Raw genomic sequence first — 66,830 nt, forward strand, 5'->3', positions numbered from 1 at the left:
TGGGTGAAAATTCTCCATGAATTCAGCCTCTCCCAAGACAGCAGGCACCGAGTGCAGGTGCTGCAATTCTCCATGCACACTTAGGCTCCGTCTGCCTCTGAAGCTGTGTTGATCTGTCCCTCGGCTGTGGAGCTGATGACCCAGCTGCATCAGTAAAGGCAACATGTTAAATGGCCTGTGTCAGACTGCAACCCCAGGGCTTCAGGCTGCCTTTCCAAATCCCTAAGAGAGGACCCCAGACCTGTTCCTTCATGGGTCCCTGTCCCTCACTCCAGATGTGCTCTTCCATTCACTCATGGCTGCAAAGTGAACATTCCCTTTGCAATCGCTTTGCACTTGAACCTCTATGCAGTGCATCTTCTTTGCTTTCCAGCTGTTAAACACATTTATCTCCAAACACATTTTCCTTCTTTAGCTCAGAAAGACCGTTTCCATAATTTTCATTTGCCTTGCCTTTCTGCATCTGCAATACAGATGTGTCAATCAAAAATTTTGAGGTGTCTGAGAAATTTGTAATTACCATAGGAGATACCCATTTCAACATTTTTTATTTTTTTTAAATCTGATTTATAAAGAATATGAGCCATTAATTTTTTTCTTGTAAAGCATTTTCTCATGCAGCATTATGAATTGACAGGTAATACAACCTTCCAGTAATTTAGAATTTAGAATTAAATAACGAAATAATCTACTGTCCCTTTGCAATAATAATCATCCTTGCCTTGACATTAGCCATTTATTTTCACAGTTGCTCTTTAATATCTTGGAAAATTAACCACAAACTGTTTTTGTTGCCCATATTCTTTAATTACTTTGTTGTCGTTTGACTTCTATGAGTCAGCCAGATGACTGTTCAATAGCTCTGTGACTAATTTAGTGCCTTTTTTCAACAAACAGATACACCAAACAGTACCTAAATACGATCATTTTAGTTCTCTTTTAAGGTGTTGCGTCTGAACTCTTTGCTCCTTTGCCGCAAACTGTGCTCAGTGCTTAGCTTTGACCACATCTGAGTAAGACCATGGTGGGATCCATTCCTCTTCTTTATAAAAGTGTGAGGACCTCAAAATTGTCACAGTTGGCTCAACCATCTCTGCTTGCAAGTGGTACAGCAGCTGCAGGTATGTAACGCTATCTATTACAGAGCTATAGGGAATCAGGCGTTCCTTTGAGCTGCACCTCTCTGTGAGCCATGGCAGCAGTTACCCTCCATTTCACGAGGTCCATGGTTTGATTTTTTTGTTGTTTCTGTTGCCTGTGCTTGCCAGAGGCAGGTGGGGTTCAGAGTTGTGCTCAGCCCAGAGGTGAATTTCTGTTCATGCAGCTCAGCAATTCTTGAAGTTTTTTGTCTGATGGAAAGAAAATCCAGCTTGCTTCTGGCTCTCTGAGGCAGAAGAGGCAATACAAAACCAGGCTAAATATCAGGTTGTGGTACTCTATCAGACCTCTTTCTCTGATTTTTTTTACAGACCTTTCCCTCACCAAAGCCTTCTCAAACACGTGAAAGCTAGTGTTTCCTTTTCAACAATTTTATTTAATGATTAAACTCGAGTGTGTAGTCCCAGTGATACACATAAATGAATAAACTCTGCTCAGCAAAGGTATTTTTGAGGCAAGTTGTGTGAGTATGTGCATCTCACAAGATAAAATGTTGTGTGGCAGTACCTTGGGGTGGCAAAGCAGGACTACAGTGAAAAGGAAATTTACCTTTCTTCTTGGGCTAACACCAAGTCAAATATTTATAAACTCCAAGCCACCTGTCCACCCTCAGTCATCATTGGATATGAAAAACTGTAACTGTGTTTATGCTGGTATGTCAGAATAGAAAAAGCTACTTAGATGCTGATTTATTATACATGCCTTTGCATACTCCTGGGGGAGGGGAGGTTTTGTACAGGAGGACTCCTTTAATTCAGATGGAGACAAACTAAGAATAACTACCAGGGAGAGAACAATAACAGTAAAAAGCAGCAAAACCCACAGACTTTCCTATGAAGATAAAACCTATCAGCTACAGGTAAGACATAGACAGACAAAAAGTAAAACTCCCACGCTAAATTGTTAGACTCATTATTTCTTAAGTGGGTGAGTAAGAATCTCTTCAATTAATGGATACAATGGAAGATGAAAGGGACAAAGCATAACAATATCAACTCCGTGAAATAGTGAATAGTATTTGTTAGGAGCTCACAAGGTGCTGGTCTCAACAAAAAGCTGTTATACTAAATTGTATAAACCTAGTATGCAAGTGAGCACGATTAAAAAAAGAGTGAAAAATAGAGTAAAATGAGAGTGGTCATAGTAAAGTCATATAAATATTTTTTAAAACTGCTAAAGTGCATGGCATGTGTGGTCTTCTTAAGGTATGGGGGCTGAGGGTGGACAAAAGGCTGGTTGTGGCTTTTCTAAAAATAGGCAAGCATGTGTTAGTGCACACGTGTAAACACCCATACATTCATCTATTGATAGAGATTTCCTGTATGCCTAGCCAACATTAGCTGGGTCACATCTTGGGGAAAGCAGTCAGTCCCAAAAAGAGATGTGTAGGAAGGGGTGGGTTTGGGCCCTGTTCATCAAATCCAGAAGTCTGGGCTCTGGAAAGGGCCAAGTAGGAAAAACAATCAGAGAACTTCCCTGGGAGTGGGAGAGGAAGAGGGCCAGATGATCAGAGGAAAAATATCATGTTACAAAGATGTCATGAGTCAGCTGTGGAAATTTGAAACAGAAACAAAGATTGGGGATGAAGGTTAAAATCAGACCAAAACCTTACTCATTTTCCTATCTGATCCACTAAGTGGATGCTCAGATGTAGCTCATTCATTCTGAATATGAAGCCAGAGAAAGTTCTGGGGAGCATGGACAGCAACAGGAGCCAAACTGTCCATGCACAAAGGGGGCAGGGTGAATTCATTTCTTATTTCATCCCATCTGGACTCAGAAAGAGACCTTGATTCAGAGCTTCCTGAGATCCCTGCCACATCACTGTGCTGCACTTTCAGAAATGCCCTGCAGAGAAATGCACACAAGCAGCTTGTCCTGGAAAGGATAGCTAACACTGACAAGTATGTCAAAAAGAAGTTGATCCAATATTAAAGGCACCTTTGTGAGAAAGCCTTTTCTGTACTGTCAGGCATTTGCTCACACAATTTCAGAAAGTTTATCAGAACAGTCACTCTGAAGCAGAAAATGGCCTAGGAAAACTGAAAATACACACGAACTGATGTAAAATCTGTGTGATGTGAGTACTGCGTGGACAACAAGAGTGCCTAGAGCTATTAAACTATTGTGGAGGGAGGACAGAGCTGCTCCTTAGTACTGAGAGCTCAGATGGACCCTGTCACATTCTCCAAGATCACCTCTGGTTTGAGACAGGACTTTCAGTAGGTGGATTCCACAAGGAGCCAAGATGTCACTTCTGTAAAAAATGAAAATAAAATGTGCTTGGCTTTACAATAATTTTTAAAGCTTTTTTTTTTTTTTTTTTTTTTTTTTAATGGTATGAGAAATGATTATTTGGAAGTAGCTTTCATCACTGGAGAGAAATTATTTAGCTGAGTTGACTTCTACTTCTTATCTGAGACTTTGGTTTTCTCTGTGCAGTCTAAAAGATACCTATCTTGTCCCATCTGTGTATAACTTATTATGGAAACATAGACAAAAATGCATGAGTGTTTCTTCTCCTAATTGTTCATCTAGCATTGGTGCAGTTGGTCTATACATAATTTTAGAATTCATAAGAAAGAACACTGAAAATGAAGAGCTAGCTTAATAAGAGGACCAGTTAGAGGTTTTAAAATGAGTAATTATTTCCATTTATATCCATGTCATTAGCCACTTGTGAGAAATGCCATCACAGAAGTATACCAAGGTATTTTTCTGCAGTGTTCAAGAAGCAAATTTTTTTTTTGCAAAGTCTATATGATTAAAAAACAGTGGCTAAATAAGTGCCAAGAACTTCATCAGCTGGGTAATATACATGGACCTTCATCATTGTTTGTTTCAGACAGGAAACCACAAAAATCTGTTAGTTCATAGATAATTTTTCATAAACGTCTTCCCTGATAATCTACAAACTAAGACAACAATTACATGAATGTCAAAAGGCAGATGAGAGCATTTTATACATTTTCTACAAAACTCTGAAAGCTGCTGTGCACATTTTAAATTCATTCTTTTCTGGTATTTTATGTATTTTTGAGAATGTTGTTATTTATCAATAAATTATGGCCCTTCCATAAATTCATAACCATATTATTCCAAACATACTTCTAATAGTTTTAATGAGGGAAAGGAATTTAGCACATTTTTTGTGATCAAAACCAGAACAACTCAGCTTTACAGAGAGTAATAAAATCTTTCCAGCATTAGGTAAATGGTGTTCCCTGAGTGTCTGGAGTGGCTGTAAGAGAAGCTTGACTGAGGAATCAAAAGACTTCAAGGGTTGACCAGCCAAATTAAGTAGAGTTCTTGATACACAGTGGTTTTCTGATTATGGGGAGCAACCCATGTTTTTCCTACTTCTGAGGATTGCACATCAGGTGCAAAGAAAGATAAAGAAAAGAAGAAAAGAGGAAGCTGGAAGATGGGTAGCAATATTTTGCTACACTAGGACCAATTCACCCAGAAATCATATTTATTGCTGTTGCTAGACCATTATGCTGCTCCTCACCTACTTCATCAGCCTACATACATCTTATGCATTGTAGAAGTTGCTGTTATCTCTACTCTGTCCTACACAAAACAGCAGAGAGGTGGGAGGTTTTGCATGAGTTGCTATTTTGAGCTGAAAATTCCACACTCGTCTGCCAAGTCTGGGTTGTTTTCCACCCCTACCTTTTTTGGGGGACTTTTTGACTACTCCTGCCTTCTACCAAGTAAAACAAAACAAAACAAAACAAAACAAAAAACATGGTCACTCCTGGGCTGGTGGAGGAAGGTGACAACTAGGAGAGATTTGAGCTGACAGCATTGACCCTGCAGGGTTCCAGAGTGAAAGAGCTGAGCTACAACCTGTAGGTATGGGGGATATAACCTGCTGTCAAGCATGCTTCTACACCAGGGGTGCAGTAAGTGGGCTGAGTGGCTATTGGTTTTCTAAAAGGTCTCAGGGGAATCCCGGAGATCTGCAAGCCAGTAATGGTGACATACCACGCAATACCGAGACAGAGTGGGCCCGTGGATAAATGAGGTGCACAAGAGAATAGTAAATGTGACGTTTATGAAAGGAAGTCACACCTCACTGCTAAGCTAGAGTTTACTGAGGAGTCAGTGAATATACAGACAGAGCAGAACCAAAATAACATAATCTCCTCAGATCTATAGAGGAGTTACAGCTGAGTCTCACAGTATAGCTACCAAAGAAGTTGAGTTGTTATAACAATAAGCAGTAAGAAAGTCCTCACATAAACGTGTAGCTATTTAAAGATAAGAAATAAGTGATAGGAATCAGTGTATGGGTTTTGCAATTAAGAGAGTTTAGTCATGAGAAGGCTTGCCTGAGGCATGTGTTTTTTAATGTAGCCATCAGAAATTTGGGAAACAGGGTGAATTGTGAAATAATAAAGTTTGCTGGTGTACTAAGTTATTCAGGATACCTAAGAGGAGGTCCAGCTGCAGAGAACTATTAAAAGACTTCAAATTACTGAGTGACAAGGCAATAAAATGGCAGATAAAAATCAGTGCTGATAATTACAAAAGTATACACATGAGAAAAGGCAATTTTCATTTTACATGCACAGTGACAGGCTCTGAGTAAACTGGTAAATCTAAGGAACAAGATTTTAGGATTGCGGCAGCCAGCTCTGTAAAAACATCAATTTGTCTGTGTAGTGGTAAAAAAGTCAAATAGAAAACTAGCGACTGTTAGAAAAGAACTGTCGGAAAACAGAAAATATCATTATGGCACGGTACGCTCGCAGCCTGGTGTGTAGCACTGGTTCCCTGTCTCAAAGGGCCCAAAAGGTGGGAGAAAAGAGGTTAGGCTGCTGAGCACAGAGACCCTGCCTATGCCTCGGGGAATATTTGTGCTGCAGACACATGGAGGTCCTGGGGCAGCATTGCTACCTACTGCCCTGTCCTTGCTCCATATATATCACCAGCTACTGGCCATTGCTAACAGCTCTGTGGCAGATGCTGATCTCTGACCCAGCTGGTTTAAATGCATGTCTGTGCCTTCTTGCATAGGAGCAGGACAGTAAGAAGGAGAATGCCAAGGAGCTATGCAGGAATACAGAGTAGGAACAGAATAAATATACTGCAGAAGTGATGCATACACCACACAGACTTTTTGAGACAATGTTATCTTTTATTACTATTATTATTATTATTATTATTTCCTTTCTAATTTTAACTACTACATAATATTGTTTCACTCCCGTGTATACATACATATCTATTAACTCTCTTTCTCAGTCTGCATAGCTGGAAAAATTTATATCGACCTTCAGTAAAAATGTTCAACACTTCTGCAATGTTTCTCTTCAGAAAGATTTAGGGCAGCCATTAAAATTCATTTCAGACTTAAATTTAGCTTAGCTGGAAGTGCTTTCCTTACTTGGATATAGTGAGGAATGATGCAAAGAGGAGATCCAGGACTTGTATTGGTATGAAATAAGAGATGACAGGCTTTCATACTGAAAGTGATTCATCTCATTTGTATAGTACACACAACTGAGAGGAAAAATGTGTTCTAGTGAAGTCCGATTTTTATGCTGTTCTTCTCTAACACTATTACCACATTAATGGAATAAAATGGGGAATTATTAGTTCAGCATTTTATCTTAAGCACCCAGCAGAAGTGCATCTCATGGACTTAAATTGGGTAGGGAAGGCTCAGGGGAAAGTCAACATGAGAAACAACTTATCTGGATTCCTATTAATTGTGAGGTAACTGCAGTAATGCTGGTGCACCTCTGCAATATCTGGTGTCAGGTTTATCACAAAAGGTTTAAAGATGCTTAAAAGTTGAAAGAGAAAGAAAGAAAAAGAGAAAGAAAAAGAGAAAGAAAAAGAGAAAGAAAGAAAGAAAGAAAGAAAGAAAGAAAGAAAGAAAGAAAGAAAAGAAAGAAAGAGAAAGAAAGAAAGAAAGAAAGAAAGAAAGAAAAGAAAGAAAGAAAAAGAAAAGAAAAGAAAAGAAAAAAGAAAAGAAAAGAAAAGAAAAGAAAAGAAAAGAAAAGAAAAGAAAAGAAAAGAAAAGAAAAGAAAAGAAAAGAAAAGAAAAAAGAAAAGCAAAACTACTGATATCTGGGTGTAAAACCATATTTTGGCAGCTGCTACTCCATCTCCCAGGTGCTCATTGCCTCCCTACATCTCTGCCTCTGCTACCCAGCTCTAAGGTGAGCAGCACGTCAAACCTGGGAAATGATGTGGCTGAGCAACAACCTCCCCCTCCAAAAAACAGCTATTTTGAGCCAGGTTTAATAGGTAGCAGCAGGAATACTTAAGATGGCACAGAGGATGACATGTTTGTGGGCATGGTCATCTGAGGTAGGAAGGATGGGCTAGTGTTATCTCTGTTGGATGTATAGCAAGGGCCTTATTTGTTTTTCTGTAGACCCTCTTGGCAAGGTGTGGAAGGATGTAGATGTTTCAGTTTATAGTCTAATAAAATAGGAAACTTCTCTTTGAGCTCCTAACCAGTCCTGGCTTTAAATTTCAAAAGCTGAGTATTAATTTAATCAGGAGTAGCAGGCATAACCACTGTCTCAGTGCTGGCGGCCAATGAACCTTTAACTTGTCCCTTCCCTTCCCTTCCCTTCCCTTCCCTTCCCTTCCCTTCCCTTCCCTTCCCTTCCCTTCCCTTCCCTTCCCTTCCCTTCCCTTCCCCATAGAATCTGCTATTGCTGGCTTTGCTTCCTGCGAGGACAGCTATTTCCTTTTAAGTAATAGCTCACAAAACAGCACATACAGAGAAGGACACAGTGCCTATGTTAAACGCATACTGAGGCTTCTCTTGCTTAGTCCGGGAACTGGAGAAATCCTGAAGCATCGCATCTCTTGCATGTCACACACACATTCATGGCTGTGATGAGTAGAAACAAGAACAGCTGTTTCTTTCAAAGTCAGTTCAAGTCTCCAGGATTACTGAGTCACTTTGTTATGACTGTAAAATGAGGATAGGAATGAAGGTGTCTTACCCCAGGGGAGACAGCCGGGCCCAAGGGAGTAGAAAAGCCTGCAACAGTTACAGCTAAACCCATTAGGCTTACTGCAACTAAACCTTGGGCATGGCCAGGTGTTACTGACAGAATTTATGGGTTCAGCCAAAGTTCAGGGTGGATTGGAGGTCCAATGTTGGCAGGAATCCCAAAGAAAGTCTGTCCCATTCCCAGTCAGCCCAAGCAAGTCTACCCCCAGATTGTTTGTTTGGTAACCACCTGGGGACCTGAAAATTTGAAAGTCCCATGAACTGCCCTCCCCAAGCCCAAGCCTCCAAGACAGCTCAAAGCCCAGACAGTCCTAGGCCTTCGGCTTGTACCACTTGCAAAGAGCCCAGCAGATGAGCTGACTTCCATCTAGGCTCCGTATCTTTGACTCTTTGACTTGCAGAGAAATTGAAAAGTGTTGGGTTTTTTTGTTTGTTTGTTTTGCTGTTTGGTTGTTTTTGGTTTTGTTTTTGTTTTAATCAGAGTAGCAACACGTTTCAAACCATCAGAGCCTTCCTCGAAACAAAGTAATGTTTCTTCATCCAGAAGAAACAGAACTTGAGGAACTTGAGCATTTTAGACCCCAGATTACTTCTGCCAGATTTCTTCAAACCCATTATCCATTCCCAAATCCTGGGCAGAAAGAAGGAAATTAAATGTGTTTTCATGTCTGTACAGGGCCATCTTTGATGGCATCAAGCAAGATTAGAATTCTACTTTGCACAGAGATTCTGGTGAATGAATAAGTAAGCACATTTAATTAATTTATTTTTTATTTAATATCCAAAAATTAAAAAGCTTTCATTGTGAAATTCAAACATTTAAATAATATTCCAGTACAAAAATATAGTCCTTAAGATAAAAAACATCCATACTGCTACCTCCAAATAAATAAATTGACATCAGACACATTTAGATGATTCAATACAAAAAAAAAAAAAAAAAAAAGGAAAGAAATTTTCATAATCAGTGAGTTGAAGTCAGTGCAATAGAGTTAGTCACATTTCCTGGAGCTGCCAAGTAGCCTGTCCTCTTAGTCATTTCAGTGCATATCAATAATTATCAGCAATAAATCACCAAAGCCCCGGTTCAGAAAAGTGCTTCAGCATTTTGCTCATCTTTAAGCATGTCTATTTGTTTGATTTGGATTTATATATGCTTAGAGCTAAGCAGATATGCATGTGTTTTCCTGAGTACAGAAACTTTCTCGGCTTGGTGCCTCAAATAAGTGAAGGATGAGACTGATGAGGACAACACTACTTGGATACCTGGGTATCACGTCAGTTCAGTATTTCCATATGGAAACTGGGTAAACATCACCTCTTTCTGTAATTTCAGATCAACAGACACTTAACAGATAGACAGAATTTTAAGACAAAATAATTTCTTACATAGCAGTAGGAGGTATAAATACTTTGATTGGTGTTTCTTTATAAATAATTATTTAAAATACTTAAATATTAATAAATAAATGTATAAAAAGCTCAATAAGAAGATTTAAAAAAAAAAAAACACTGTGCATCATAAAATTTGTAAAATAATTCAGTACAAAAGGCCATATGATGTCATTAACATCTGCATCTCTTTGGAGACTGGCTCCTTTTCCTTTTGAGAGTCGAAGTCTCCAGCAGTTTCTGTAAGACACTGAACAGCTCACTCACAGCCTTGCGTTGGATTTTCAAGCCAGTCAGCTGTTTTGAGTAAGAAACAAACAGAATGAAGGTCACACCAAGAGCTGTTATTATTTACAGATCACATTCTACAGTCTACACTGCTAATGGGGCAGAGCAGAGAGGAACCAGCAGCTTTCAATTACTCTACCACCCAATTCCTGAAACAAAGAGCCAATTTTCATATATTTTTTTTCTGCTTTCTTCATTACTTTGCAACATGTCGCAGACTGGCTGTGTGCTGTGCAATGGAGGCACTCTATGATTATTGCTGTGTTGCAATGCCATCTGAGTTACCCACGAGGAGTCAGCTCAACCAGGGCATCGGTATCAGCGGAGGTCAGTGGCTCACACCGCTGACACCCAGTAAGCCAGGTGGCCCCAGAGCCCTCAGAGGCATGCCGTGGCCAGGCACAATTTTCCAACCTAATTTGTAATCATAAGGAGCTGCTGATGGTGCCTCTGTGCCAGACTCCACCAAGACTCGGGGTGGGCAGTCTCTGAGCTGATGCATGGCTGGAAACATCAAGTTTTCCAGCCTGAACAGAGCCATCCGGGGATTACCAAATGGGTTACTAAACCGTTACTGGCCTGAGTCAGACTCAAACTCAACTGGAAAATATAAAGTCATGAGTGCCTTGGAGGCAGGGAAAGAGCCTTACCTGAAGGTTTGACAGGTCCACAAGGTCTTTGAACTTCTTATAGTCATCAGAAAGGGTGTCTCTCAGAGTACTGAGCTGCTCAGAAAGGTTTTTGATGTGTGGCTTTGACATGTCAGTTTTCTTTAACATTTCCAAGTACAGGGAAACAATCTGGCTCAGTATGATCCTTTTTTCATTCCTCTGTTGAAGAATACAGTCAAAAAGAAAAGCTCGTGAGTGTCCATCAAGAGGAAAATGAACGAAACTAAAATCCAGCATTTGGGGTTTCTCTCTGCCACTAGGGACAGGATGCCAAAGAAGATGCTGTAACTCATCTCCTGGGCTTACTGTAGCTCAGGACCAGCTTCATGGTGCGGCACAAAGCACTTTGATCTCTATGAAGAGCATTTTAGTAAGGGTTTTTTCTTTTCTCATTTTCAAGCTCCTAAAGCAACCTCTGCTTTTGTTCGTTCTACCCTGTCTGGTTACACTGGTCTTGGAGCTGCTTTTTACCAAAAGTGCCCTACAACATGCCTGAGATGCTTTGTCATGTGTGGTTCTGACTTACCTCTGTCCAGTTTTTCAGTTTCTCTATAAAAACAGGATTGCCATCAGCTACATCTGAATTACTTGCGTTCTGCAACAGAGAACATACACATCTGTTATACATACAGTACTTATCACAAGGTAAATAGTGTTCTCCTCTCAAATGAGCAGTAAAAAACATAGACACGTAATTTTTGCACCACTGTCCTATAACTACTACTGTGCTTTCACTTTTGGGCTTCTTTTCACTTCTGAGAGTATATTTTGCAAATATGTTCTCTAAGCACCAATTCACATTGGATGACTGCATAGTAACAGAAACAGCATTAATCTGCTTTTAAATGTCTTCTCCTGCTATAACTCATCTGAATAGAGACATTTAGCACCACATGTTTCACTAAATGCTCTATGCAAGTTTTGGTACCGACAGCTGAAAATTAAACTTAATAAGCCCGGCAGCTCTCTAGGCAATTGTCAGACCTGGTCTTGGATGTTATCTTATAAATTGAAATCCACCAGTCTGTGGGCTTGAATTTACCCAGTCTTAGTAAAATCTCATATGGAACAAAGACAAATTAACTGTACTATAAAACTGCAGTTTGTAAAACCAGAGAATAGCCCAGTAGCCCACAGTCAGACGTGGCGATACATAGGGGTTGTGGGCTACCAAAAGGCTCGCAGGGTCTGAGTTTAACCATCAGGTGTTAGCCACACACTGTGGCAGATTCTAGGAAACAAAGAGCAATACAATTCTCCTACCAAGGAAAGGCAAATTGAATCATTTCCTTTTCTCTGTGTGTATGTTTTTTTTCTTTTTTTTTTCTTTTTGTATACAACAGTCACTATTTCCTTTTTTGTCTGCTTGGTAATTTAAATATAATGAGTGTAATGGGAAAGCTTGCAGGCTGACAGAAACCTCGTAGGCTGATTGGCTCCCCACACCAAGCACCTTGCCGAGCCTTGGTTTGCACTTCTGAAAGGTGGTGAGCACCTGCTGCGGACTGCAGTTTTAATTTCTCTGCAAGAAGCTTACCACTGCTCAAGATCTCTCAGACAGAGTTATTTATATTCTAGTGAGAGCCTCTTTGATCTATGGTAATAAAAAATTTAAGATATAAATCAAAATGCTAAAAAATCAGAGCTGGAAATAGGAGAAAAGTCTTGCAGTTAATTTCATGTGTTTACAAATATATATATATATGTATAATATATTAAGAATAAAAGCTGTTAACTAGAAGTGACTCTATTGTCCTTATCTGTATGCCTAATCCCAGCTAAAGTTAGCTGTGGTCTATTTTAATGCCTCCTGGGTGGAGAGAGGTGAATTTATATTACAATTAAGTGATCAAATTTCTGTCTGAAAAGAAGTAATATCACTTAACATTCCCACACCAGATCATAGGCAGAGATATGGAAGCAGGATGGCTGGAAGATGCTAAAGAATAAGCAGTAGTGACCAACCTTGGGCAACATTTTGCTTATATTGCAAACTAATAATAAATTCTCCGTTAACTTAACTAAGCTAAAACTAATTCAGTGTCAGGAAATTGTAGCTGAATAGAATTGAATCAAGGTTCATTCATCCATTCATATCAAATTGCATTAAGATTTTTTTGTCATAAAATATTCCATGAAATCAAAAACCAAATGGAGCCGGTAGAAGCTCTGAAATAAATGCAAACTACTAAAATCATTATTGAAAAACTGAACCATGTTAGTGAATAAATAAAAGCTAGCAAAACCAAAGAAATTGTCCATATTCTGGTTTAAAAAAAAAAATGTAACAAGCATTAGTTCTATGATCACTATTGGTACACACTGAGGTTTATGACAAGCAGTGCTCAAGTCTGGATTATATCTATAGCACAAGCAGAAGAAGAAGAGAAATGCAGTAGAAGATTGTACTCACAAAGTCAGCTTTCAGTTTGTCTATGTCATGCTGAAGTTGACTAAGAAATAGAGCACTTCCAGAACATCCAAAATAAATCACGATGACAGAGAGAACAAACAAGCAGTAGGTCTGGCAAGTCATTTTCTTGGTGATGGTTCAGCTATGGTTCAGTTAATATGCTCAGGTAACTTCTGGGAGATGTCAGATCTAAGAGTAATGAGCTTCAACTTCTAATAGTTGTATCTTCTATTAGAAGAAAGTAGACGAGTGAACTTCATCTGACTGTCAGTGGTATTTATACCTGGTCTTGAATTTTTTTATTTCGTCATCACAGGCTGTGTATATTTAGCCAAGATAGTGTCAGATAAGACTTCACTTTTGGCTAGTCGAGGGAATCCCTCGAAAGCATCTTTCTTAAAGTATGGTCCTGGAAAATTTTTCAGTGGTTCGTCAGAGGGTAACATTTACGTGACAGTTCTGAATTTTCTTTTACACGTGGTTGGGGAAAAGGAGGAAATTATGATACGGGTTAAAGAGTATCCATTGTGGCTCAGGCATATTCTTACAAGCTATCTGAAAAATCATATCATGTGGTTAAGGGGTCAATATAACAGCCAACTCATTTCCGGCATTCTTTTAAAGTAACCACTGAGACTGACATGGTATACTTCACAGTCACTTAAAAATTGAAATCTCCTTACCACTGTCCTTTTGTGAAAAACTATTTGCATTGTTTCCATAGTCTAAGGTGTATTTTTTGCCTCTTTCTCATTATTCATCTCCAGATTCAAACTAGGCTTGTGGAAAATTAGGTTCTATCAAGGATACAATGACGCATCATATTAAATATCTCCATGGTTCCCTACTATCTGCAAAAGTAGAATATTTGCTACTCAGGACACTCATCTGTGTTTGACAATAATTAAAGTTCCCCACCTGCACATTCATTTGCACTTGTGCACATGAAGTATGAAAACAGAAGGACATGATTAAAAAAAAAAAAATGGAAGCAGGCAGACAGGATGGTCTCCAGGTGTACACAGGCCACTGCAACAACTATGTTGAGGTAGCTGTGGAAGAGGTTCCTGTGTAATAATTGAACTCTGCTTTGATGGATATCAAGGGAAAAAAGTTCACTGTGCAGAGCTGTATAACGAAATCAGAGTAATTTTAGGCTATAGTATATAAATACAGGGTAGGAAGGAGACTCATAAGGGGAAGAAGAAGGAACCCACAGGAAAAAAAAAAAAAGAGAAGGGATCTGGCAGAGGGCAGATGTGGGCTCAGTTCACACAGTGTACAGTGGAGGACGTCTGTAGCCCATGAGAAACAGATGAGAATCAAGCAGGTCTCCAACAACTATGACTTGAGCTCTCCAGCTCCTGGATGGGTCATCAAGTGTTCTTTGCCAGAAGCTGTCTCCTTCCTCAGCAGCACCTCCAGCCTCAAGAAATGACCAGTAACTCTACCAACAGTTTTTCATCTGCATCTTAAAAGAGGACCTCCATCTAGAAACTGGGTCTAGACTGCTACTACCACTGCAAAAGGGGAACTGCCATTTTGCAGAGACTAGAACCAAATCCCATCAGCAGTCATAGGCCCAAAAGCTACGTGCAAAACTCCCTGGGAACAGCAGCATACCCAGATGGCACATGCTTCACAACAGGGGCAGTACTGTACGAATGTTATGACTGTAAGTGTACTTGGGGTAGTAATGCTATGCAATGTCTTTATTGGTTTTAACTTGAGAAATTAAAACTGTGTAAACAATGACTCAATTGCTGGAAGTATTGCTTTGGAAGTAAGATGATAATCAAGGCTATTCAATGATGGTTCAAAGCACTGTAAAAAGCACAAAGTAATCACATTAAAAATACAAAGTATATTCACAGGTGTGCAAGGTAATAATAATACCAGCCTATCAGTGATGTGAAAATATCTGGATTGCTTTTCAAGGCAAGCACAGTCAAACGACATGTTGTGGCATGGTCAAACATAAGTTCATATGCACAGGAAAACCAAGAAAAATTTACAAGGTGAGAGATGTGCTGAAGGGCATCAACTGGCCACGAGCCAATGGAGTGATTCTTTGGCAAAATGTTGGAAAGGAAAAGTCAAGTGGCATATGGAAAGCGATTCCTGTTACATATGGCTCTCTTTAAGCTGTCAGAAATATACAGCTGGAAGAGGGACTGGGTCATCAAATCCTTTTTTTTTTTTTTTTGCCACATCCTAATTTGAGCAATGGTTTTCTGTTGGATTACTAGAGAATGTGCAAAGAAATGTTGCTAGGATGGTAAATAGTTTGGAACAGTTCTTTACTCAAATTAAAATACAACTGAACGCAATCAATTGCTGTAATTATCCAACCAGGCAGGAGATGGATATTCCAGGAGGTGGAAACTGAAGTCAGTAATCCTGGCTTCTTCTGCAGAGAACTATTTATCATGTGCTGGGCTAGACTGCCTTGTTAAACCTATCAGACATGCATCTTTCATCCACAGGAGGCTGTACCTCTCAGGTCACCTCCCTTTGATCTCCCATTACCGAACAGAATGTTAAGCTAAGCTTTTCAGAGTAACAGGAAAATAAAATATCAGAAACGGAGAATTTTTCCAGTTCACCTTTTATAAATGCTGGTTAAAACCTTTGGGGTGGCTAATTTCATCCCTAGTTCTCATCACCTTTCAGAGGAGGCCACAGTCAACCATCCAATTTTGCGGGTAAGAAAACAGAAACACAGAGCAATTCTTGATCATTCAGCATCTAGGAAAGGCAAATCTAGGAACACAAACAACATCCCCCAGTCCAGTCCTTTGCCCACTAACCATCACTAAAGGTATTATATATTAAAATGAGGCAAGAAATTAAGAAAATAGTAAAGAAGAAAGCCATGACATCTGGCTTTGTCATATTATCTTCTGAGTGCAGGTCTGACTTACAGGTACCTCTTCTGACTATCAAGGTTATATTTCTGTTTCAGTACTTCTACTCATCACCATATTTGAATTATCAGACAAAGGGGCAAATGTTCTGTGGCAAATTCATCATCTGGTTGCAGGACAGAAAATGAATCCTAATATAAAAATAGATAATACTTTTTCTAAATTTTTTTACATTTGAATAAGTGGTGCCATGTTAAAGTTGACATGCTTGCCTCGTAACATTCTCATCTATTAACACGTCATCAAGTCTCTCCAGATCATATTGAAACAAGTCAACAGCCTACAGCATGTGGTCAGAATGTAAGGGCCCTCAAGGCCCAGGGATCTTGCCAGCTCCCAGCCCTGTTTTGCTTCCCATTCCCAGCAAAAGTGTTAAAACAAGTGTCCATTGTCTCGTGTACGCCTTGTTGCCCAAAAAGAGTGATCAGTCAAGTGGGAAGGAAGACTCAAGTTCAGATAGCTCCTATGGATTGATTTTCCAGAGCATCAGTTCCAGAGACTGACCCAAGGGCCTAAAAGCATCCAATCCTTTTTCCGTCTTTCTTACTACAGATGTACCAAGCATATGCTGGATGGGACTGAATGTTTACCACTAATACAAGCTCTTTGCCTAAGTATTAGTCCTAATCTAGCAAAAAAAAGAGGTGCCAGAACAGTATTGAAAAGTCTTGTGCCACATATAATTGGAGTGGTCCTTGTGTGTGGCTTAACAGTCGGAGCTGGACTCTCATCTGTTCCAAAAGCAGTAGGAAATGAAACCAAGGTGTTTTTTTCATTTTGCTGCCTGGAAGTCATCTGACTCTTCATGTAAAGTAGAGGTTTCACACCCTTTTGTTCAGGCAATGTGTTACACCAATTACCCAATGATGTCCTTGCAAAGTCATGTCAGATTTCACTATGACCACTGACTAAAGATTTTTCCCTTTCATTTTTTATTTTATGTGAAATCCTAAGAGCGCTGGCTGAGTGGTTAGCAAGGAACTTCATTTACCAGTCCAGCAGATCTCTGCCAGACTTTTGTTTCTCTAAAACTCAGTGTCTGTTTCTATTACCACTGCACAAGGAAAGCAGCCCAGAGTTGGAAATCCCTGCCTGAGCTGTAATTCTGACCTTGCGTAACACTTTACCTCTTTGCTTTACTTTCTTATAAAGCAGGAAAATATTTCCTTCTTTTCTTCCTCCACAATAATGAGGGTATTTTTTTGGGAATTCTACAAACATATTTTCCTCTGGAAAATGATGATCGTTTTAAAAGAAACTTTTCATTGAATAGAATTGACTTCATAAATTTTCTTTTATTATTTTGAGGTGGAGAGTAAGTTCTGAAATTCTCAAAATTTTTTCTTTTAGCATTTTCTAAACAAAATATTCTACTCTGCCCATTCAAAGCACTTTTTGGAAATTTTGTTGTTTGGAGAGAACTAGAAAAGCAGTTTGTACTGACCTGAAATACCACACAAGAAAGACCCTTCAGATACGGTACTTTGCACCTTACTGTGTATAAAGTTGTCTATAAAATGAAGATGCATTTTATAAATATAGTTCTTCCCAAAATGATATTCCGAGGTGTTCTAGCTCATCCATAATACCTCTGCTCTCTGTAAGACCAGCAGTCTAGTATTTCCATTTGCTTTTCCACAAATATTTGTTAGTTATAAGGTAACATTTTTATTCACTTTAAGAAAACTAATTCATTAAGAAACAAATTCCAATGTAATTTGGCTTGACTGTATACTCTAGTTCCAACTTGCTGTTATTTCCCATGAATATATTTGTCTTTGCTGTACATTAATATACACACAAAAAATAAAAAAAAATAATAAAAATAAAAATTTGCTCACAGTGTCTTTCCCAGCAAATGGGAGCATGTTTTCATCTATATACAATCTCTTCATCCAGAGAAATCTCTGTCATTTTCAGAGACCACTATTTATTCAGTTTCACTTTCTTAGGACCTTAGGTCCACATTCAATAGAAGCCAAAATGTCATCTGAACTTCCATATCCAGGTATCTGTCATAGTACCTAATGACACCTTTTCAAAAGGACTGTGTTGTTTTTAAAGAGAGAAGGCCAAATTACACTAGACTTTGATCAGCTGTCAGTTAGTTGTTGTATGTATTGAGTGAATACAGTTAGGGGTCTCCATCAACCTCATCACCAGCTTGCAACATCTCCCAAAATAGCAGGGACTCTGCCAGAACTTCATTGCAGACTGATAGGGGGGCTATGATTTCCAATGTTAACAACCCAGTACTTTCCACACATTCTCAATATAATATCCCAATAGCGCTTTTCAGACTTTCCACCGGTTGGTGAGCCAGCTCCATTCATCTTCCTCCAATTATGTTTATTGAATTTTCTCTGTGTATCGGTTTTTGTGACTCATTCCTTCTTCTTTTGTTGATTGTCTGTGTTGCTGGCTTTTATCTTCAGTGGAGTTTTATGCTTTAGTTTTTAACAAGAAATTCAAGTGTCATTCAAGTGCTTATTGTACAGTCACATTTGTTTTCCCAGCTTAAATACCTTTCTCACACAGACACAGACTTGTATTGTGCAAAAATAATGTGCGTATTTAAATTTGAAGGAAAACACTAATGAAAACAACCCTGTAATGCCTTAATTTCTTGCTGAAATATGTTGAAATATGAGCATTTGGGGGGGGGGGGGAGGGGGAAATCTTGTCATTTTCATGTTATCCCTTACATTGTTTGTAATAATCAAATAATACATATGTATATGTAAGCACAAGTGTGCAGGTGTGGGCACATGTTGAAAGTTAATGACCCGTTTCAAACATGAGTAAGAAAAAAAATCCATGAAATATTTCAAATCAGCCTACAGAGTGGACATTTTTTGTCATAACTTTTTAGAAATGTCCACAGGAGGTTTCCTAGCAGAAATCTGATATGTGATGCAATCCTTTCTTCTAAAACAACCCAGGAGATAGTTTGGTGGGGATTCCCCTTGCCCGCCATACTCTTTAGTGCCATTCATAATTGTGTGACTAAGCAAACCAGTCAACTTTACTCACAGAAAAAAGCAAATCGGAATGATGATTTGGTCCTACCTGTTTCTGTCCTGCCTTCAGAACACTTATGAGGACACCAGAAAATCAAACGTACAAGCAATCTGTCCACAGATGACATTTTACTTAGAAATGGACTTCTTGAGAGCAATTTAGTTGCAAAGAGTTTCAAGTTAGATTTAAAATTTAAAGTCAAAGGAGAAATATGCAAGACCTTTGCTCTTTAGGAGTTAAAAAATAAACTAAAGAAACTTTTCACACCCTTAGTACGTTTCCTTTTCATCTCCACAGGAAATAAGACTACCTCTAGAAGAGCTACTGTGGGTCGAGTGTAGAGGCACTTTATTTTAAAGTCACATATCTTCTTTTTTCAAAGACCTGGACTAACATCTATAAAGTGCTCTGAATGGACATCCTCTAATCAGCATTAGGAGATGTGAAGATTTAACTAGCAAATGTGCTAATAATAAATATTTGAAAGAGAAATTAGAGAATTAAGATTCTGTTGCTTTTTGAAGTTGCTAGCAAGTCTCTATCCCCAAACTAAAATAAAGCAAGATTTGTAAAAGACAATAAAACAAAGAGTTGTAGGAGAAGAACAAAATGCAATCCCAAGTAACATACTTTAAAATAATCAAAATGTAAGTATCGTAGCAGATTGGGTTGCTAATCTTTTTTTCCTAAGGAAATGAAACTTCTGCAGTTTCTCTCACTGTCAGTTCCTTCCCCTTCAGTAATTTTTGAACAAAGTCAGCAATTTTATCCAAATCTGAGAAAGAGTAAGAAGATTCACAGCTAATTTAACCCCTGACACTTTCATTAAAATTGACAGCTAAGCATCAGCAAGATTGTTCTACTAATCACGGACCGCAAGCTGGTATTTTAAAGTATCTGTATGAGTTGAATACTGTAAAGAGAGGAATTGCTTTCCTTATACAGCCATTTGATTGTTGTGAAATCATATTCATTACAACAATTATTCAATGGTTTATTAACATCTAGGAAAGCCTATATGATGGTTATGAAAAGCTTCCAAAACTTATGAAGAAGAGTTATGAAAAGAACTTTACCCTCCCACATAAGATAAGCTTATTGTTTCATATTAATGTGTACAGGGCTCTGGACTCTTACTTCATTCTTCTTTGCCCCTACCTCTACTTTGCCACATCAGCCTATTCCGTGTTTGTCATCGAATCATAGGCTATCTCAAGTCGGGAGGGACCCACAAGGATCACTGAGTCTAACTCCTGGCTCCACACAGGGCTACCTAAAAATTAAAACATAAGTCTGTCTGTGCAGCAAAATGAAAGGAGAGATTTTAGCATGTGCTAGCATAGCTAGGGCTGTCTTATTTTAATCTGGCTAGTACGGATATGAGTAGCAGGGGAACTATGATACACCAGGCTTCAGCTGTGGTGTATTATTACTCCGTATACACAAGCAAAGAACAGCCAGCCTTTTGAAGATTTGCAAAAACATATATATATACAAGTTGAATTTCAATTGTGAAGGGCACAGAGTGCAGGTACATCAACTCTGGTTCTCATTAGCACACTTCAAACGTTCTCCCCATTCCATGGGAGGTTTTTCCTTTGTAAAATCCCCAAGTCTGCTTGGATAGATGCTTCAAAAATGCCCAAAGAAGTTTCAGATTAGCCAATCATTTTTCTCCTCTCATTTAAGGTATAACAGCATATCAGTGAGTGCTTCTACTTTAGTGCGCCATTTGTACCACACACAGGAGGTTAAAACCAGTCTCCTGATCAACTCTGCTCACCACACCTAGGGTTGCGCTGAAAAGCTGTCTTGGAGCCTGCAGAACTGGATTCTTTTCAGATAAAATAAAACTGGAAGATGTTCTTAGAAACTCACTTGATGTTCCCCAATTGTTAATGGGATTCCAGCCACAGGACCAGATTACAGCTAGTTCAAAACTCAAAACAAATCAGTGCAGCAGTTGAGTCCTCAACATCAGGTTACTTGACTTACAGATCTGCTCCTACAGCATTGCTCCTTTTGATAATGCAGATAAAATATGTCTTGCAGCAATGTCTGATGTCTTATTTGAATTGTTTAAGTGCCAGCATTGAATGTTCTAAGCACTGAGAAGCAGGAAATTAAAATGTTTCTGTAATAGATCCTTAACCAGAATAATCATTCTCAATGAGACAGACAGGTGTACAGAAAGGAATACTTATGGGAAAAGTGATTAAATATCTAAGAGTAATCATGAATCTGCTCATTTGTGGACACACACAGAAACCCATCTAAAAGATAAATAAAAATGCAATCTCTGTCACTGCATCTTGAATTACACTCAAAAGAGGCTATAGTAGGATGTCACTGCTTCCAAGGGAGTCTGTGCAGGAACAGTATGTCAAAGAGCCAGTGATAATAGAGTATTGATTAGCTGAAGAAAGAATTGATTCATCTTGGTTTTCTAGTCCTCTTGAATTACATGATTATGCTTTGTTGGGATTTGCAGTTTTAAGAAGTCTTAGAGTAACTCCAGAAATGCAGTAGAACTTATGAAAAAGAAACAGTGAAGCAACAGTCATGCCTGGAGAACAGACAACAAAGTTTAGGAGAAGCAGAAGTAAAGAAAGAGGTGATGAAGACATTTTGTATGCCACTGAAGGAAATAATTGTCAAAAAGTCTGAAGAAAAATCGTAGAGAAAACAAAATGGGCCTAGGTAAAATATCTTAGTAAAAGTCATTCTTTTGGACTCATGCAAGGTGTTCACCATCCAATACCATGGCTGAATAAATATAAAATACAATCAAATAGAATATGATTAAGAAGGTAAATACTACTGGGAAATGTATCATCGTAGGAGATCTTAATTTTCTGATTAAAGACAGGATGTTTTTACATGAGCTATAACTTTACAGTTACATGATAATATTTTCATTTCACAGAGAAACATTTTGAGAAGTTAGTGAAACTAATTACAGGATCTGAAAGGAAGGTGAATATGAAGCAAAACTGGAGTTTCTGAAAGTCAGAAGTGCACAATCATTTAGAGTTTAGTTCAGAGCTAAAAAAGAAAACTATGACCAACTGGCGTCTAGCTTTACTGAAGAGGACCTGGAAAGAGGTTCAGGTGGATAACTGAACATAAGCGGGCATTGCATCCTTGAGCAGTGTAGTCAAACTGTGCCCTGGGCAAAAGTATCTGCAAAAGTACGGTCAGAAGGTCATGGGATGTAATCTCTCCCACTCTGCTTGGCACTAGTCAGGCCACTTTTAGTACAATGCACCCAATTTTGCTCCCCACAGTTTAAGAGATACGCTGAAAAACAAGAGGTTTCAGCAGAGGATCACTGATGTGATTAGACGGTTAGAGATCGTTAGTTATGAAGAAGGATGGAAGGAATTGGGTTTGTCCAGCTACAAGGTGAGAAAGCTTGGGAGTACCTAACCACAGCCTTCCACTAGCCAAAAGATAGCTACAGAGAAGACAGAAGTACTCTTTTCACAGATATGCATGGTGGTGGAGCAAGTCAACAGGAAGAAGTTGCTTGAAGGGGATCTTCATCATGAGAACAATTTAGCCTGAGTAGGTTGCCCAAAGAAGCAACAGAATCTGTCTTCAACTATTCAAGATTCCTCGTGATAGGACTCTTTATAATCTAACACAAGGCCTTGCTTTCAGCAGCAGGTTGGACTGCGTATCTCCAGTGCTCCCTTCCAGCTTGGTGTTTTCTGTGATCCTATTCTCATGAGAGCAGGCAACCCAACCACCTCTTAAAGAATAGCAGAAACATATCAGAGCCTTGAGGGACAGAAAGATGTGTTGATCAGCAGTGATAACTGCATCTTAAAACTTAACAAATGCACAACGAACAAGTTCATGTAAAGGCATCAGTAGAAAAACGGTAAAATGTGCCTTCATCGTGTAAACAAGAGGAACATAAGGAAAAAAGTGAGGCTGGCACAGGTTGAGGTTAAAGCTATGCTGCATGATTATGTACAGTGTAGCCCAAAAATTAAATGGACAACTTAGCTCAATTTTTAATACAGTCAGGGATGTTAAAAAGTGAAGGTAGTAGGTGAGCAATATAATTTTGAGTGCTGCTGACACAGAAGAAAAATCAGGATGACTGATAGTGACAGGAATGAAACTATCTCCTCTAAGGCAAAAGCAGAAGCAAGAATGTGTAGTTAAAGGTTCTCTCATCAGAGAAATAACCTGAATAAATCGGCATATAAAAATGCAACTAAAGTAAGGAGAAAATTTCATCAATCTATCAAATGAGTGATAGATCAGAGAACAGCAAATATAACAGCTGTGATTAAGAAAAGAGAAATAACAGGCAAGGTAGATAAAGACATGTTATCTGATGACAGTGATGTGCAAGGCTTTAGAACAAATTATGAAATAATCAATATTATTAAAGACAAGTAAGTGTAAGAAAAAAAAATGAAGCCTGGGTTCATCAAAGGCAAACTGAACCAAGAGGGACTTGATTTAGTTGAGAATTAGATTAATAAAATTGGGAGAAATGTTATTATACAAATGCCAGGCCTGGTGTGTGGGTTCTAGTCAGGAAAAGCTGGGACAGGACCTTTTGGAGGAGGAGAACAATCTCAGTGTTGTGCTGCTTATAACAGGAACCATAGAGGCAATGCTGTGATGGAAATGGATGCTGTGAGGATTAATTGTACAAGGTATATCCAGGCAAGGGAGGAAGGGAATAGTGCTGATGTACGGCTGGGGTTAGCCCTGTGCTGTAAAGATGAGTTCAAAGTAGAAATGATCCAGAAAACAAGTAGTGATCTCCTGTTTTATGGAAGTCTACAAGAGTTTGGCTTGTTCAACTACAGAAAGGCAAATGCTGAGAGAAGTAATTGTTACTTGAACTATATTACAGTAGAAAAATAGTGAATTCACTAAGTCATGTAAGCTAACAATAATTTGTACTAAAAGAAATAGCTATAAGCTGGCCACGTGCAAATTTAGACCAAAAGATGGAAGATTTCTGGCAATCTGAACATGAGATTCTGGAACAGCCTTCCCAAAAGAACAGGAAAGGATTCTTAGCTATAAAACTTCCTGAGTGTTTTGTCTGCCTTCTTCAAAACAACTTATTCTACCCTTGAGCTCAGTATCTTGTGCTTACAATAAATAAATAAATAAATAAATAAAATCCATTTTACAGTCTTTAAAGTAATAATTTAAACCAGTCGGTCTGGTGAGGAGCTGTCTTATTGTTAGTTCCAGGCAAACTGGATTTCCTGATTTTAGTAAAAACAAGTAAATGTATGTTGTGCTTTCTTCTGTTTGACTGGAGAATTCTGGTGTTTCTTGTAAGGTCACTTTTGTCGATGAACTGCAGTCTTTTTTTTTTTTTATCTTCCCTTTTGTTAATGGGATTGAATTGATGTCTTTAATGTCTTCTTTTTACCAGAGGGCACATTTACTTATAACTCTTCTTCAAATCCTTCGTAATATGCCAATGTTTCAAAGGAATAAAATGTTGGATCAGACTCAGAAAATCAATAGTGAAACCACATATAGAATTTAAATCATCTTCCTGCTTCCTCTCATTTGTCCTCGTTGAGGAAAGAGTTGGGCACTTGTATGCATTCTTTTTGCCATAGTACCACAGGGACAGTTTGTAACAATTCTTAAGTCTTTTCACAGTCATTGAAACACCTGTCCTAGAGTTTAGGTCTGGGAAACAATCTTTATTAGACTATAGCCCCCCAGCACATCAGTATGGTCTCTTCCCTTCCACCTATTAAACCTCCCTCAAACATTCATGTTGTTTTCCTCTGTATAGAGGGGTATGTGCCAGTACCTTTCTTTTTAAGGACCTGAAAACAGATTGTGCTGAATATATCTACCAGCTGAGCATGGCTTGTATCAGTGAGATATTCTCCTCAATCATCCTCTGGTGTCAGCGGGGCTTTTGGAGAATATGGGGAACACAAGCACAGGTTGCTGGTCGCAGAGAGGCAAGCTGCTGACATGCAAGGCAGCGCCTTCTTTCTAGCCATTTGTCACCTTGCAATCGCTTTACTTGTCTCCAAACTTTGAATGCCCTTGGCTTTGCTCAAGTGGAATGGGATTTTTTTTTTTCTAAAATCCCCACATATTTTGTTGAGCAAGAAACCCTCTTCCATTCCAGTGGTAACAGCAAAGGAGCCCCAGATAGCCAGAAATAGCCTGAAATTGAGAAGCGGGGTGGTGACCCCACCACCATCCACGCCGCAGCTCCCGCCTCACATGGGGGACATCCCGGCAGCAGGGGTGATGCTGGGTACCAACCCAAGAAACTCTAAATTTAATGCTGACGTGGGCTGCTCTTCTCCAGCCACCACCACGGCCGCCTGCCGGCTTGGAGTTCACGTCTGCCAGCCATCGTGCTGAGTTTTACGTGAAGCGCTCTTTCCTCTGCTGCGGGTAGAAAAACAGGCTGCCTTTTCCACTAACAATGTGTGGTTTCTCATTCACAAAAATTTTTTCCTCACATATAGGAGTCTCGATTGTAAATACTTTATCAAGTGACTAATTTATCACGCCTGTGGTTTATCTCGTTGAGCTCTCTTCATCACTTGGAAAGTGCTACTGGTTATTCCCTGATTGTGGTACAGGAACAGAGAAAACATCTACACTGACATGACCAAGTTCGTCTAGGAGACGTCAGTGGGTTCTTCGCTCGTGGTTAGGGACAACGTTCAGGGCTGGCGCATACCATCTCTTCTTTCTTGCGGGGAGGGAGAAAGCAGGAAGGAATTGATGATATTTAATTAACGATGGGCACCCATGCCAGTTAACTGATTGATGCTTGTCCTTCCAGTTTCTCCCTCCGCTGCTCGTTCAACTCATTTTGGTACTTTTATAGTGCAACCATGCTTTCAACCGAGCTGATGAGAAGGAAGTTACGTCCCTGAAGAAGCCAAGGTGCAGAGCTGTTTTTGTTTGCTTGTTTCTGCCGATTATCAAGCTTCAGCTGCACGGATCAGCCCCCTGCAGCCCTTCTAACTAACCGAACAACTAACCAAATCTTCAGCAGAAACGAGCAAATGTAACTTCCTTCTCATCAGCTCGGTTGAAAGCATGGTTGCACTATAAAAGTACCAAAATGAGTTGAACGAGCAGCGGAGGGGGAAACTGGAAGGACAAGCATCAATTGGTTAATGGTAACAAGTGATTCGCACAAACGGGCCAGAACTGTGGTATTATGTCATACGTCTAAAGGTCTCTGAGACCTTAGAGAGAATAGAAATGTGATAATTGACTAAAGGCTGGTGGAAAAGCAAAGCCAAATTTGCATAACCCTTAAAGGGAAACAAAATTTTTGTACCCAGCTGCCACTGGCCCAGCAGGTGCTCAGAAGTCAGCTGCATCATCTCCAGATGAGTTGTCAGTAGTGTTCAGTTTGGTCAGCTCAGGTTCTGGCAGATCAGGAGACATGGTGAACCTCCTGCCTGCATGGCCAGCTGCAGGAGTCCACTCAGTGTTGGGCTCCAAGGTTGAAGCAGGCAACACGTGCTGGATCCCAGGCTTGAAAGAAGCAGTCCAACTACATGATCTATCTCCAAAGCTATCAGCAAGTTTTGTGTATGGTTCGGAGAGAATGAAGCACCATTGATGAATGCATTTCTGAGTTAAGTAAAAGAGCACAAAGTGAATACAGGCATTTCCAGAATCAAAATGGACTGTGGAAATGGCACATATATCCCTACAAGGGAGATTCCCTCAGGTTCATTTAATGGAAATTAATTTTATCGCTTTCATAAGAAAAGATTACATCGCTTTCTAACTATTTGAAAATTGCAGAACCTGTCCCCAACACCATCATGATTATAGACTATTCTGGACACTGTTTTTGTAGCAGTAATGAAATTAATACCCATGTACAACCTCACACATACTCTCTAATAGTATTTCATTATCTTCTCTGCAACTTCGACTGCTGGAAGCCCCACTCCCCGCTGTCTTTAAAGAGATTATTCTGTCTGCAAAATACAGCAACAGACTGAGGCTAAAGCTGAGAACCAAACACCCTGAGCTCCTGTACTCTCCCGGTGTCACTCTTCCGCTTCTGCACTCCCATGCCAGCTTCATCTGGTGCCCTCTTCCTCTATATATCTTCTCTTATTAAGCCATGTTAAATTTAGATTTTCATAGGTTTTTATCTTTGAATATTCAAAAATCAGGTAACGGTAATCAGATAGCTGTTATTACTTAAATATTTTATCATGATGTGCTCTTCCACTGCCGTGCCACATTGCTGAATCTTAAGAAAAGGGATTCACTGACCCTCTGCTGAGCCTGAAAGCAAGTTTCTCACCCCAGGAAATGATGTATCTCCTAAAAAATCAACAAAAGCTGTGGTGAGGGGGTGAGACATATCAGGGAGTGAGAAAAAGAGAAGGCAGGAACAGGCTGGAGGTCACTGGGGTGGACACCAGCCTGCTCAGAGGGCAGGTCAAGGTCCTTTGACTGGTGTCTAACCTGCCCTCCAAGAATGGCCATCTTGGCCTGCAGAGTCTCCAAGGTTGGGTCTTGTGCCTAAACCCCTCTGCTCATTTTGCATGAAAAGCAAAAGCCTCAGCATCTCTAGTAAGGGGACTACAGTCTTCTTCAAAGATATCTTACTAAGAAAGAAACATCTGTGACTTCTTATCTCTCTTATCTCTCTTATTTATTTCCACTGTGGAAATAAAGCCCCTTGTCCTTCAACTAACCTTCTCAAGACACAGATGGACAACAGTGACTGTGGGGCTGTATTTGATGTAGTTAAAGCTGGACACAGAGATGGGTTTGACGGGGCAGACTAGGGGGCTTCAAGGTATGACATGCATGGTTTTGTGACAGAAGAGCTTCGCTGAGGCTGCACAGTCCCACTGCTCACAGTGTGGCTACGTGCATCTCTGTAACACTTTATCCTGTCAGAAATGAGGCAATAGTCCTTAAAAGCCAGCCTTTTATAGCTCCTAACAGAGGTTTTTGAGACCCAGCTGGGTAAAGTCCCAGACAGCCTGATCCAACCCCCTGGCTGACCCTGCTATGAGCAGAAGGTTGGACCAGGCCTCTGGAGGCCCCTGCCAGCCTCAATTACCGTGTGATGCTGTGGTTTTATGATAACTGATGCCTTTCAGAGCTGCAACCCCACCCATGGGACTGAAAAAAAGCATTATTTGAAATATTTTGCAGCTTAGCCTACTCCTACTCCTGACACGTTACCAAAGTCTTTATTCCATGATCATCTACAGCTTCACTCAACAGTATTATATTTCCATTACCTTCCTTTTCCATCTAACAATGCTCCTTGTACACCTATTGCCTGCATTTACATTTCCTAATCCCTCTTCTACTGGAGCCAATAGAATAGGGATACTGAACTAAATACTGATTTTAAAGTGAAATCTGAATTAAAGTGAGACTGTTCTCTGGATGTGTTCATGGAAAGCTCAATATTTCCTGTCAGTTACCAAAAGAGAATATTGCAGTGGCAGTCATTACTTACAATAAATAAAAGCTTGGGTAGACATGGGAAAAAACTGCAAAGTGACCATATCATGTTGGGTGAACTCTGGCGTAATCTTTCCCTTCCAGTAACAGCGCTGCCTGCACAGACATCCTTTCTGTTCGCGGCCACATAGGTGCTGACAGGGAAGATGACACGAGCGGTACCTGGGCACAGTGCCTGCAGGAGGCTGTTTCGGGAAGCGTCTTGCCAAACATGAGACCACAACTCCATACATTTCACATCTGGCCACACATCTTTGCAGTGAAGAGGCTATCTTGGATGTTGGTGTATGTTGTGGGCATGGAGAAACAGTGGCCAAATCCAACACAAGTTACACTGCCATCCAAATCGTATTCTTATTCCCGTGTTTCAGGAAAAATTACCTTCCTTCTAATGCTGTCTAAAGGAAACCATCACAGCGTCTGCTAAGGACTACTTTATAATACCACCTCAGGACTCCAGCTGAGATCAGGAATTTGCAGTATATGGTTCTGGCTATAGTAGAAATTGCTTATTAAGAGATGGTCTCTGTTCTGATGATTTTGCACTTTAGAGAAAAAAGCCTGAGGAAATAGATAAATTTTGTACTTTGTCTTACCTTTGATGGAAATTGTTGTCTTTGCTGACTGTTGCTGTATTATTTACATAACGCCAAAACTATACGTACAGCTGCCACTTTCCACTAGATCAGTGTTTTTCAAGAAGTTACAAGGTAGCGACAATTTTATTGCACAGCCACACATTTTTCATTCTTACTTTTACAGTAACAGTCACAAAATACCCTTTTCCCTGTAATAACAGTCATTACTCCAAAGAGACCAAAACACTGTGATAAGACAAGCCGTGCTAAACAGTGTTGCCAACTAACACTACATAAGTTAATTTCCTTCTGCTGATTCCTGTGCACAAAACAAAGAAAAACTAATGTATGCAAATAATTGATAGACATTTTTTCCATTTGCCGCATGAGAACGGTGCTTGAATGAAGTGACTTGCCTAAGGTCACATAAGAAGACTGTAACAAATTCAGGGACTAAATTAATATCTGATTTATAAACCTAGTTTTTGCTTAGATGCCCATCTTTCTTCCCCTGCACTTTTAATTCTAAAATTGTTGCAATTTAATTAAAAAATATAATAATCTTTGAATCCAACTGTTTATCTATCTCAGTTTTACATTCAAGGAAACTACTTACGAAACGTGATCTAACACTTTCTCCATTAACTGAAGAGTCAAAAGTAAACTGGGACCAACATGAATCTTGTTTTCTAAGAGTGACACCTAGAGTTTCATTTGAAGAATGAAAAAGATTTTCTTTACTTTTTCAAGGTTAAAAGGCAATAGGCATTTTGTCCAAGCTTATTACTTCAAATTGATGGTTAAATATATATAATACTAATTATTTTGCTATGTTTTTGTGTGGATACCACACACAAAATCTGTTGTTAAGTGGCTTGCATATGTTATCTGCTGTTTACTGGAACAATTCTCTATTAAACAAAAGCCTTTATTTTACAGGCCCCATAATTTACCTTTCATTCATGAGTAATTAATTGCTTTGAAAATGTGATTTGCATTAGTGTATGAATACATGCACAACACCCAGAGGTGCTCTCATTTTATAGACAAGGCAACCAAGATTCTGCAGTGTCCTAAACCATACGGAAGATGAGGGTGAGAACCCCCAAGTCCCGAGGCTTTATGCCATGAGATAACCTGATTTTCTCATCAGATGGATGGAGGCAGCAGGGTTGAGTCTTGATGCCCAAATCCTCTCGTTTTGGAGGTCTCCCGCCCGTAGTCGGAGCTAACCTGTGACGGCACAGCATTGAGGCTGGGTTTGCCCTTCCTCACTCCACCACCGTGAGGCAGTGTCCAAATCACTGAAGAAGGTGCCACTTGTGGGTTGACATATATTTAGACAAATTACTTAAATTCAGCTGGAATATATAAAATTAGCTATCATCTGATCTGTTTAGGCCTTTTTCAAACTGTGTCTGTTTCTTTCTGTGCCATCTCTGTATGGCTACATCCCTTCAAAAAACAAAGCAGCAAAGATTATTTTGAGAAGCTGTTTTAAGCCACTTCAGTAATTTTGAAAAGCTGCTGGTTTTTTGTTCTAGGAACTCCTTTTCAGCACAAAGCTCATGTCCATCTTCACCTCTTGTCACAGTGAAAAACACAAATAATCCACATGCAGTCATTGCAGACATCTTCCGCAGTTTTTAATTTTCAACTCTGAACGTCCATGAGGGGAGAAAAAGCAAGACTGCATGTGGTAGCTCAGGAAAATTTCCACAAGAAAAAAATCACAGAAGTCACTCAAAAATGTTGCTCATGGATTCTCTGAATTAAATGTGGAGGCTTTTCTGATTGCAGGCATCAGTTGCTGTCTTCTATGACAGAGAAGCAGCAGCTACTCCTGCTCCTGCATCCCTGGGAGCCCCTGGGACATCTGATGGAGGCCATGCTCATGGTCAGTTTTCTATTCCATACACCAGGCCCATTCCTGCCCTGGAGCCAGCTCTTCTGCAGTGGCCATCCCATGGCAGGTGAGGCTTTCCACCATGCACTGAGCCAGGCAAGCATCCAACAAACCTGCTCCAGGCTGCCAACAGGTCCTAGAGCATTTCCAGCCGCTTCCCTTCCCTCATGTCCTCCCACTGCCCAGCTCACTCACACCATGGGAGAACATCCAGGCTCCTGCTCCAGCTGTGTGTGGATGCTGCCCTTCAGGGTGGTGGGGTTTTGAGACCTTCCCTGCTCTGTCTCTGCAGCTTCCTGTTAATTAAAGAGCTGTGACAGCTTTTCCTGCTCCTTTTCCCTGAATATGTCACAACAAACAGCTTCATGAAATCTAAAAGGGAGACTTAGGACTGCATTTCAGCCTTTGAACCTCTTAACTGTCTTACTATATATATACATATATTAAATTAGAAAAAAAAAAAAAAAAAGGAAAATAATTAAGATGTAAATAATTTGAAAGTGATTCCACTGAGCCAGAAGTGCTTTTGTTCAGTTTGTTTGTTTTATACTATAATATGCTGAAATAAAATACGGTAACCAAATATAGCGGCCTGGTAAGGTACTGCAACAAAACCTAGTGTGCTGTATTCTGCAACCCCCTCTAGTAATAAAATAATAAATAATGGAATATGACATAACAGGACATATCATAATACTAGCATACAACAAAGGATTAAATCTCAGTCTCATGATTAAATACACTAAGTGTTCAGGTGGAGCTGGTATTCCTCTGGAGCAGCTGGATAAAGCAGTCTCTGACCCTTCTCAAGGGATGGGAGGGGCAGAAGGAAGCTTTCCTGGCCTCACCTCCTCCTTTTATGTAATTTCATATGTGTTCTGGATTGACAAGTACCTGTCAAATTTAAAATCATAGTGTAGGATGGAGTATTAGGTTTGCTGTCTCCCAGAGTATGAAAGTTACATTCACGAGAAAAGTTTTTGTCAGGCATATCTGTTATCCATCGTGAGGAACAGGTTTAAATTTATTGTGCCAGGCTGTTAGGAAAAATTTTAGCAAATAATATATTCTTCACTGATTGGATGTTTTTTGATGTGTTTGTTTGTTTGAGAATTATTTCAGCAAGTTATTTACTGTTTCATTAGCTTTTATAGGAGTTCGCAACTGAATTTGTCTTACAAAATATTCTCACACTTCTCTTTTCCTCCTGTGTGCCCTGCAACTTCAGTTGCTGATGAAGCTGGAGATTAAAGATGGTGTGAAAATGATACAGGTCAAAAAAGAGTTGCTCAACAGGGAGGATCTGTCAATCACCACCTGACTAGTTATGTGAGAGGTGCCTTTGTTTTCTTCTTGTATCATATTATTTCATCTGTATAACTGGTTTTCTGTCTTTGGAAGTGTAACAAGAATTTGAATTTACCTGAGAATTATCCATAGTGGAGACTGTTGGATTTTCTCCTCCTTTTAGAATGCTTCAAGTCATCCTTTCTTTTTACAGAACCTGTGGGATACATGCAATCATGTGAGATCATGGTAAAAGAGGAAAATGGTCAGCAAACAGAAATTACCATGCACGAACATTTCTTTACGTCAACGTTAGACCACAGCATCTTCAGTGTTTACCCTAAGTGTTAACCCTAAATTGTTAACAAGTCAGGTTCTCTGGACGAGGATGGATAATATGTGATGGCTGAAGTCAACAAAGGGGCATCAACAGGCCCCTGCAAGAGATGTGTGTGTCAGAGTCATGGCACTGACAGGTGAACTCTGGAATACACAAAGCACACAAAGTGCTTGCTTTTATTGCTGTCCCAGAACTTTAGTCAGTCAGTGGTATTCCCCAAGAGCATCCAGTATAACAGAAAAATGTCCTATATTTCAACGTGTAATGAATACACTTGCTTGATGTTAATTGCTAGAATGTAAAGCTATAAAACCAATGTCATGACAGTTCATTGCTTGTGCTGAAAGGCTCATCATGTCTTCATTGCATGACTCTTCATATGAAATTTAAGTACAAAGCAATTGCATTGTGTTCTCATTGAATATCAGTGCTTGTACCTGTCTGAAATGATTTGTTATTAAAAACAACATTTAAAAGTACTGTGTTGCCATCAGAAGCTGGTGCTGCTGGGATTTGCTAAATGCTTTGGCATGTTCCCATAATAATGGTGTCCTTTTTTTTTTTAAAAAAAAAAAAAGTATAGGGTATTAATGAGTAACTGAGTAACTTGCACATTGCAGTTTAATATTTCCTTTCTTTGGTTTTTGCCACAAGTGATCAGTGCTGATGCAGTGTGTTGCAAAGTTGTGGAAGGAGCTGGAAGAGAAAGCTACCCATGCTGCAGATCTCTGAGCCATACAAAAGACCAAGGCAGATACGCTTTGCGAGAAGGGAGAGGGGAGGTGGGGTTGTAAGGAGTTGCTGAAGTATGGGCTAGCACGTAGCTCTGATCCCCACAGATGCTGATCACTAGCTAGATTCAGCCATGCTTTCTCACCTCCACAATGCTGGGAAGTGATTCACAAGCTTAAAGAAGAGGTGATGCTCTTCTCTCTCCTCAGTTCTCACCAGCTACAAACAACTCGCCTGGATGAAGATAGCAGCCCACTGGCCCTTTCACAACTTCAGAACAGGTAGCCACCCTGCCTACTACTGCTCCAGCTATCACCTCTGCAGGATCCCCAGAGACCTTCTGAGTGGTCCCTGAATAAAAACGAAGGTGCATTGACCTGAGCCTGTTCAGAGAGCACATGTAGTCAGATCCTAGAGCAAAAAACATCACCTGACAGAGACCAACCACCACTACCCCTGGGCTGCAGAAGGCCACAGCACAGAGGAATGACTGTCTTGCATTCTTCTGTATCAGCACACTAATGTGTTTAATGCTCTGACATAACAGTCACTATGAGATCTGAAATTCTGCAGAATTTCACCCTCATGGAAGTTCAAACATAAATTAGGAATACTTTCACTACCTAGATAGTTTCTTCTGGTAAGTCTTTGCAAATGTGGGAAAACCAGAACTCTATCTTCATTCTGTACTATATGAAAGATCTTTCGGAAACAATTACCATCACTGAGTAACAACTTCCTATAAATCCCACTCACACCATCTTGCAATCCCAATCAATGACGATCCATTTGTTGTGTTTTCTGCATTGTGTAATCTCAGACAGAACATGTGACATCTGAAGGTCATGCATGAGTCACACACCAAAGTTTTGTCATTAATTGGAGCATATTTATTAGGTATCAATTATTAACTTAAATTAATAATAACAATAAGCAGCATATACTTCATTTTCTTATTGATATATAGAATGGCTTCTGTATAGTTACATATCTATAGCAAACAAACAAACAAACAAAAAAGAAGTATAGCTTAGGGGAAGGATTTTCAGAAGTGCTTCATGTTGCTTTGACTCGTAATTACACAGGGGTGGCACAAGGCCTGGCTGGATCATGCCCAGTGCTCACAGGACATTTTGTCTGATCCGTGTGGGAGCAGACTTCAAGTTAGGCTCGTACAGTGTGCCCGGGGGCTGTCTGCAGCTAGCAGGCAGGTAGGACACAAAGTGCATCATGCTGTAAACGCTCCAGGGGCTGCTCTTGCAATTGAGAGCAGGTGTAGCTGCTATGCCAGGCCAACCTTGAAAGCTTCTGAAAATCCATCTTTATGCCTCTGCATTATAGAGGCTCTCTTCCAGTGTGACAGAGCTGCTGCCAGGCCAGTTGTACATCCAGCTCTTGGTTGATTTTCAGGCCTTTTGGGTAAGGATCCGTTCTTAGCACAGAGGTGGCATGTTGTCAGTCACCTCCTCGTTCCTCATAAGATGGTTTGTATGTAGGCCTGAATCCAGGGAAGGAGAATATCCAGCTCACTGATGGCCTTGTAGATTCCCTTCTCTCCAAGCTGTCAAGAAGATAAAGACATTAGAAAAAAAACCACCCACAACATTTAAGCAGCGCAGGTGGGAGCCAACACCTCCTTGTCTTACCTTAAGAAATGTTGTCTTTATATTTTTGACAGCTGGAGTTAACCTTGTGGATGGAGCACATGGAAGCTGAAGGGAAGAGAAGAAACCAAAAGAGCTTGTTGCACCAAAGATGCTGATGGAAAGACATAGCAGTGAGGAAGAATCAAACCCACAGTGTGGCACCATTGGACTGCTTGTAAAACGTGTGAAATCAGCATCATCTCAGCATCTCCTGCTACTACACTTGTGTCATTTTACTTGTGTGCTTACTGGAAAATTGAGTCCACACCACAAAAACTGTAATGTGGGTATCACCACATCTTCATATTACACTCTTTCTATTGATCTCAGGGCTCTTTACATCAGTGGCAGTTACAACTTTTGTACAGTGTGGCCTATCTCTAAGGTTCAGGTCATTTAACTTGAATTTCCAGCCTGGAGGCACTGCCAACAGGGGGTCCCCAGGCCTGGCAGCCACCACCCTGGGGAGCTCCACCCACTGTGCACCACTGCCTGCTCGCTCTGCATGCTCACATGTAAGTCCTCACTCATCACAACTCTTTTAGTTGTTTTTTTTAGAGAAGTCTGGCTAAACTTTCTGAGCAGCACCTTCAACATGGCTTCCTGACTCCCCATCTCCCTGTGCTTTACAAGAAAAAGAATCTTTCTTTTAGGGAAAAAGTGGAAAAATCTGGTATTTTCCAATTTATGAAAAAAGGACAATGTCTTGGAAAAGGAAAAAGTCAAAAATCTTGAACTCATATGAAGAGAGGTCACTACTGAAATGGACAATGAGTCCATCTTTCTACCTCAGAGAGACTTTTTAAAAAGGAACACAAACATTTTCTTTTCAAGTTACCTTTTGTGCATGTTTTATTTACATGAAAATGTGTATAAAAGCAACTCAAATTTATAAACCTTAAATAATCTTCTAACTAGGTCGGATCTTCATGATCTGGGGCTTTTTTTAAGGTACATCTGCATGATGCAGATTTCCCTAGAAGTAAATTGGTAGCAGAACTGACCACTGATTCAGTGGTAAAACTGCCCCAAGTGTTAATATGCATTACAAACTCTTCTCTTCTTGCATACAGAGCAAATGAACAAATAAGCAAGCAAGCAAGTTCGCTTATTTCAAGCTATGCTGCAATCTCTGCTAAAGACCTACAAGCTCTGCCTGTAATGATTAAAAATCCTGCAGTGAATATATTGCCTTCCTGCACTCCGTTCAAATGCAAGAAAAAAAAAGTTCCGCAACCTCCTATTTATGTAGGAACATCATAAGCAGTTCAGAAGCAGCTTGATGCTGTTCTCAACACTGTTGTCATCCCAATAGGGCACATGAGCAAGTAAATGCACTTTTTGTTGAGGGCAGTGGTGCTGCAGATGGATGTTCCCAGTTTCCAAGAAGGAATGTATATTCCCTTTACCATGCAATCATATTCTAAATGAAAGACCTTGATTTCACTGCAGAAAAGGGATTTAGAGATTTTGGTACCTATGTATTTTTAAAAAAACAGGACTCAGGCTCTTAAGTTATTGGAAAATGTTAATGTTTCTTTGGAAAACAATCAAACAAACAAACAAAAAAACCACCAAGAACTAGCAACATTAAAATCATGATGATAAGGTAGTAGAAAATCTTCAGTAGTGGTTTGGAAACAAATGTTAAGATTTTTAAATAGCATGGCTATTTAACTTGGCTCTGTAGCTGCCTGAATTAGAGCCAGAGTTCATGAAAGAATATAGGGTGGGTATGTATACAAAGGTGTCACTCTTTCCCTCAATTGTATAAAGAACTCGACCCTTGAAAGAGGATGAATGCCTTATGGAAGTATGTTGCCATGGTGGAAATCCCTTCTGATAAACATCTTATAATACAACCAGATAATAAAAATTAAAGATCTTATGTAAATGGATGAATGAGATTGCTAATTTATTGGGGGATAATATGGTGGAGAAATCCCAAACTGTGTTTTAGCAGAAGATTCATTACTTTCATTCTGATCACAGTTTCTATTATTCTTTCATATGATTTCTATTGTTGGCTTTGAATTAATAAAAATTATTTAAAAATTGTTAGTTTCCAGAAATGAGATGTCTCCTAGAAAATCATGACAAGTCATCATTTCAGAAAGAGCTATTGTTTTTCTACTATAACAGGAAGTCTTTTCCTTCCTACCAGTATATTTTAAGATCTGGAAATTTAAATCGTAATATTTAGATTTGTGTTGGATAAAACACAGACACTAATTATGAAGAAGAATATAGGAGCTTTGAGAAATGCACTGAATTTTGTCTCCATACAGCACTAGAAGCAAATGTATTACTATATATATTACTGTATATATTGTGTATATATATATTACTGTATTTTATAAATGCATTACTATACATGATTCTATGATAGTAGCTCCAGTCACTGATGGTATATCAGAATAACTAATGTTCTGAGTTGAGTCACAGCTGATAATCTGAACTTCTCTGCGTGTACTGGCACTTGTATGGGGCGTAAATTCTATTCCAGACAAGAATGGAATCTCCTTCAATGATATTTTAATATACAATACCTGAAATTTTGACAGACACAGATAATTAAAACAGGGTGTGGAATGCTGTGAATAATGACCGTAAATTGCAACGATGTAGCATGGTTTAAATGCAGAACCTGAGAACTGGTGGAGTTTTCTCCCATTGGGGTCTGAATATTTTTATATTTTACAAATATTTTGGTTGTGTTTTGTAATTCAGCACTGCAAGGAGATGTCTGAAGATGCTTAGTTTTGAATAGCAAATATTTGTGTGCATGTAGAACCAACGTTCCTTTCTTATATGCCACCACACAGTTAAGAACAGACAAAGGTATAACTTAACAACATTTCATTGACTTCTCACCCTGCCTTCACTTTTTGAAATTACCATAGACATTTACCTGGCCATTCATGGTTATATTAAACCCCAAGTCACACTTGAGATTTTGTGACACTGTGATTTGTGAGGACTACAGGTTTTGTGGAGAAAAAAAAATTATCCACAGGTCAAAAAGCTTTAAGGCACACCCTGTCTTTATTCATTTACTCTTAAAAAAGAAGAGCCAGGTGGTAAGACCTCACAGGGGGTTCAGCAAGCTCACATGTAAGTGACAAGTCTGGGAAGAGAAATGACCCACAAGTGACACTGTCATGTTAGCATCACCCAGTAATCTATGTGTATATTTTCATTGGCAAATGTGTGCTTTAACTGCTGTCCTGGTGTCATTTGCAGGGTGGGATGATGACATGTTGTTGGTAGAAGCACCTCTTCCCTGGAACACCTGGATCCACTGTAGGGACATGTTGCCAGTGGGCAACTGCTTTGACTTACAGGTATAACTGACATACGGAAACTGCTCCCTTGTGGTTTATTCCACTTCATAGAATCACAAAATCATAGGAACCATTTAGGTTGGAAAAGACCTTTGAGATCATCAAGTCCAACCATCCACCTCACACTACACATCCACCACTAAACCATGTCCCTAAGCACTGCACCCATATGTCTCTGATACCTCCAGGAACAGCAACTCCACCACCTTCCTGGGTAGCCTGTTCCAATGCCTAACCACACTTTCCATGAAGAAATTCTTCATGATATCTAATTTAAACCTGTGGCACAACTTGAGGACATTGCCTTGCATCCTATCGCTTGTTACCTAAGAAAAGAGACTGACACCCTCCTTGCTGAAACCTCCTTTCAGGTAGGTACAGAAAGAGATGAGATCTCCTTTCAGCCTCCCTTTCTCCAGACTACACAGCCCAGTTACCTCAGCCACTCCTCATATGTCTTGTTTTCTGCTCCGTTCACCAGCTTTGTAGCTCTTCTCTGGACACACTCGAGCAAGTCAGCATCCTTGCAGTGAGGGGCCCAAAACTGGACACAGTACTCAAGGTGTGCTCTCACTAGTGCCAAGAACAGAGGGATAATCACTTCCCTAGAGCTGCTGGCCACACTGTTTCTGATGTAGGCCAGGGTGCTGCTGGCCCTCTTGGCCACCTGGGCACACGGCTGGCTCATGTTCTGCTGGTTGATGAGCAGCACCCCCAGGGCCTTTTCTGCCAGGCAACTTTCCAGCCACTCTTCCCCAAGCCTGTATTACTGCATGTCACTGCTTGCTCAGGAGACACCACCAGCTCTTTCCAGAGTATGGTGGAGCAGAGATGACATGTGAGTAAAGGTACCCAAGTCCACTGGGTATGCTGCTGAAGAAGGAAAGTATGACCAGAGTTAATGCTGTGGAAACAAAGAGCCACATTTCTCTGTTTACTCTGCGTCTTTGCAGCTTTGGTGCTGAAGGGCAGTACGAGGCGACATCACCAGAAGCACCAGTGGGGAAGTGGGTTGTCTCCATAGCACCTCCACCACCTCGCCTGCCCCCTGCACTCACTCTGAGAGGAAATGAGTGGTGTGAAACTTCCCCAGGCTCAGGGGGAAGCCCTCGGGAAGCTGGGTCCTCTGCGATGTAGGGCACACCATGACTACAAATCACCTTTTCTACTTGCTAAAAAAGTGTGATCTTGCCCTTTCTTAGCCTCTCAGATGAACAGAGGTAGTTTAGCTCTCACAAATATACTCACACATGCATTCATGTTCTCTTGCAGGACCTGGAAGGCGCTAATAACGTACAACTTTTCACTTTCCACTTCAAGATGACTGAAAACATTTTTCACGTAGAATGAGAGGACCTGGTCTCGAACACTGCAATTTGTCTGAAAACAAAGCAGGTAAGGAGCTACCAAATGAAAACCTTACAAGTCACGTATGACCTAAAATTTTCGCCTTGTAAAAATACATATAGTTAGAAAGCATATAATCAATAGAAATATTTTCATGAACTTTAATATTCAGCTCAGCATATCCCTGTGTTTTCTGAAGGTAAGGCAAGAAGACGTTGCACTGGCACAGAAAGGAGTATTGTTAAGACTAGCCATGAAAAGAAGTGACAGCAACAAGTTTAACTAATTCACAAGGAATAAATGGAAGTTGAATTGGGGAGTTAAGCCAGATCATCTTGGCCAAATTGTAGGTGCCATTGTCTGATTCCTCCACACCAGTGTCCCATGCCATTTAAAGTGCTGTAAGGAATCCTGACCATCCCCCAGCTGTTGCTCCAGAAGAGATCAGTCATCTTGTACATGCTATGTAATACCTTACTGAACCGTAGGATCTCTTGGACAACCAAAGGTATTTCAAATGGCTATATGCCCATTTTTAGGCAACTGAACCAAGTATAGGGTAGAAAATTACCACCAGGAGGGGAAGGCAGCTACAGATTAAGCCGCCAAAATGAGGTGTCCACATGAACGTCCCACTGGCAAGTGAGGAGCATTCACTCCCAAGGTGATCAGTGAGATCCAGGGGAGTTCAAAGGCCAATAGGTCTCTGCTTAAGGATAAAATGACTCAATTGGCCCTGCTGACTAGATCCCTGCATAAAGGATGCTAAAATAACTCACACACTTGTGAGCTCACATACCTGTAAATAGATCCCCCAAATCAGTATTTTACATGCCAAACCTTTAGGGGGTACTCTGAACTCCCTCTTCTAGAACATCTGCAGAGTTCAAAACCCAAAGCAGCTCTTGGGTGCTTGGGTGTCCTGGGTGCTCTGTAGCATTCCTGGGCCATCTGCAGTTCTGCGCACCCTCAGCAGAAGGTTTCTCAGCTGCTGGGATGGTGGCTTTGGCTCTGGCCCTCATGTAAATAAGCTAGTGCCTGAAAAGCATTGCTGGGAAGGACCACACACAGTAAAGCATTCACAGGAGGAGCAAGAGCTACCACAAACACGCCTCCCCAGTGCGGCAAACACCCTCACCCCAACTCTCCAAGGAGATTACCGCTGCAACCACCAAGAGACAAGTGCCTACAGCTAGGCTTTCCACATCCTCTTCTTTCTCCCCATATCACACTCATATCCCCTTCATGTCCCATAGGAAAATCACTTTCTTGGGGGGTAGAGATAACATTCTTCCTCTAAGTGAAGGGTTTCATTAAGTGTATGGCTCTCATAAATACAATGTCCTTCCCAATTAAACACAGCTGACTTACGTGTTAGCTGTCATTCCTTTTTATCCCACAGTCTTATCTCTACAACCCAAAGGAAAATAAAGCAAGAAAATGGAAAAACAGTTGTATAAATCTTACCATAAACATCACTTTTGTTGTCTTTTTTAGAAGTCTTGTGTTCTTGATGAGATCCTTCTGTAAAATACAGTGTGCTAGTATTAATTAATCTAAGCAGAGGAAGGAAAAGAGGGCTTTGTCTAGTTGGTACAAAACTTCATTCTGCAGTAGTGTTTCATACCAAGGTTCTTTGGGTGTTGTAGTAGCAATAATTATAAAAATGATAATCTTATTCAGATGTAGAATGAGGACTCAACAAATCTATGCTCCAATCCCAGCCTAGCTACAAACTTCTTCCATGACCTTGGCGAAATCATTCCACCTCTCTATGCGTCTTCTTTTTTTCCATCGTTATGAAAGGAGTAGCATTTCCCTGTCTCTCAAGACCACAGAGATTATTCAGCTTATTAAAGTTTCCAGGTGGTCAATAATGAAGCTGCCAAAGAAGCATCCATAAATAAATAAACTTCATCTAGTGGGATCAACTTACAGGAACAGATGATTTTAAACTAGTTGCCTTGATATAGAGGTTCTCTGTCACTTGGGAGAGGAGTCCTTTTCGGCAGGTATGCTTTCCTGTAGGTGACTTTTTGCCTTCCACAGTGAAAAGACAAAGTAGAACTAAAAAATGCCCAGATCTGAAAATAGAATATACTTTCATCTTCGCTCCCAAATCTTCGTGCCTCTACAGTCACAGCAGCGTTATGTGATACAGCAAGACTGGTTAGACGACAGAGGTTAACCTAATTTTGTTAACCCTCAAAGCAGCTTCTGCACTGAGATGCTCATGTAGATAACCTATTGCTCGTGTGCTGGCTGATCAGTATTGTTGCTGCGCTTTTTTATACATCTTGCTCCACTTTCAACAAATTTGACCACAATCATCTGTGACGTTTTCTAAACGATATCTCCATATTTACTGGCAGCAAGGTCAAGGTTTCCAAGAAAGAAGAACTTCCCTCTCATGTGAGAAGTTTTCTTTCATTTAAGTGGTGGTCAAGTGAGAAAAAAATTGTTGAGCTGGTTAGTTTGGTTTCGTAACAAAGTATACCTAATGTGTGAAATTTTTTTACATTTTTCCACAAAACCTTATGGTAGGACTTTTGTAAAAGGTAGTGGCCCAAAGGGAAAAAAAAAATCAGTGTTAATTTAACTGAGAAGTTTCAGAAAATCAGTTATCTATAAGGAAGCTGGACTATCCTGCCTTTAAAACTTCATTGCCTAGACTTTAAGAAGTGTTTTGTTTTCAGGGTAAGGCAGCTAGTAGCAAATGATCTTGCTATTTTAATCTCTTGAATTAGTCTTCTACTGGGGCAAGATTTGCACCTATAGAAGCAGCAGGCTATGTATTGTGAAAGAGAGGGCTCCAACAAGGGCTCTGCTCAAGGACCAGGGCATGCCTGGCTATGGGGCTGCTTCAAAAGCCCACCAAGAACCAAAGGTTGCTGGAAAATGGCATGTAGGGTCCCAACATACCCACCACAAAGGCAGTAAAATTTAAACCATAGAGTCAAATGCTCACTTTTCTACAGTCATGCTCAAACATAGATTGGTCAGTCTATATCTCTAGCCTGCTTTTGAGACAGCCAAATGCTTAGAGCTTCAGAGCCGTCTGAAGTGAAGCTGGAAGAATAGGATAAATTCATCTCAAGTACCACTCAATTAATGCAAGGAACATCACATCAAAGATAGACTTGGAAATCCTGAAGCAGCACCAGCAGTATGATGCTGTTAAGCCAAGAACTGGTGTAAATCAGCCATCAAGACCCCTAGGACTAGCTGAGGTGTATGCAAGAAATGGGAGAAAGCAGCTTTTGGTCCAGCATAGCAATTCTTCAGCCTGCATTGATACCAGCTCTGGGAGAAAGAAGGATGAGATGAGCTAGATTATAAACTCACCCCAGCCTGGATCCCACTAGCTATTTATACAAACAAATGTGCATAGCCTCCAGGCCAAGCTGGACTCGCATGTGGCTCCAGGGATCCGAGGATCATGGAAGCTCTAGCAAGTCCAGAGGAGGGCCATGAAGATGATCAGAGGGCTGGAGCATCTCTCTTATGAAGACAGGCTAGGGGGGTTGGGGTTGTTCAGCCTGGAGAAGAGAAAGCTGTGGGGAGACCTTATAGTGGTCTTCCAGTACCTAAAGGGGGCCTACAGGAAAGCTGGGGAGGGACTCTTTGTCAGGCAGTGTAGTGATAGGACAAGGGGGAATGTTTTAAACAAAAAGAGGGTAGGTTTGTAATAGATATAAGGAGGAAATTCTTTACTCGGAGGGTGGTGAGGCAGTGGAACAGGTTACCCAGAGAAGCTGTGGATGCCCCATCCCTGGAGGTGTTCAAGGCCAGGCTGGATGGGGCTTTGGGCAACCTGGTCTAGTGGGAGGTGTCTCTGCCCATGGCAAGGGGTTGGAACAGGGATCTTTAATGTCCCTTCCAACCCAAATCATTCTATAATTCTATGATCCCACCTGTAACAGCTCCTAGAAAAGGGTTTAAGCACACAACTACCCACACATCCCATTAGCTTCACCAGTGCTGAAGACCTCTTGGGGTCCAGGCCCAAAGAGGGCTGCCAAGAGAGAGCTTAGACTTTTGGTAAGTGGAGATGATGGAGACCTGATTCCCTGCATGCATTGTAGTGCTCATTTGAACTATGGTCTGTGCTTAAGCTCTCTAAATGCTGTCAGACTTGCTTAATGAGATACACAAAACCTCAGCATACAACATATGTGGACGGAAGGTTAATCACTTGCTCCAAGTTTCTTCCTAGAAAAGGATCTCAGGCAACTGCAAGAGTAGAGTCAGAACGCAAAACTGCCTCAGCTTCCCCAAGGTGTGGTACTCCCTGGTCAACAGTTTTCCTCTAAATGGAATAAATGGGTCATGCAGCCAGTCTATAATGGCTTTTCACAAGAAAATCAATAATTTTCAACATCTCTGAAACTTCTGTTGCTGGAAAACCCTTGAGCCCACAAGTTTCATTTTGTCTGTTCTGTGAGCTCCTATGCTTGGAGGGCTGTAGTAGTAACACCGTTGTATTGGGCTCTAAAGAGCTCCTCAGGTGAATCAGCAAACATCTTGATGGATCTGGCTAACTTTTAAACTGAGTGGTGTAAACAAATGCAGATGGATGTAGAAGTATGCTGTCCTTATTACATATTGATAATATAAGATATAGGGTTTCCTTAGCATTCCTGACGTAGAAGGATGGTGGGTAACATTTAATATCAGATCCTGTACAGTTACACGCCACCTCTTTTGAAATGCTTGCTTAGTTATCAGTCAGAGAATAACCATTATCCATTAACTTTCTGTTCCCTGTTCAGAGCAAAGTTGTGTTTTTTTTTTCTTTTGGGGTCTCATTTAGTGTTCTGTAGTACCACTACATTTTAGTGCCACTTTGGCTCTCAGGCATAATTATGATTATAAATAATATAGAATAACAAAGAGCTGATATTACGCCATGTTTTAAAGTTGCATGAGGTAGGGGAAGAAACAAATTCAGGGACACAGACCTTTTAGAAATGAACAGTGAAAAGATCTGCAAAGCTTTGTGTGGATGGTGGAACTGATATACCCAGAGCCAGTCTGAGGACGGTAGTAAAACACACAACAGAGCATGTTGACTTCCAGACATAAGACAGAAACTATGGGAATTTAAGGAGACCACCCCAGTGAAAATGGGCTTATACGGTATGGAAAATTTTAGATGCACAGTATTGTAAATACTTAAAGAACAATACAATACTGACGGCACATGAAAAGTTCATGTATTACATAAATACAAGTTGTGTAAATTTTAAAAGAATAAGGAAAACTAACAGAGTAGCCAACATATCAGAGAAGAAAATCTTGCCTGATTTGCCCTGGCTAGGGACTAAGTTTCAAAGAAGGCTGCAAGTAATTTACAAATGCAAAGCTCTGTACAAATACAGGGCCAGTGCATGAGCACCAGCTTGGAGAAGATCTTTTCTTCACTAACTTATTGAGAATCATTGAACTGAACCATTGAATTATTTTGATCTGTGTGAGTTAAGTAGATATTATTAATATTAAATTCTCTTTATCTATGTAAAACATGCAGATACATCTATGATTGCTACAAAGTTCTTACCCTATTTAAGGTAACAAACATGTCATCTCATTGTTTTGCAGCTTAGTTGGCTTTCTGATCTGCATCCAGAAAAAGCCCCAACTAATTTCTTCTGAATCTTTTCACCTTTCACATTTTCTGTTTATTCAATTTCCTGTTAGTGTAACTATAACTAAATTAGCTGTATGCTTCCTATAAACATTAATAACACTTGTTCACCTGCTGCTAACCTTATCTTATGCTATTTCTTAATCCCATAACTTTTGTTCTCTTCTCCTTTGATATCTTACTCAATTCACTTTGATCTTCTGAAAAATAGTAGGTCTACATGAAGATCTGTGGTATTTATGCTCCAAAATCTGATTTGATAAGTAACAATGAAGTCTACTGAGATTTTTCAAGAATTGAGGATAATAATACCTATCCTACTATAGGATTCAAAAAAATGAAATATTTTAGTGCCTCCATCATAGAGAGAAGCTTGGAGTGGAGAAGCTCCTATCATCCAGAGATGATTCTGCAATCTTCTGAACAGGGTTGTAATGAACATAGGCATATAGCTAAGCCTGAAATACCCACAGAAATGCCCAACACTGCTCCTTTTAACCTTCTTTTACCATCTGAAGTAATAGCAAACTTCAGAGCTGGTTTAGATTTTTTCACAATTAATGAACAATTATGAGCCAAGTTTTCAGAGAAAGGAGAAGAGAAGAGAAGAGAAGAGAAGAGAAGAGAAGAGAAGAGAAGAGAAGAGAAGAGAAGAGAAGAGAAGAGAAGAGAAGAGAAGAGAAGAGATGCAAACTGAAACCAGGAGAGTGTAGGAAAGGCTGCAAACATTTGACACCTAGGATGGGATGTCTGGTGCCTTTCTCATCCCTAAGTATAAAATCACTACAGTTGTTCCCATGGCATACCCACACTACATGGTGCCTGCCTGGGTGCTCTTCAACTGCCTTTGTTGAATATATCACAGAATCACGGAATGGTTGAAGTGGGAAAGAACCTCCAGAGGCCACCTGGTCCAACACCCTGCTCAAGCAGGGCCACCCAGAGCAAGTTGCACAGGACTACGTCCAGGTTGCTTTTGAAGATCTCCAAGGAGGAGACTCCACACCCTCTCTGGGCAGCCCATGCCATGCTCAGGCACCCACACAGTAAAAAATTGCTTCCTGGTGTTTAGATGGAACCTCTTGTGTTCTGGTTTGTGACCATTGCCTCTTGTCCTGACACTGGCACCACTGAAAAGAGTCTATCTCCATCCTCTTTACACTCTCGCTTCAGATATTTCGATAAGAAAGATTCCCCATTCTCTCCCCTCCCCCTCCCCAAGCCTCCTCTTCTCCAGGATAAGCCATCCCAGCTCTCTCAGCTCTACTCAGACAAAAGATGCTCCAGCTTCTTAATCTTATTTGTGACCCTGCACCAGCAGGACCACGTGTCCAACACACTCAGAATTTTTTCACTTTATGCCTTAAATGAACTTCATAAAAATTTTAAGGCATCAAGTAAAGCAGTAATCAGACTCAAACCTAGACAAAAAAAAAAAAAAAGAAAAAAAAAAAAAAAACAACCACAATTACATTTCCTCTGGGCATTTGCATCTCTTTGCACATTATGAGTAACATCTTGTGATTAACCCTCAAATGTGAATTGCTATAAAACATACTGGTAATGCCCTCTCATCTTCTCATCTTCTAGGAAAGGCACAAACTGTTTCAAGTGGTGGGTGTCCCTGGGCTACTGGTCTGGTTCTCTGTTTCAGTGTGGTAACAGATGGCCAATAACTATCTGCCAAGTTAGTCTTACTTCAGCTACCTGATAAGACGGTCTCAGGATGCTGTTGCTCCAGAGACAGTTTACAGAGTGTGCTCATAGTCCAATTTGAAATCATCAAGGTACTAAACCTAAAATTTCTCTCCATGCACAGAAAATAAGCAGCAGTTTAAGTTTTCAAAGCAGCAGTGAATCATTATGGCCAACAATTAGCTGTCTCGGAAGAATGCAAAGCACTCCCTGAATATTTCAAGACACTGTTCAAATATCTCCAGCTGTGTAATTAAAAATCAGTAAAAACTTCATGACTAGACAAGGATTTGTGTTTGACATAAAACCTTTATACGGATATCCTTTACTAGTCACATCATTGTAGTCTGTTGGGGAGATTGTTATTTGAGAGGAATGATTATTGAATATGAAAGCATATTCATATTGTCCCAATCAACCCATTACAAGCTCTCACTTAATGGCAGTGATTCAGTTTCTATACTGTTTAGAAAATGTGAGTTTGATCCCCACCATACTCTTTAAGAAAATCCCTGTACAGAGGTATTATTGCACAGTTTACAGAGATGCTTGGCAGAAACAGACAGCTCAGCTTCCCCATGTAGACAGACAGCTGTTCCAAACTCTTGACTTTCTCTTGCACACAGAATAGTATTCAGAAGCCTGTGACCTGCTTTCTCTTGAAATTTCATTACGGCTTTATAAAACGGTTATACTAAAATTGTAAAAGGAAAAAGCAAACCGCGTGGAAACCTTGGCACGGTTCTGGGGGAGGAGGGTGCCTACATCTAGGCTGGTAGAAGTGGGTCATTTTGTATGGCACCACTTTTACATCCAAGAGCTTCTGTCTCCTTCCATCTTTGTATCCCACTTTTCAGCTTTTTCTCTTTCCTTCATTTTTTCTTACCCTTCTTGTCTTGTATTCTATTTTTTCTACAGTTTTAAAATTTAATTTTTAAAGCTTTTTCCCCTCTGTTCTCTTATCCCAGTACATCCCTGAGCAGCTTGGCAATGCCAACTGAGGGTGCCTGGACGGCTCTGTGAGTAATGTCGACTGAGAGTTGGGCCAGATGATTGTGAAGCTGCAGAAGCTGATTTCTTGGTGTTGGGAATGAACGTTGTATCCTGGCTGCTATTGGACTGACTGCTGCAGGATGTCTGCAAACTTGGTTCTCCAACAGTAGCATCAGAAAATAACAGCAAGGGAAGCAATGGCACAGTAGGCAATAACAAGATTTTCTAGGGCATTTTTCCACTGGAGGTACCATCCTCCCTCTGGTGAACTTAAACCTATTGGTAATGGTTGTGGTTCCTTCAGTTACATTTCCCTTGGAAGTAGCCCCCATTTGGTCTGTGACCCGAAGTCAGAGATTGCTGCCGTGGTGGCATCTCTTCAGCTTTTGTTCAACAGCCCCTTAACATCTCCGGAAAACAATAAAATATTCCAGTGGAAAAGGCCTCCAGAGAGAGAGAGATAGAGAAATCCTTTCTCATCATTCTTATTATTCTCTGAATTTGTTACATCAGCAGAAAAAGGCTAAATCTATACCTCTCCTTGTGGGCTGGGTAAATTTCAAAACAACCTTGATTTTAGTGTCTTTTTTCCAGCTCTAATTAAATCTTTCAGTATTTTTAACCAATTGGGAAGAAACTTTTGGCAGTTTCACTGAAAACGACAGTGTATGTTGGCCCAATACCAAACACCAGATAAACTCCTCTGGGATTGTTAAACCTTTCCTCACATTTCCAGTTTAGATTAGATTATTTGAAAGCAAATCTTTTCACAGAAGAATTCCTTCCCTTGAGAAGGAGTATTTTCCCAGTAAATTTACCTTCACTCCAATTAGCAGATCCATAAAAATCAGATTTCTTTTGCTTTGATATTCAACCATGCTGCTTCAAAACTTTCAGGCAAGCCCTGAAAAGAATATCAGGTCTGAAATATTTGGTCAAACCTTTGAATTCTACTGAGGTTTGCCCTTACTAATCTGTCACTTCTGAAAACAAACATTTTATTTATCACAGCAAAGAACAGGAGATACTTTGTCAATCCACAACCTCTCTTTTATCTCAGTTCTGATAATGAGGTTACAGAATAAACCTAACCTTCTTGGCCAGAACTTCATATTGCGGCTCTAAGAAATTCTCTGTTTTACTTTTCGGAAATGTAGAAAAGATGAGTTGCTCCCTTCTTCCTATTTTCAGAGAAACCTCTCATGTTCATCTCACCTAAAACACATTCTTTATTATTAATTGTTCATTTCCAGCATCATTGGAAACATTGCATAAACTGAAGTTTGTAACTGCAAGTGACATTAAAATAGCAATGGAAAACAGTTAAGAAATGAAAAACGAAATCTAAATTTATTGCCAAAATGTTTCCAAAGTAAAATACAATAGATGAAGCTATTTGTTTCTGGTTCTCTCTCTTGCCAGTAGCTTGACCTGGGAGCAACATAACTCCCTGCAGTTCACAGCTGGGATTTGTCACGCCTGGCCATAGACCTCTGGAGGCTGGATCTCTGAGCGGAGGATGGCTCTCTCATCACCCAGGGTTCCCTCTGTGGCTGGTGGGGGGGAATGGGCCCTCAGAGGATGCCTCACCTCATCTGCCTGACATCCTTGCTGTTGAGGGAGCTGGAGATGTCTGTCTACATCACAGGCTCTGTGGAGACCTCTGGACACCAACTGAGAGTTTGTTGGCTAGTTTTCTGGCACCCAAGGTAGAGGTGACTGATACAAGGCCATTATCAAAATGAGGAAACCATGTGGTGTTTTACCAGCTTGTTGGATCAGAGGGATGGTCACCACTTTGTTTTGCATTCCTGGTCACTGCCCAGAAGTCCTTGTCACTTAACTGAATCATTGGCAGATTCAAAATGATGCCACAGTTGAGTAGCTCCCTGTTTTGAAGACTTCAGCCTCACACATCAAGTTAAATCAGAAAGTTGGTGTGTAAGGAACTGTCTTGCATTTTCTGAGACACACAGGGGTCCCAACAAACCAAGATACTTTTCTGAATGTTATGCAACTTCTATTACATACAACAGCAATGATCATTGTGTTGATGTTAACAAATTCATCCCTACAACTTAATCATATTTTTTGCCAAATTCTGTGCTTGACTAACAAGTATTGCCCATTTTTGTGTTACTTGAAGAAGAATGAACTTCAGATCTGTTAAACTCTAAATCTGGGATTATCTACCTAAAATGTCAGTTATTGAAATTGTTTATGATTAAACATGACAAGGGGAGAGAAAATCTGAATTTTCTTCTGTTGTTCAAGACTGACAGAAGTTACATTATAAAGGAGAACTATAGGAATTGGTCAAACCAGAAATTTTAGAGACATGTTTGATAACAAGTATTAACCCAAGACAAAGTCTGGATAGTTTTAGAATAACAAACAAACAAAATAAAGGTCTCTGCAATGACAAACAGTGTGTAATCTTTATTTTGGAGCCTTTGTTTCCCAAATAAGTGTCAATATGGTGAACTTTTTGGAACAAGCCTTTCCCTGGAGCAGTCCAGTTTCTCACATCTATCTAACACGTGTTCAAATCTTTCGTCTTTTCTGTGTAATACAATTAAGTTGATACACATACAAACAACAAGCCTTATCTTGAAGTCAGTAGGAAGTTTCTTTCTATATTCTGTGGAGCAAGACCATATAAATGATGACCTATCCATTGGGGAGATCTTACACATCATGGCCTATTGCAAAAGACAAATCAGAAAGTCAGTCTTCAAGAATGCATAACTTTTAGGCTTTGCCCCAGACAACACTGCCCATTCCTTTCACAGTTGGAATCAACCGAACAGAATATCATCACCACTCCTTAAACATACTGTTGGGTTTGGAAGTGCTCCTCTTTTGGAAAAATCTTTAAATTGATACAATTTGGCAGTTTTTGGAACACAATATCTTTTGCATTCAGTCATTTGAAACTAGGGCTACAATTCACACTGATATGCCTTAATGGTTCTCATGAATTAATTTGTTGAAGATAAATGGGCAGTACTTCTCAGGATATTTTTTTAAATTTCTCTCCAGAGTTGGAAAGCTGTAGGAATACCTTCTTTTCTAAACCATTCATGAGTGTATTCCAAATGAAAGATAGCAATCAATATCTGTGAATTTGGCCAGAGATTTGGAATTTAATGGTTAAGCAGAGAGAGGGACTTCCTAGACTTCAGAAGAAATCATTTCACTGACACAGTAATTTAATACTTTTGCTAGTGGTGAAATTCATACAGTTCATCTGATAAGGTCTGGCTATGTGTAAACCCAGAAAAAGTTGTTATAAATGGATATGAGTTTAGAACCACATGTGGCCCCAGAGATGCCATCAGCCTTAACACAGTTTATATTTAGTCATTTACCTCACTCAAATAAAACTTCCTAACAAATTCTTGAACAACATTGAATCCTGGTCTGGATCCCATGAAAGGCTGCATGACTTTCCTACCCACATGTGCTGGTTTATGCACCATGTCATAGGTAACTGCCTGCCAAAAATCCCTGGAGTACCACAGGACTGCACTATAGGTTTTCCTTCTTTCCATGGTCTCTACCTTCTTGGCAGCATCAGTAATAAGCCTGAGGTTGACTTTAATGTCTCTACCAATCCTGCTTCATGTTAGCAAGACAGTTCTGCTCCAGATCACACCAGTTTTACAAACATCCATTGGCTACTGATGATGGCTATGACTGAAAAGGCACAGCCTATCAGGAATGTATGGTTATTCAATGCAGTCCATACCTTCTTCAAAGCAGAGTTCAGCTAATTGTGTTTTAAAGCACAGGATGATATAGTCACATGCTGCTGGTTAACCATTGGGATAGCTTCAGCTTCAGCTCTTGGAAACCTCTAAAATATACTTCCAGCAGCAAACTGGAAATATCAACGCTTTCTTATTCTAGGTCACTTGAAGAGTATATATTCAGACACTGAATATGTAAATCTCATAACTGAGTAAAACTCAATATAATATATTTAACAGAGGTTTCTTAAACTGTCACCAATACTTACTCAGCAGGATGTGGAAACTTCTCTTCATGCTTTGGGTTCCCCTGTCTTCTCTATATGAAGTTTCAGAGTTAGCTTAAATGTTTTATAATTATCTATGTAGCAAAAAAGTGCCTGTTCCGGTCCCCTAATGTAAGTGAAGGGGAGGGAGGACAAGTCCACAGAAAGTAAATCTGTCCTTTTTTTTTTGCCTTTTAAAAGGTCCCCCAGTCTCCACAACAGAGGTGTCCTCAACAAAGGATGTGAAGCAAACACCCTCCCTAACAACGCTAAGTCAAGAACCTCTGGGAATTACAAATAGTCCATAACTTGGCCAGGGTAGCGGTGAGGAAAGGAAAATAGGGCAACGGAAATTGTGCGAACAACAGGGTTTCTGTTTGGTGACCCAACCGAAAAATTAAACCCAAAAAAATTCATTTTGGGTCAGCCCAAAGTACTTGTCAAACTCAAAATGAAAGAACTCATTTTGCTTTCGTATCTCTTTTCATCGTTTGAGAGAAAATGTAGGTAAAATTCTAAACCAAAACAGTATTTTGAAGTATAAAACTGAAATATTTTATTTGGGAAATGCCAAAATTCAATACTTCAGCGTGATTTCCCTTTTCTGAGCTGTAACTATTGACTGAAATGAAACCCAGCTTGTCTGACTCAAATTACTTCTTTATTTCCTTTTTGTTCAGTAATTGTTTGTCCCATACATTTCCTTGGTTGTAAGGGAAATCTCCGACTTCTACTTCCTTTGTCTGTTCAAAACTGACCATCAACCAGCATCTTTCACACGCCCACAAGCCACACATACCCTGCAAGAAAATCTGTGTAGGAAATTCTGCAAAATTTGCCGTGTGGCATTTTCAGGGTTCCAGCTCACTAGGTTACCATGGCAGAGTCTTCCATCTGATGGTTTTCCAGGTTGAGGAAGTTGATACATAAATTACTATCATTTACACCAGTGAACAAAAGGTTTATTTGGGTTTACCCCAGGGTGGAAAGCTTGAGAGATTGATTTGACGTGTCTGGGTAGGACAGCTCAAAAAGGACAGTGTGGAAGGGGCCTAGAGGAAGTAGAAGAAAGTAATAAGTTAATTATCCATTTGCGAAGCGATGCTATCAATGAGGAACAGCACAAATGGTTCTTGGTCTAGTCTCTATAACCAAGGAAGAAAATGGGTACTTCTAGAGAAAATCCCTCTCATTCTGTTCAGAGTCACAGTCTTTATAAACCTATAATGTAGATCAGATGAATCACACCTGAATAATTCCTAATACCCTTCATTACGTGTAAAGGGAGCCAAGTGTAACTTTGGGATAGGGTTGTCTATGAAAGGTCAGTGAGATGAATTCTCCAGCTGGTGTTTAACTTCCATTTTTTAACTTTTGCTGTCAGCTGTTGCAAGTTTGAATGATAAGAGAAAGGATGTCAGACAAAGAGAAAAGATGTCGGACAACAGCTCTTGATAATGTCATTGCTTATCCGACAAGTAAGAAAATAAATATCCTCTTCAATATAATAAAAGGTTAAATCCCTAACACTGTCATATGTTAGCAAAGCCTGTCTGGCTGTCACCATTGGGTCACTTCTGCCTTGACTGTGAACAGGGATATAATTCATATGTTGAGAGACACAAAGCAGAGTGGAGCAAAGCAAACCACGTTGATTGCATCTAGTTTGACAGGCAATGGACATCTATCACCCAGATGCATCATATATCAGCTCAGTATGCGAGTTCCCACAAGAAAGTGTTATATCGGTTAACAGAAACCTTTTTCAAATTGGGTGTGGGTGGATGTTTTTGTCCTGAGACCACTCTGGTTCAGGACTCACATGGCATAGCTTAATCTTGCTTTAATGACAGTTCATTACAACAGCTGATGTAAGATGCATTGAAACTAACTACATTTGGACTAGCTTTCACAGAATTGTAGGGGTTGGAAGGGACCTCAAGAGATCATCAGGTAAAACCCCCCTTTGATTCCTCTTTGAATGTAATTATGACACTACCAAGACAGAAATCATTTCCCAAAAATATTTTTACAATTTACAATATCTATTCATGGGGATTCTTCTAGATATCTCTTTAGCAACGATTTTTTAATTTTAATTTCCCTGAGATGCCGTGTTTACAAGACTTCACCTGCACTGCCACCTCAGCTGGGTCCTTTATTCTGAGGAACTTCATCATGACTTTTTTTTAAAATGTGGACAGAATACTGCTGACTGGATGAAGAAACGATAAAGCCTTGTTCAAGAAGTCTTTACCAGTTGCTGACTATCCACAATTATATATTTACTCTGATTTTCTGACTATTTGGATACTTTTAACCTCTTCAACCTTTATCCAACCACTAATAACTCTGGCTGTACTAGAGCAACTCCTTTGTCTTTGCCCAGGGGACATTGCTGAACCGCAGAAGAATCATAGAATCATTAAGGTTGAAAAAGACCTCCAAGATCATCTGGTCCAACCAGATCATCTGAAAAACCTGATAATGATGGTTTAAAGTGTTATTCAGTGACTTCACATTTATATGTCTAGGAGCTTGTATCAAGAGGAGGCACCAAGCAATTCCCTTCTGAAGTGCTCTCAAAACCACGATGCTGCAGAGCACCATTTGGGCTTTCAGCATGCCTTTGGGTCAGTGAGAACTCAGAGCTTTGAATTTTCACTTTGCTGCTGCTGCTTGACCGTCTCCATCTCCTCTGACCAGAGGAGGGGGGGGACAGTTTGAGATTTTTTTGCCAACAGCTGTTCAAGACTGGATCTTTCCTAAGGAGGTGCTGAGGCAGAACCAATGAACCTTACCAGTGACTCTCTGGAGTGTTGTGATTTTTCCCACCCCCACCCACAAGAAAGGCTGATCCATGTGCTCCCCACTAAGCTCCAGCCTGTGACAAGTGGAAATTTCAGCATTAAGGTGAAGAAGCATTTTCCCAAGCTTTCCTAAGCTCGCATCCTTTCTGGATACAAGGATACAGCCACAGGCCCAGCAGCCCCGCATGCATGGTATATGTCACCTCCCCTGTGTTTCAGTAAAAGAGAAAAGCTCTATAAAATAGCAATATTAGATGACCCAAAATATTTATTATAATAAATTACTGAATAGGCATTTATAAAACAATACATCTGCATATAAATATTACACAGCGGTTTTAATTTCATAGTTCATGTAAAAGCCTCTAGTACAGCTTCATAAATACATTTTCTTGGCTATGTTTCAATTTATATAAATAAAAGTATGTATAATTATTACCTTAAAATAAGTTACTATTAAATATAAGTGAAAAAACTAATTTCTGAATGTTCAAAATACCAACATTTCAGGTAAGGGTCAGAAGAGGGCAACATACACAAGAGAGATTTCCAATAAAAGACAAAACTTCCTGGCCACAGAGCACTGCCTACCTTGACCAAAGCTGGCACAGGTGTCAAATCTCAGCCTATTAAATACAGAAACAGTTGCTTTATTCCAATGCAGATGAGCAGAGTAGGAGCATGCCTTTGAAAATAACTAGTGTGCTGTGTTGAAATGTAGCAACACATACTGTTCTGGAGTTTTTGTTTGGAAAGAAGGCAGCAGTATGCATCCAGTCTCTACACAATTAGTTGGCTATTTTCAGTACAGGTTAAAAAACATATACTGAATCTACAGATGTGATTTTTTCCACAGTAGTTAATCAATTTGAATAATAGTATGAGTTTTTTTGGAGACATCTCTTCAAGACTGATCTTTTTTTTTTTTCAGTTTTTCTTCTTGTTCCCTCCCTTCTTTGGTGCATCAGTACAAGCATTTTCTAGGTAGTCAAACAGTAAATCCAGTTCTCCGATGGCTTTATTCTTTCCATTCTCTCCCAACTAGAAAAGAGCAGAATACAAGTTTTAGTATCTCACTGTTTCTCAAATTTAAATTAAGCTTGTCACAGAAACTGACTTGAGAACTTACTCTCCTTATTCTCACAAGCAGTTGTAATTATTGACTATTGATATACTACTTTTACTATAGATATTGACTACTATATATAGCAGTTGTAAATATTGACTATTAAAGTCATTATATCATAAGATATAAATTAGCTCTTTCAAATCCAGTCTAGGATACACAATGATCTGCAGCCTGACTTCTGAGGGACAATTTTAAATTACTATAACACATGCGGAAAGTTAATAGCACCAATGAAGGAGGGCTGGAAGTGGAAACATCACTAATCACTTCTTTAATGCCCCTGCAAACTTCACATCTTAAATAAACTCCAGAACTTGTTTCATAACTAGATCAGCCTTAATTCGGCTAAATAATTGGGGTTTTGAACTGTTCTATTTAAATGTTGGGGAAAATATACCTGTTTCATTTTGCTCTTCATTTCTTCCAGGTTCTTTTCAATGTGCTCTCTGTTTCCTGAGAATTTCTATTAAAAAATAAAAATAAAAATAAAAATCCAGAGGTAACATTGGCATCTGTATGTGACAATATGCTGCTGCTTTTTTTTCTTTTTTTTTTTTCACACCTTTCTATCAACCTCCAGTTTGATATCTTTGATCTGAGGTTTCCTTTCATATCACTGCCTTTTGCCACTGTTTGCAGCTTTCTGAGATTCGGGAGCAGTGATGAGATTCACGATTCAGCAAAGGGAAAGAAGCCCCACACAACTTACACATCTGCTCAGCTCCGAGGTCAGGGATGCCAGGAACTGTGCCACCTCCTCGGCGTATGGGTACTTCTCCCTGGCCTCAGTGAGAAGGACGTCTTTCACTATAATCTCCACAATTCTCTTCATCATGTAACAGCGGTTGTTTTCCTATGCACGCAAGTAGAAGGTCATGTTAAATCATGGTGAGAGGTCAACGAGTGCTGCAGAAGGACGCCAAATCATCCTCCCGGTGTAGGACTTACCTTGATGTTGATGTAGAGCTGCTGCCCAATGAGCCTGTTGTCAGTGTCCTGGTCTGAGGCCCTGGCCTGAGAGGAGAAAGGAAATGTCAGATGGGGGTGGGAGCCTTACCTATAAATTAACAGTAAACCCTAAGGTTTTTATCAACAACAGTCCAGGTGACACAAGGAAATTGACATCATAGATATCTTGTTCAGGGTAGATAATTTCGGACATTGTGGCTGTTTCTCCCCTTAACTGTCTAAGAATCAAGGTCACTGGAAAATAAATAAGAAGAAATCTGAATTCCTGTCCCTCTCTTAAATGTTAGACATCATAGTGGTTACGACGACTAAAGCAGATACTGTGGGTGGCCATCCTCAGCGTGGCCCACAGTGCTGCGGGGAGGTGCTGCAGCTCTCAATGGTGTACAACAGGGGGACATACACATGGCAAGGGCAGGCCAAAAACCCGTCCAAGCAGAGAACCCCAGGAGCTGCCTGGCCATGGCTGGAGTCCCAGACAGACCCAGCTCTGAATGGGCTGGGAAACAAGAGAAATTTAAGCTCATGCCTCACAATTGCTGCAGCAGCCATTCCAGAGGAGCTGAACTGCACCAGGGCTGCAGGAGAGGCAGCACCTTCCCCTGACCACACCACCAGCAGGCAACAGACCTACTCCACATGTCAAGAACTGCCTCACTGCAAATACTTGTTGCTCTATGGAAAGGCATGAGAAAGAGAGAGAAATGTTGAAGGCTAGAAGCCAGGGAAACAGCAGAGAAGGAGGTCCTCCTATCCTGCCATGAAGGGCAGATGGGTTACTGTACCATTTTAGCCAAGGTGTAGGTGCGATTCCTGATGTAGTGCTGCTGAAAGTTGGTCTTCCTGAGCCTGCAGGCTTGGTGGCTGGTAGAAGCCACCCCTGCCCCTTTTGGAGGCAGCGGGCTGGTGAGAAGAAGAGGGAGACAGCAACAGCAGCAGAAGAAGACCCATCCTGAGAAGCTCTTGGTCAAGGTCTGCAGGGAGGCCATGGTTCACGATCCAAAGTCGTCTGTCCCAGCAGGCTGCAGTTACAGAGCTCAGCACTGACGAGAGAGAGTAATGTTAGCGTCAGGGAGAATAGGCAAGGGCAGGACAGGAGAGGCACGGAGGCTGCTAGCCTTACCTTTGCTGTGATTCTAGATGTGCTCTGAAGGAGGTGAGGTGCACCTTATATAGGGCCATCAACATCTCTCTCAGCTTTTTTTTTGGGTATTGGTGGTGAATTAAAAATGACATCAGCAAGTCTCTTACTTTCCAGTATCCTCTTCTGAGAACTACTTAACCACTATAAAACCCACAAATACAACTTCAAGGCCATTGTAGTCCTTAGATTCTTATAAAGCAAACCAACTTTTAATGCAAGGACAAAACAGGGGGTTTTACTGGGGCAGGAATCCTGAATCTTTTTTGTATAAAAACATTTGAGAAATGTGTGTGTGCCTTCTGTCCTGATTGCACCACACTAATTATATTGGCAATTTGATGGCAGGTAATATCATCTATATTTATCTCTGTTCATTTTCTGTTGTAAAGGACCTGTGCCCCACTGGAGCTGATGGGGGTACACAAATGGTCAGTCTGCTCCAGACCCAAAGGACTGACCACCGGTGGTTCTCATCCTGCAAATACCCTTCCCATGCTGTGCCCCACTGGAGTCACCAGCTGTCTGCCCATCACTGTGTAATTCCCTCTGAGAGATCAGAAACTGTGGGACCAACGCTGTATTTCTCATATCCCTTATCTCCCAAATTCCCATTTTCCAAAAAAAAAAAAAGATCTGTATTCCAGGCTGTAACCAGGGGTGATGACCAGAGCCATGGTCATGCACTTACTTGTCCAGGTGATTTCCATGTTCCTCATCCTGTTCTGCTGATGTAAAGGTGCAGTGCTGCACCTTGAGCCTGAAATATTATGCAGAGTGCTAGAGGGAAACTGTTCTCTCCTTAGAGAGCAACTTGCAACCCAGCTGAGATCACAATACATGAGGATGCAGAACTGGTACAAATGCAAGCTCCTGGTTGTCTGACACCCACAGAGCATGCAGGTGACAAATGCGAGAAATTGGACCCAGCGAGCCAAAGCTCCAGCTCTGCATCTGAGAGCAAACGGGCTACCCTGGGGCTGAGCTTCACCCCTCATGGCTGAGGCTCTCAGGACAAGCATAGCTCATCTGGAGCTTGCCTTATTATGTGCAGGAGGGTAGAGCAGGAGGACCACTTGCTGGAGCAAATTAGAGTTACAAGAAGGGGAAAAAATCCCCAGGGAAGGGCAAAATGTGGTGGGGAGAATTTGCCCCTTACCCATAGTCACTATTACCCTCTGAGCTGAAATGCCCATCTCTTTTCTTATACCTCCTAAAAGGAAGCAGTTAAAGGACAGCTGGCACCGGGTTTACACTCTAGCTTCCTCTGATGCATCCACACCCTTCATCTCTCCATGCCTCAGTCACCCTCCAATACCTCTCAGCTCACCTCTGCACAGCTCTGTGCCCTTGAAGCTGCCCCCACTCACTCTGGAGCTGGTCCCAGCAGAGCCATCATCACCATGTCCCTTTCCATGCCTCGCAAAGGTATCCCACCCATTCCCATGCCTGGCCTTCAACAGCATCCTGACCGCAGCGGGCAGCAGAAAGAGAGAGCAAGCCTGGACCCAGGATGCTGATGACCCAGTTCATGCCTCAGATGTACCAAAAGGCTATTCAAGAACATGTTTATAAGCTCTTTTCTGTGAATTTTTCATTTGCCAAGCTAATAGGTCCAGCTGGCGAGCAGGTCAATGAGAAGATAGGAGGATGAGTTATACTTAGCCAAAAGACAGGCATTTATGACCAAACTAGGAGAAATCTAGACAGAGAGGCTGTTTCAAAGGATTGACCTCCTCTGAAGTGTGCTCCCATGAACTCCTCTCTGGGTGTTACAGAGTCTGACAGCCACAGTCTGCTTCTAAGTTAGGTTTCTCTTACTTTTCCACCAGCTCATCCAGCAGACCAGATGTCCCAAGACCGAAACAAAAGCTGTGAACAGGCATTGAGGCCTTTCCTGAGGGGAGCAGGAGCCCTCCTCCTGGTCCAGAATCCCTGTCCTCCTGACCTTCTGGATCCCACCTCACCATCCCTTTGGTCATTCACTCTCATCAGTTTTGCCTGACCTCTTCTTATGGCTCAGATCTCATGGAAACAGTTTGTGACCTGTGCAAGCAAGTGCTGTGGCACTCGTGTCTGTTCAAACTGCTGTGAGGAGCCCACATGCTCCCAAGATTCCTGTTCCAGTGGATAACTAAATAACACCAGGCAGAGGGATGAGGAATTAGATGCTGAATCTTTCTTCTGCTTTCTTTTATGCAATGATTATAGGATCTCTTCTATCTGGCTTCTCGAGTAGTGCAAATCATAGACTGGGACACACTTATTTTCATAAAGTAACTTAGACTATGTAAGTCTTTCTTTCTCTCTTTCTTTTATACTTTTAGTCACCTCTCTCAGGTTATACATCGTTGGCTGTGCCAAGATGTCTTCCTTCTGAGGCTTTCAAAAGAGCCTTGTTTCGTTTGTTTAATTTACCTCCCTGCCTCTGATATTCACCTTTATTTTCCAGACACTTAAATGACCATTGTAAGTTCATTAATGCATACTTCACAAATTACCTTTTTATGACATTTTTAAAGCCTTTGTATTAATTAACCTTTTGTTTTTGTGAGTTATAACAAAACTCTCGTCTGTTTCCTAATCACCTTTCATCAGGTGACCGATGGTTCTTGATGTACCACTGAGCTATGGTGTAGCCATGGGCATGGTTGTAGTTATTCCCTGTAGCATGTCAAGAGAAAATCTTTGGAAATGGGGCCATGCCCCCTTTTCCCATGGTCTGCTATTTCTGTTCTGAGATTGCACTGAACAAGGATGTGACCGGTCACTGCTATCACTGACTAGCTCGCTGCACCCTACACAGGAGATACACGTCCAGCTTTCTTCCTATGTTAACATTGCCAAGTATTCTAGCAAGTAATATGATAATGAGTATTTCCCTAGGGCCTGAACTACTGATGTCTCATGATACGCTATAGCCATAAGCTTTTATTTTAAAATGTTCTCTCTGAAAATAAATAAATAAATGCCCTGAACTCTTTGAGCTTGGAGAAAAGGGGGAGTGGGGAATCAAACAAACAAAATTCAAAAATCAATTTTTGCTTTTAATTGTGTGAGTTTTTGTAGGTTTAATGCTATTTTTATTTTTGAGGCTACTAGTACTGTATTATGAGAAAACATACCTGCTCTGGTTCTATTTTAATTTAAACCTACAAAGACCTCTGAACTTTTATAAAGTAGCCGCTGTATTGTTTTTTAAGTATAATTACTTCAAAAATTAATTTTGAAATTTTTCACAGATCACGTTTTCTCCACAGTGATGCCCCAAGAGTTAAACATCTATCCTATCACTGACTTTATCAATAAACTTTTGAAGTGTAATTGCATGGAGTTTCCCTACTTCATTAAGAAACCATAGCGGTTGAATATTCTCGACAATGACTTCTTGACCCATATTGATCACAGAGGATTTTTTGAGGAGGTCTGGAACTCTGCATCACATCTACCTCAAAAGCCACAAACACTTCCTTCTTTGAATGAGGCCACAGGTGAATAACCAATACTGTACTTCAGTGTTCATCCGCTGTGTGTTACTAGCACACTGGCATGCAGGAATTTTCTTCAGCTTTAATACATTTTCTGTTAGCTGAGATTATGTTGCTTTATTAGAAACATCCTCAGGATCAAGCACTGGACTGGAAACATTGTCAGGAGTAGGCAAGCAGAAGAAAGAGTCTGTGTATTGTCCTCTGGGGTCTTTCACCTGACAAACGGAATTCTCTTAAATAGATGTACAAATGGCCCACAGATGACTTAGCACTTAAAACTGAACATCTGGAGACATCCCCAGCTTTCTCATGCCCTTGACTTTGTTCCATTACTATTATTTTTAATTAATTTTGAATAACGATTTTATTTTATTAAAATAAATGTTTAAAAATGTCTATTAGCTCATGCATGACTGTGTAATTCATTGCATTTTAACTCAGTTCTTCTATGCTGAGTTTTTTTCCTAGACTTTCAAGCTTGAAAAGATTACAGACATTAAAAACGTTCCAGACAGATTACAGGGTCCCAGGATGGCTGAGGCTGGCAGGGCCCTCTGGGGCCCACCTCGTCCAACCCCTGCCCAAGCAGGGCCACCCAGAGCAGGCTGTCCAGGACCACGACCAGGTGGGTTTTTGAAGATCCCCGAGGAGGAGACTCCACAGCCTCTGTGAGCAGCCTGGGCCATGCTCAGGCATCCGCACAGCACAGAAGTGCTCCTGGTGTTCAGAGGGAACCTCATCTGCTCCGCTTTGTGCCCTTTGCCTCTTCCTGGCACCAGGCACCACTGAAAAGAGCCTGGCTACATCTTCTTTGCACCCTCCTCTTGTATGTTCATAGACATTGACAAGATTCCCCCTGAGCCTCCTCTTCCCCAGGCCGAATAGGCCCAGCTCTCAGCCTCCCCTCACAGGGGAGGTGCTCCAGGCCCTCACCATCTTGGTGGCCCTGCGTTGGACTCTCTCCAGTATGCCCATGTCTCTGCTGTACTGGGGGGCCCAGAACTGGACCCAGCACTGCAGGTGCGGCCTCACCAGCGCTGAGTAGAGAGGGAGAACCACCTCTTTTGAAGTGATCAAGCTCCATGGGAGTCTTATTTCAGTCAGCTCTCTGCCCAGCAATGAAAATATCAGTAATAGAAATTGATTCTTCTTTATAGAACTTGAAAATAAGCTTTTCATTCAGCTATTCATTATGGAGACATCCTAACACACTTCAGGGCATGATCATTTGCAATGGCAGAAGGGATTTGTTTTCTATGGAAGAAATGATATTAACACAAAGGTTGGGAGCGTACATATAGCATTTTACCTTTACATTTTTGCCTCCTTCATAATAGGTTTAATGATGTGTAAAACACTGAGAATTTGTTGGAAGGAGGATTATTTTATTAAAATTGCTTAGCCTGAGACTGTTAAATAAATTCGGAAAAGACCTCAGCACAAACAAGCGCCAGACCTCGGTGCCGACACTGCTGACTCAGGCTTTTAGCAGAGGATGTGCGATTCACCTACCTCCCCTGACAGTAACACTTTTGTTACAGGGTAAGTACCATATTTCCTCTGACAGTAACACTTTTGCTTATATATCTGCTATCCCATCAAACCTATTTTTTTTCTGACCTTCACTTGGTTCTGTTACATAATTTCTGGGTCTATTAAGTAAAAGATTCTACATTATAAACATCATAAAATCGGTATTTCGTATCATAAAAAGTCTACATGGGTGGGAACTAATAGTTTGTTGTGGTCCCGAACTTCAGTTGCATTCTTGGTGTAAATAGCTTTATTCTCACCTCAGAAACACTGATGTAGTGGAGCTCCAAGAGAGCACCCAGAGACAAAGTGGGACAACACCATGCAGCTGCTACTGATATTACTACTGCTGCCGCAGGACCACTGATGCAGTAACTTCTATTGCAGTGTCAGGAGGAATCAGTGATTAATACAAAACCAAAAATTAACAGTCCGTGGAAATGCACCAGATGTTAGTACGGTGGCCCTGCCTCTGCGCAACTGCTGCTGACATGGGTGAAACATAAAGAAAAGTTTTAATCAGACTCGCTGTTCGGAGCAATCACCTAGTTCACGCGGATGGGAGAAAAGAGAATTTAGACCGTATCAGCGCACACAGCTTCGTGCCACCAGAAGTACCTCTATTTGCCTCTCCACCATACAGCTAGTTCTCCTAATTTGGAGTGTAAAATCAAGCATCTATTATGCGACTCTGTCACTTTATTTAGTGACCTACATATATCCAACTGTGTCTTGCAAATAGTCAGATCAGGTGAAGTGAAACTTCTGTGCTTCCTGTTAATGTGGTGTGCTTGCACAGCAGTGACTCAGTGGCATGGCAAAGTGGAATTACTGACATAGTGCATCTTGAAGAAAACCACTCTAACTGGGAACACTATTTCGCGAGCTGGTTTATAACCCAAAATTCAGCGGTATATAGTTACTCAGGTTAAGAAATAGCCTCAGCACTACGCACCTTAATTTACCAAGTACAATCAGTTTTACCACGTAACAAATCCACAGCATCATCAGTAATTAAAATTGTTCTGAAGGGGAACAACATTGTTTAAGGTGGAGTACTTCTACCTAGACGCTGCCTACTGAGTGCCTGAGTTCAGCAGCATCTCCTGAAGGTGAGCCCCTGGCTGCTCAGTCATTCTGTGTGAGGGGGCTGCTGGAGAAGGAGGTGACAGTCCCCGTGCTGCTAGCAGTAGTCTTCTAATTATCATCGGTCTCTAGGAAGTCATCATTCCCCGCTGCAGCCCTTCTCCAACCTCCAATAGTTACACTACTGCCCATCTCCCAAGGGAGCATCTTAGTCAGCAAGTTTCCTGTTGGAGTGGGTCTATTGTCAAGAGCGTGAGATTTATGGGGCCAAAGGGAGACCAAACAAAATAACCACAGCCTAGCAATTAGGATGCTGTTTTCCTGGGTTATCTGTTTTTAGCCATATGTCGTGTGAGCTAAAATATGTAAGCAAGCTGGAGCCAGCTTCCCCCTGGAAGCACAAAGAGCACACTCCTCACGAGAGCACTCCTCTGGGAACACCTCAGCACACCGAGCCTCCACATGTTCCCACCAGGCCTCACTACACCCCTCGGGGATGAGAGCTGGGCACGCAACACCCCAGAACAAGGAGCATCACCGATGCCTCTGTGTGCGTGTGTCAATTTACTGGCTAGAAAGGGACCTGGGAAGGGTTAATCCCAAAAGTATGCGCTCTCTGGATCCTGTCAGCCACTACTGTTCAACTTGAAGTCTTTGGAGACGCCCCAGGACGTGACAGTGTTAAACAAAGTCACCCTGAGCAAAATTGTGTTTATAAACACACACACATACACAATATGTGTATGTATCAGACATAAACAGAGTTAAAAGGAAAAGGTTTGAGGTCCGCTCAAAAACCTGCACAGGTTACGACCTCAGTTACTTCAGGAAAGGCAAGCTAGCATGAACATGGATTAGTCACATTTACAAACTCACATGTGCTCTACCAGAAAACTTGATCAAAACCTCAGAAGGCAATGGGGAGTAAGAAGCTTCGATCATCCTTTTTCCCTCCATCCAAAGAACTGCCTGCGCTCCGGATTTATTGCCATGACTGTATGACCAAGAGGAAGCTCATACCAGCAAAGGAGTGCATTTGTTCTTGTGCTTTTATTCCAGCCCCATGAATGAAATAATCTGATCCAACAAAAGGTAAATAACTTTCAAACACTATCAGGGGTTATTCGGCTTCCCAAAGGGCTGCTAGCCTGCAGGTGAATCTTGTGCTGTTCTTGGTCCTCCACCCCAACGGGACGCTGAAGGACCACTGAGCACTGTCCCTTGGTGCTTCTCGGGGCTCTTCCTATATCACATAGGGCATGCCGGGTTCATGCCTTCAGCACTGGACTCAGTCACCCCACACGCTTCTCCAGAACACAGTCTGCCAACAAGGCTCAGCCTGTGAAACAGAAACCTCCCAGGGTCAGCTCACATTGACACAGACGAGCTGTAGTAAATATCAGAGTATTTAGGCAACTCCTTTACATTGTTCACATGGCACTCCAGATGTCCCTTCATCATACTAGCAAACTCAGAACAAAAAGCAAAACAGAACTTGGATATGTATAAAACTGGGGGTTTGGGGTTAGCTACCACCCACTGTCCTCTCTACAGCTTCTGCTGCAATCATTGCCTACCAGCAACACTTTCCTACCAGCTTTCAAATCCAGATGAATCTGCACCGAAGACCTGGCAGCACCCCAGGGAGTTAACTGTAGCTCCAAACACCTCTCTTCAGGAGACACAGGTCTGTGAAGGTTTGGATAACTGCAGGAACTGGGAATTTAATTTAGGTGGCTTCAAATGAAATCAGGTTTTTGTTTTGTTTTGTTTTTATTAGAACAATTTAAATACTAATGAGAAGTTTTCCATTATCTCTCATTTGTGTGTGTCTGGGTAATAGAACTATTTTGTTACAGGCTCTGCTGAAAATTGGTCAACTAGTGCGTAGCAGAACTTCCACTTGCATCAGATGGTGATCAGGCTCTTTGCAGACAAAGTTTACCACATGGTAACAACTGCTCTGACACCACAGCACCAGCTGCCAGCCTAGCCTTGCAGGAACAGGCAGCTCTAATGAAGCAGCATGGCGTTATGCAAATAAAAGCACACTAAGTTTTTCAAAGAAACTGTGCTTCCTGCCCATCTTCAAATAATATAAAATTGTTGGTCAAGTATTATGGATAGCAGTGGAAGAAAAATGAATTTCCCAATGCTGTCAGCAATGATACCGAGAGTCAGATAAAGGAAACATCTCAGTAACATGAAGAATTGGAGTGAAGGATAGATGTGGTGACTGGTAACTTCCCTTCCCTTCACCCTTCTGCAACACATGCTGGTTTTCAACCTGTGGCCCTTGGGTCCAGGGCAAATTCAGACTACCTGTGAATCATCAGTGAAAGCACATCTATTTTCAGGAGGCTGTTAATCACTACACAGGGACCCACATGAGCAACACCTGGGTCTATTAATCAAAAAAGGCTGAGAATCCCTATGTAACAACACACCCATAGTAACTTAGGCATCACTAGAAGACCACTGGGTTGCCTTAGAACTTAATCCAGACTGTACATCCCATAAATATGCCTTCTTGTCTACATCTTCACTAAAAATAATCTAGCACTGGTGGCTAAATAAACTGACTGCTCACATTTGGAAGGTTAATGACATTCATACACTTCACATAACATTTCAGAAACCCTATCAGGCATTAAAATTTTAAAGTAACAACTAAACGTTACTGCAAAATTACTGCATTTTAGCAGGACTTTTATTGGATGGAATTACCTGCAACCCAAAACTTTCTCAAAAACCTTTTCTCCATAGCTGGAAAGCCCTAACTGAT

General features: G+C 40.7%; 3 protein-coding genes across 3 annotated transcripts; all 3 read right to left on the reverse strand.

Moving 5' to 3' along the window:
- Positions 1-9,712: 9,712 nt before the first annotated feature.
- On the reverse strand, positions 9,713-13,033 carry IFNG (interferon gamma). The gene is made up of 4 exons (XM_035544152.1): positions 12,911-13,033; positions 11,024-11,092; positions 10,477-10,656; positions 9,713-9,835 (listed from the first exon to the last, which is right to left on the reverse strand). The coding sequence occupies exons 1-4, from the start codon at positions 13,031-13,033 to the stop codon at positions 9,713-9,715; spliced, it is 495 nt and encodes a 164-aa protein (XP_035400045.1).
- Positions 13,034-34,670: 21,637 nt separating this feature from the next.
- Positions 34,671-41,640, reverse strand: IL26 (interleukin 26). The gene is made up of 5 exons (XM_050708263.1): positions 41,470-41,640; positions 41,001-41,057; positions 39,435-39,566; positions 34,843-34,908; positions 34,671-34,757 (listed from the first exon to the last, which is right to left on the reverse strand). The coding sequence occupies exons 1-5, from the start codon at positions 41,638-41,640 to the stop codon at positions 34,671-34,673; spliced, it is 513 nt and encodes a 170-aa protein (XP_050564220.1).
- A 13,983-nt stretch (positions 41,641-55,623) lies between these two features.
- On the reverse strand, positions 55,624-57,783 carry IL22 (interleukin 22). The gene is made up of 5 exons (XM_035544160.1): positions 57,580-57,783; positions 56,774-56,839; positions 56,535-56,678; positions 56,223-56,288; positions 55,624-55,737 (listed from the first exon to the last, which is right to left on the reverse strand). The coding sequence occupies exons 1-5, from the start codon at positions 57,781-57,783 to the stop codon at positions 55,624-55,626; spliced, it is 594 nt and encodes a 197-aa protein (XP_035400053.1).
- Positions 57,784-66,830: the final 9,047 nt, after the last annotated feature.

The sequence above is a fragment of the Cygnus atratus genome, chromosome 1, assembly GCF_013377495.2.
Source record: "Cygnus atratus isolate AKBS03 ecotype Queensland, Australia chromosome 1, CAtr_DNAZoo_HiC_assembly, whole genome shotgun sequence".
Lineage (NCBI taxonomy): Eukaryota > Metazoa > Chordata > Aves > Anseriformes > Anatidae > Cygnus > Cygnus atratus.

Excerpts from the sequence above, each read along its gene's own strand:
- IFNG (XM_035544152.1), bottom strand. The coding sequence starts at position 13,033 with ATGACTTGCCAGACCTACTGCTTGTTTGTTCTCTCTGTCATCGTGATT. Across the intron at positions 11,093-12,910 it reads ACAAACTGAAAGCTGACTTT|AACGCAAGTAATTCAGATGT; the intron begins GTGAGTACAATC and ends TCTCTGTTGCAG. Across the intron at positions 9,836-10,476 it reads TGGACCTGTCAAACCTTCAG|CTGACTGGCTTGAAAATCCA; the intron begins GTAAGGCTCTTT and ends TACTCAAAACAG.
- IL26 (XM_050708263.1), bottom strand. The coding sequence starts at position 41,640 with ATGAAAGTATATTCTATTTTCAGATCTGGGCATTTTTTAGTTCTACTT. Across the intron at positions 34,909-39,434 it reads AAGAGAACATGAATGCATGT|CTTCCATGTGCTCCATCCAC; the intron begins GTGAGTATATTT and ends TCTTCCCTTCAG. Across the intron at positions 34,758-34,842 it reads TAAAGACAACATTTCTTAAG|CTTGGAGAGAAGGGAATCTA; the intron begins GTAAGACAAGGA and ends TCTTCTTGACAG.
- IL22 (XM_035544160.1), bottom strand. The coding sequence starts at position 57,783 with ATGGCCTCCCTGCAGACCTTGACCAAGAGCTTCTCAGGATGGGTCTTC. Across the intron at positions 56,289-56,534 it reads CCTCGGAGCTGAGCAGATGT|AAATTCTCAGGAAACAGAGA; the intron begins GTAAGTTGTGTG and ends ATTTTTTAATAG. Across the intron at positions 55,738-56,222 it reads TGAAGAGCAAAATGAAACAG|TTGGGAGAGAATGGAAAGAA; the intron begins GTATATTTTCCC and ends GCTCTTTTCTAG.